The sequence below is a fragment of the Perissodus microlepis genome, chromosome 3 (genome assembly GCF_051167445.1).
Source record: "Perissodus microlepis isolate ML-2025 ecotype Zambia chromosome 3, ASM5116744v1, whole genome shotgun sequence".
NCBI classification, from domain to species: domain Eukaryota; kingdom Metazoa; phylum Chordata; class Actinopteri; order Cichliformes; family Cichlidae; genus Perissodus; species Perissodus microlepis.
In genome coordinates, this window is record NC_140463.1 from 10,229,226 (window position 1) to 10,300,510 (window position 71,285).

At 40.2% G+C, this 71,285-nt stretch overlaps 5 protein-coding genes, 1 long non-coding RNA gene and 1 pseudogene across 8 annotated transcripts in view; 1 reads left to right on the top strand and 6 right to left on the bottom strand.

The window, feature by feature from the left end:
• Positions 1–358: 358 nt before the first annotated feature.
• Positions 359–10,564, bottom strand: LOC146389828 (uncharacterized). 3 transcript variants are annotated; one of them, XM_084913583.1, is made up of 7 exons: positions 9,606–10,564; positions 9,281–9,526; positions 9,011–9,133; positions 8,769–8,858; positions 7,238–7,336; positions 1,905–1,991; positions 359–642 (listed from the first exon to the last, which is right to left on the bottom strand). In XM_084913583.1, exons 1-7 carry the CDS (start codon positions 9,685–9,687, stop codon positions 599–601), a joined length of 771 nt encoding a protein of 256 aa, XP_084769709.1. In that variant the 5' UTR covers positions 9,688–10,564; the 3' UTR covers positions 359–598. The 3 variants fall into 3 exon arrangements, with proteins under 3 accessions (XP_084769709.1, XP_084769705.1, XP_084769701.1); XM_084913579.1 differs by having other exon boundaries at positions 8,769–8,855; positions 9,011–9,202; XM_084913575.1 differs by having other exon boundaries at positions 9,011–9,202; positions 9,606–9,915.
• An 11,849-nt stretch (positions 10,565–22,413) lies between these two features.
• LOC146389829 (myelin-oligodendrocyte glycoprotein-like) lies at positions 22,414–26,373 on the bottom strand. The gene is made up of 3 exons (XM_084913824.1): positions 26,166–26,373; positions 24,988–25,317; positions 22,414–24,749 (listed from the first exon to the last, which is right to left on the bottom strand). The coding sequence occupies exons 1-3, from the start codon at positions 26,239–26,241 to the stop codon at positions 24,607–24,609; spliced, it is 549 nt and encodes a 182-aa protein (XP_084769950.1). The 5' UTR covers positions 26,242–26,373; the 3' UTR covers positions 22,414–24,606.
• Positions 26,374–30,756: 4,383 nt separating this feature from the next.
• Positions 30,757–36,088, bottom strand: LOC146389830 (uncharacterized). Its single transcript, XR_014798578.1, has 3 exons — positions 35,991–36,088; positions 33,861–33,944; positions 30,757–31,733 (listed from the first exon to the last, which is right to left on the bottom strand). It is a non-coding gene; the product is annotated as an uncharacterized LOC146389830 (long non-coding RNA).
• A 10,014-nt stretch (positions 36,089–46,102) lies between these two features.
• Positions 46,103–50,329, top strand: LOC146389831 (general transcription factor II-I repeat domain-containing protein 2A-like; annotated as a pseudogene).
• A 6,617-nt stretch (positions 50,330–56,946) lies between these two features.
• Positions 56,947–61,734, bottom strand: LOC146389832 (myelin-oligodendrocyte glycoprotein-like). The gene is made up of 3 exons (XM_084913807.1): positions 61,563–61,734; positions 59,655–59,987; positions 56,947–59,416 (listed from the first exon to the last, which is right to left on the bottom strand). Exons 1-3 carry the CDS (start codon positions 61,633–61,635, stop codon positions 59,226–59,228), a joined length of 597 nt encoding a protein of 198 aa, XP_084769933.1. The 5' UTR covers positions 61,636–61,734; the 3' UTR covers positions 56,947–59,225.
• A 1,756-nt stretch (positions 61,735–63,490) lies between these two features.
• On the bottom strand, positions 63,491–69,323 carry LOC146389833 (uncharacterized). The gene is made up of 3 exons (XM_084913812.1): positions 69,164–69,323; positions 66,277–66,615; positions 63,491–66,149 (listed from the first exon to the last, which is right to left on the bottom strand). Exons 1-3 carry the CDS (start codon positions 69,234–69,236, stop codon positions 65,980–65,982), a joined length of 582 nt encoding a protein of 193 aa, XP_084769938.1. The 5' UTR covers positions 69,237–69,323; the 3' UTR covers positions 63,491–65,979.
• Positions 69,324–70,837: 1,514 nt separating this feature from the next.
• Positions 70,838–71,285, bottom strand: part of LOC146389834 (uncharacterized) — a 9,485-nt gene continuing 9,037 nt past the window's right edge. The window contains exon 4 of the mRNA XM_084913800.1: positions 70,838–71,285. This exon is cut by the window's right edge and continues 1,996 nt beyond it. The gene's annotated coding sequence lies outside the window, so the exon portion shown is untranslated.

A 71,285-nucleotide genomic window follows, 5' to 3' on the forward strand; every position in this document is an offset into this window, starting at 1 on the left:
AAAGTGTTTCCATGCCAGCTGCTGTGCAGGTGGTTTCTGGATGCCTACAGCAGTAAACCTCTTCCTCCATCAAGCATGCTGACGCTGCTCTGTGCAGTTTGCAGTGCCTGCTGCTTTGAGTCTGTGGCTGTGGTTTAATATACATCTTTTTGTTTTGTTTTCTGCACTGAAGCCAGGCATGTATTGGTAAGCCACAACAAAAGTGGAGCAAATCAAGTTTTCCATCTCCCCCCATGTTTGAAACCCACAGAACCACACGAGGAGCATGAGAGAGCAAAATGTAATCAATGCCACAGAGATACCCCCGACCCCATGCTGCGTGGGAACAGGAGCAGGACAAATGTAAACAAATACCACAAAACATCTGGAAGTTTTTAATGTTACATACAAATATCCCTATTTTACATTATTTATATAAATATTTCACATTGCTGATTTTGCATCAAAATGCAAATTATGAATCACGGGTCCAACAACAGGAGATTAAGACATAAAATATATTTAATAAAATCTGTAACATGTGGATGTCCTCTGGTCTGAGGTGCTGGGGGAACCAGTTAGAGACCAGCAGCTGGACGTCAGTGGTTGGACTGGTGGACTACTTCAGTGAAGAGTAGACGACGTCTGACTCTGGTTTAAAGTCTGAACACAAGCAGTTGAAACAACAGGAAACATGATTAATGATCAGTAATGAGCTCATCAGCTTCAATGAATGACATTTAAATTTAAACTGACAGATTTTATCAGACAGGACGAGCAGCGACGCTTAAAAACAGGAAATAGCTCCAGAGTCTGCCGCCTGTTTGCAACTCAGCAAGATTTTCAGAGGAAACAGTGTAATCCTCACATGAAACACAGAAATAGTTTCCACACCATCATCTGAGGCATCGCTGTTTTTTTTTTTTTTTTTACTGTTTTACCCTGCTTTAACTTTTTTACTGACTGAAACAAACTTTAAGCGTCAAATGATCAACGTCCCTATTTAGTCTTACTGTGGTGACAAAATTAGCGGTTTGACACTAAAAGCTGAGGCTACATGTTGTCTACAATGTACCAGGATGGTCCACTAGTAACTAGGTGTGTTGTTGATTTATGTTTTTCATGAAATATCCTGCAAAACATACTTAAGTATCCATATATACTCTATGCTGCACTGTAAACAGCAGGCTGTGGTGTTCATGTAAGTTGCAGCAAAGGCTGTAGGCATCGATCTAAATTCAAGGTGATGATGTTCACTCAGTAAATTCTACCTTTGAAATTAACTGTCTATTATCAGGGGTTTAAAATTTATGAAAGCTCATGAAACATCTGCTTTTACGTGTTTAAATCAGCTGGCTCAGTTCACAACGATCAGTGAATATCAGTCACAGCCTGTACCCACAGTAAAGTCTACCACATGATACATTACTATGTGATTCACTTTTAAGTAACTCTTTTCCCCACGCTGCACCACTACAGCCAATCTTAAGGTTTCCCCACCTGCCAAATCACAAATTAACCCCTGCCTTTCACTAAAATGTGACTACTGAGATATTTCCTTGTTGTGTGGGTTGATTTTGGCTGTTTATTTTGTCCGTTTTCTTAAATTTGGCTCAAATTGGTGCAGCACTTGAAATTGAAACTCGTTCTCAAAAAAGAAAAATCCTTCTTTATCTTACATTGGGCCTTGAGCTGATTGGTTCGTCTTCTGTCTAAAAACACCCTGGTTTAGTCATTTGAAAACTTGTTATCAGTGTAGTATGCTTATGCATCACACTAAGAGGAGGAGGAAGTTGTTTGGTTCCTGCGTCTTTCAAGATGCGAAGGTTGATATCCTGAGCTTGAGTGAGAACATGGTTAGCTTAGCTTAGCATGACACGGCTAGCTTTGCTCTGTTTAAAGTGAGAGATAAAGAGCAGCTGTACCTCTGGTTCTCTTTGGGCTGATGGCTACTTGTTCATAACTGAGGTCTTTAGTTTTCACTGAGGAGTAGACCGCCATGCTGTCGCTCTCTGTAAAATAAAACACATTTAAATTACTGCAGGTACAACAACTGCAACACCACAGCTACTACAAAACACTTTATTTGTTATGTGAAGAATACAAGTGATACAAGTGATGAGTATTTTTTAAACTCCAAAGGGGTTTTCACATCTTTTCTCCTCTTCACACCTCTGCTGTAAGCCAATGAGTGACTGGATAGAAGCGTGAGGTGTTTATGTGAGAAACAAAGGTGACATCCACAAAACCGCCGTGCTCTTTTACTGCAAACTGCCACACTTTCCCCACAGCGCATGAAGCAAACATCTTATTGCAACACTCTGCTGTTAGCCAACCGAAAGCAGACTGCACTGCAGCTGGCCTCAGGCTACAGGAGGAAGTTTCTGCTGTGGTTTGACATGCAAATTAAAAAAAAGATAAGTTAATGAATCGTATTAAAGGACTGCTTGAGAAGCTCCTAGGCACTACTTCAGATACAAATCACAGTTTCCATGCTGCCCACACTTTAACTGTTACTTGAATCATCCATGAAATTAACAAAAAGCCACATTAAAACGTCAAACACTTGTTGATTCCAACTTCTCTCTTTTTTTCCACCCTGACAGATGGGCGGAGGTGTGAGACGTAATAACAGGAACCACCTCTAAAGTCTGCTGCCTGTCTGCATCGCAAGAGTCAGCAAGATTTTCTAAAGACACTACGTCCTTCCTCACAAGAAACCATCCCGAAACCATTTTTTTTGTTTCTTTTTTTAACTTTATCTGTCTTCTGTTTTTATGATGGGAATAACTCGTGTCTCAGACAGAAAACGACCCGGCTTACGTATTTGTTTTACACATTTAACTACTTCATACAAGGCATCTTGTAGGAGGTAATTTTTGTTCCTACCTAGTGGTTACAGAGGGACTGTTTTATGGAGTGTAACGTATCCTGTGTGCCATGTGTGTCGAGGAGACGATAGAGTCAAAGGTTGAGTGCACACCGCCCTGCCCTGTTGGTGTTTTTGTTTGTTTGTTTGTTTTAAATAAAAGATCATTTTAAGAGAAAGCCCACCACACACCCATAGCCCACAAAGACCAGAGAGCATGGTTACAATTGTACAATTGTGTTAACACTGAAAACTTTTGCTGTACCACAGGCCTGAATGGTCTAATAATAACTAGGACTCTACAGGTATGTTCAGATATTTGTTCTTTAGGCAGATGTTCAGTTGTTAGTTTGACTTCTTTGTCCAACTCTAATTTACCCAGTCAATGCACATACAGTACTTTTATCTATGCCTAAGCATTCTGGCATTCACACACTCAGTCACACTCCGATCGATGTTTCAGGGAGAAGTCATGGGTTGATCTGCTGACCTTCTGACTGGTATGACCCAACTCTACCACAGCCACAGACGTCCGATCCTACTGATACAGATTAAGTAATGGAATCACACAAAATGAGTTTTATATAAATGTGTTTTTTAGCTGATTCAGTCGGCCTCATCTCTGTAGTATTAAGCTGATGCCAACTTTATGACAACATTTACAGTCACATGACTGAGATCATTTAAAACAGCTGCTGGGTCTTTTGGGAAGTGATATCTGTATGGCTCTGGTGTAACAATAAAGGAGATGTTGTGGGGGGGTTTTTTAATGGAAGAACTTAAATAGAAAGAAAAATAGGACCTACGGTTGAACCTTGTGGTGCACCACAGACAGTGTGAGCTGTAGATAAAGAGAAGTAATCCATGGTGACCAAAAAAGTTTCTTCTTAAAAGGAAAGAAAAAAAATACCCCCAAAACTCACTGATGCCAGTCCATGTTTTACTTTGATTGATTGATGCACTTGAAGAATTACAGTTGCTTTTTCTCCCATTTCAGCTTTTAAATGAACATTATTTGTCAGCTTGAGTGGGGAAGTTTCTGTACTGTGTAGAGCTTTAATGTAGCTAAATGAAGCACAGCTGTCGTGTAATGCTTGTTGAATGGTAATGTTCACTGTGTCAGCATGAGAGCTACAGTTGAGTGTCCAGTAAGTGCACAGCTACCTGTGTTCAAACAACACCCCAGCAAACATGTTCTCTCCACTGAGGAGCGTAGAAGGCCAGCAGCAGCTTCTGGTTATTCTTCGTCAGGACATGGAGGAAGTGCTGGGCCTTCTTTACCAGGGTGTTTAAGGGAATTCAGCTTGAGGTTCATTTATGAGCACCACCAGGACATGTTCACTACCTCCTGTGTGCGGTTTTATCTTCATCATAGTTGACAGTGATGTTGGTTGGGTGAGTTGGTGTACAGTCATAGTTGTACAGGGTGTAGAGAAGGCAGTGCTGTGGGGATCTGTTGCTGAGTGACAGTTGGGGGTAGAGATGGTCCAGTTTGGTGGTGGGGATGTCTGGGATTATGGTGTTGACCAACAAGAGAAAAGTTTGTTGGTCATTTATCCTCAAAGACAATCTATAACTCATATGCTGCTCACGTCTTTATTAAAAGGTTGCTTTCGGAGAAAGATGAGAAGTTTGATATCAGTTACAATTCTGACCAAAGCCCAAAAGTGAGTCATAATGTCACTCATAATAGTGACTGCAAGAGGAAGCAAATCTACTCTGTTCAAGGTTAAACATAACGAGGAGCTTTATCTCTGGACCTCGTTGATCCGACCTGCTTAGTTTTTTCCAAAACTGATTCCAGAACTGCTTTTGATATGTTTACTGGGAATAACTGTTAGGTCACGAAAAATATGTCAAAATTGTATTTGTAATGTTGCATCATGTAGAAAGTACATGTACTTCATACACTGCAGCAGCACCTCACACATCTTAACACCTCTCTGCTCTGAGCCAATGAATGACTGGATAGACCTGTGAGATGTTTTGTGTGAAAAAGAAAGGTGACATCCACCAAGCTGCTGCTTCTACAATGCTAAATGACACACTTCACCACAAGCTACATTCTCACAACATGAACACTATTACTATCCAAGCCAGAGCACATAGCAGATAGAAATCTCACCTGCTTCAGACTAACTGGTTTCAACCACAGGACGTTGCTTCTCTATCTTGTGGGCCTAATGTGGGCTGCTTTTGGCTTGTATCGCTCTATTACAGCATGACGGATGTTCTGTGGTAGAGAAGTGGCCCAAATGTTACTGCACACAAGGCATCTGGTCAATTCACAGGGCGCCCGTGGCTGAGCTGAGGCAGACGCTGAGAGCCACATGTCGCTCAAAGAAAATGGCAGATGTGCCATATTTGTGCTAAAATCACATCAGAAAGCAGAACTATTGAGCTGGATGACCTGTCTGTTCATCATCACAACAACATGCTTACACACACCATCCCGCAGCAACAAGTGTGGATTAATCTGCTGCTAAAGAAAATCGACAACAAGTGCAGCGTTTCCTGTTTCTTTGAGTGAAGCAACACAGAGGAAGTTTGTAGGTTAGATTTTTAGTGTTTTAACATTTTATGTATTCGGTTGGAACCAATGAGCCACCACAGACAGTCATGCTGTCAGGAAGTGTTGAAAGAACCAATAATACATTGTTATCTTTGGCCTTTCTCTAAGGTTATTGTTAACAGGAATGAATAAAAAGCATTAATAAAAAACTCTTTGTCTAGGAGCGAGCACGGGCAGCTCTGCATCTTGTATCCAGATCCTACTCACAGCTTGTGGCTGAGTAGTAGTAGACAATTAGCTCAAATCGTAGCATCAACCCTGCTGACATCCTCAGATGTTACTACCTGCCCAATCTGATGTGCCTTTTTTGGGGTAATGACATGACCAGTGGCAGTTGTTTAGGATTGTTTGACAGCAAAATTACAACTTACAGCGACTGTTTGGGGCTGACGCCACAAGTTAAAGCGGCTGTTGTGAAGAGAGACTGCCACAGTGAGCTGAGCTTAATGCCAGATTTGTTTTAGTGTCATGAAGGTGAGTCTGTTGTCTGGTTATGTCAGATAATATTGACAGACAAGATTTTCCAGGGGAATAAAAGTTACATGTTTATTTTTTATTCTTTCTTCACACAAAATCCTCATTTAGTCTTACAGTGACAGGCCTTAACGTATGTGAACTGCAGGATATAACTGCTGCTGATTTATTCCTCCCTCATAAAGCTCCTGTAAATAATCGAGCCACTGTTTGGATTTACAGTCACATAACAAGTTTAAGTACAACCTCATTGTGTCCACAGGAATTTCTAAGGTAAGCAGCCAAACACTAATCAAATACACTTAATTAACTGATCATCAGCAAGTGTTTACTGCAGTTTCCCCAGCAGTCAACATCCCAGCAAATTGACCCCAAACTGCAAAACATCCAACAGCTACACCTCAGACTCTACAGGTTTTACATGCTAAATGTTAAAGTTCATTATGGTAAAATTAAAACAATTCAAATAAAAAAAGACTTCCCAGGGGAAAACGTCTTCTCTCTTTATGTTTTGTTTTGGGATTTTTCGCATCTGAACAAACCAAGAAATCAAAAATCAAGACTTCTGGAACTTTGTCCACAGATGAGACCAAAGTGTAAATGTTTGTCCATAATGCACAAGACAACATTTGAGGGAAAACCAAACACTGCACATCAACACTGACGCCACATACTGACTGTCAGCATGGTGGTGGAGGTGTGAGGATTTGGGCCTGTTCTGAAGCACAGGACCTGAGCAGCTTGCAGTAAATGAACCAACCAGTAACTTCTCTGTATTCCAAAGTGTTCTAGAGTTTAATGTGAACCCAAAAAACAAAGCTGCAACACTCCAGTTAGAGCCCAGACCTCAATCTGATTGGAACGCTTAGGAGAACGTTAGTGATCTTATTAAAAAAACAAAAACGATTTTCAATTTTTTTGTAGTTTATTGCACTTTTTTGCAATTTATGTAATTACTATGCACTTAATGCATACATATTATTAAAATCTGGGCTATAATGGTTGTATTGATGTATAGCAACTTGAAATGCTCCCAAAAAATGGCTCCACAGCATGTAAAAATATAATATAAGCTCTGGCGGACTTGGTTCTATGGTAGGTCTTAAAGGGTTAAAACCTCAAAGATCCAATTTAGCTCACTGTTTAAATGCAGCAGTATGTTGTTTGTTTCTTGTGTTCACGATGCTTGGTAATTACTAAATATGAGCCTGCTGCTAAGATGGTGAACATGTGAAATTCAAATTTTATGAACTATTAAAGTGTTAGCATTCATATGTTAGCATTTAGCTCAGTGATTGGATGTAGAAACGAACCCAGATGGAGAAAAAGAGGAGCAGCTCTACCTTTTGTCTTTGACTTTTTCTTCTTGTCTTTGATGACGATTTCTCCATAACTGATGTCTTCAATTCTCGTTTCTGAGTAGACTGTAGTAGAATCACTCTCTGCACAATAGAACACAAACTATTTAGATGATTTAGAATGTTTAAAATAGTTTAAGCAGAAGATAGAATCACTGAAGGTGACTGCTTCTGTGACAAATAAAATGTACTCAAGGAACTGAGTGACCACAGATCAGGTAAACGTGCCATGATATCACACAATTAACAAATGATTACCTTCATAAAAGGTAGATTCAGAGCCTAAACAAAGATACTGAGATTAATGGAATTTAAAATGTTATCACATAAATGTTTTTCATGTTTAAAGAAATGCATACAGAAGTTCTTCTCTGGTTTTAAACTAACAGCCCTGTGTTGAAACACCTGCAGCTGAAGTGTTTTCTTTATGTCACAAACGGGATGCTGAACAACTGTGGAGCTGTTAGCTTCAGCTAACCACAGACAACAGACCGTCCAGCATGCAAAGAACAATTCTCACTTAGTATGGTGTGAAACTTTACATACAGATATATTTAACTACGATGGTGTTGCATACTACCTATGAATTAACTACCTATGAAAAAGTCATTTAAATAATTGAATAATCTTTATCATTAAATGTGTAAAATATGAAGGTGAGCTATATGCCTAACATGCTTCATAATGTTCTCGCGATCTATCATGAACGCACAACGTTAGACTAACGCACAGTCTTAACCTCTTGAAAAGATGAAGCTCCTCATGATCCAGGGCTCAAAACGCACACTGTCACATGCTTCCAGTTTCTTATGTGCCCTCGATTTTACGTTCCTGAAATGTTAGCCCAAATCTAACCACTCTGGAGCCAATCAAATCTGATCAAAGCTGCTTAGACCCCTTTCCCTCCAGCAGGTCACGCTTCTACTAAACATGTGCCCAGTTATCTGCCCACATGCTGTCTGTGGATGTAGCTATATAAGCTAGCTAGCATTGGCATTGATAACTTTGCACTTCTCCTTCTCATTAAAACAGAGTCAAATTAGTCTAAATAAAACTAACGTGTTAGAAACATTTACTTTAAGGCTTGAAAATGCTGCAGACTTTCAGAAACTGGTGGATGATGTCATAGAGCCTTGTCCATCTTTGGTATACAGTCTATCGAATAAGCTACATGGACACAGGATGCCAAGAAAAATGATAAGTGCACTCACGTATATCTTTACAAAAGTAACAAGTCATTTGTTTCCTATTTCAGCTGATGCTTGTTTCTCAAACAATCTCCATGTTACTGAACTGTGTCATAGATTTCCGTATTCTCCTGTAGAGGATCATCTGTTACTGAAGGTCTTTACCTGAGGCGACTGTTCCTGTCACATGAAGTGAACTCTGCATGCTTTTCAAAGATTTGCTTTATATATTTGGAAATCCTGTAGTGGTATAAAACTGACACATCTCCCTTATCGTAAACACACAGCTTTCTGACACCATCTCACACCAAAATTTCCCCAAACATTACCTCTGCTGTGTTTCACAGGCTGCTGTCGACCATGTGATATTTTGACGTCACTGTATGTGACATCTTCTCCTGCAGCTTTGTCTTGATCTGCTGAAATGTAACAGTAATATAATTTATCATATGAATGCAAATGTTATTGCCACAGACAGATAAAATAAACACTGAAATCTAATCATAATAATGTTTAAATTGTTCAACAAATCAAACTCCACACATGAAAGATCAGGAAGTCTGAGACTCACCTTCAGGTTTTCTGTGATTATGTTTTCTCACCAGCAGAACCAGTAACACCAGTAGAACCACAACACAGACTGACCCAACAGAGATTAACACATGAAGAAGAACAGAAGAACCAGGGCGAGTAGCTGATGTAGGGATAGAGGTGGATGTAGATAAAGGTGTGGGAGTAGATGGAGATGTGGTTGTAGGTTTCCCTTAAACATACAACATGTAATCATTAGTTTATTGTGAATGTTGAAACCTGCAGAAACACAGACAGGTGAGTGTGTCACCTGTGACAGTGATCCAGCTGGATGGAGACTCTCCATGACCGCTGATGTCACACTTGTAGAGGCCTTCATCAGACCTGGAAACATGCTGGATGGTCATGTGACCTGTAGGCTGCTTCCTGACGAGGGAGCCATCTTTATAGAAAGCAGCTGGGAGGTTGGAGGGACCAGTCTTGTTTTTACAGAGCAGAGTGACGTCACCTCCCTCCATCACAGGGAGGACAGGACTCTGCAGGATCACTGATCCACCTCAACACAGAGACAAACTACAGCATTTCATCCATTTACACACAGCTTCATCAACACTAACTCCACACACTCAGCTTACCAGCGACTGTCAGGTTAACCATGTTACTGATGGGACCCTCTCTGGACTCACACCAGTAAACTCCACTGTCATGAGACATCATCAAAGTGATGTTACAGGAAGAATTAGCTGATTTTCCCCAATCTCTTCCACACTGAGTCCTCTGTCCTTTGCTTGTGTTTCTCCTCAGAGTCCATCCAGCAGAGCTGTCGTCCTCCTCACAGCTCAGAGTCACAGAGTCATATTCAAAGAACTGAGAGCTGCTGGGACTCACAGTCAGACGAGCTGTGAGGGTTAAAATGAAAAACTGATGATCTGTTAGACTTTACATTGTGAAACATGAACCCCATCAGGTCATATCAGTGAACATTTCTCAGGTTTAAACTGTGACAGAAGAAGGTTACTGACCTTGGTTTGTTGTGCAGCTCAGCAGTGAGATCAGAACTAAAGAGAAATGACACTCAGGTGGATTTGAGGTGAACATAAAGAACAACTTTGTAATATTTGATAATAATGAATTCTAAAATAAAACTGATCTCATCATTTCATATTTCATGCTCTAATGTAGTTACTGTTACACAAGGAATCACATACAGTTATGTTATAATAATACGTAACTGTATGTATTAGTAAATACAAAAGACTAGCACTAAACTAAGGTCCACGTAAGGTTCAACAGTCTGCTCTGTTCACACAAACACCAACATTTTATTTTATCTTTTCACTCATAAATTCATCAGTAACTCTGTGAAACTTCAGACCTGCAGTTGGTCCTCATGGTGTTTGAACTTGAATTCAGCCTGATTTGTTTTTCATGTCTTCTCCTCCATCATCAGTTATCAGGAGAGCAGACAGTCAAAGTACAAGAATTCAAACAAACACAGAGATTCTACTTACAGAGCAGACACAGCACAGATGTTTCCTTCATCGTCCTTCTCACTCATTTGAGCTTTTTTTCATTTCTGTCACTGACACCAAGTAAAGCCCGCCCTCTTCCTCTGAGCACGTATTCTTCCTCTATTTGAGAGTTATTGGTGGATTTCTAACTTTTTAATGATTCATGTGATAAATTTATTCCAGAATATGAACTTAGACACTCTGCAGTTCCTCTTTTGTTGCAAAACATTTAAAATTAAGTTGTTGTTTTTTTAAGTGTAACACACAGAAACACATAAAACCTTTTGTGCTTTCAGAAGTTAAGAAACCAGCAACATTGTCTTGACATCATTTGAGGTTAACTGAGATGATTGAATTGAATGAATTGACATTTGAATGCAGAGGATGAGTTTCTCTGTGATAATCAATAAAGCACATCCTGACATTTATGACTTAATTCACAAGAAATCAATTAAAAATATCATTTAAAACGTCGACTCTACTTCAGTCTGCTGTGAGTGTTGTAGCTTAATTAATGAAACAAACTACAACCATGTTCATTTAGTGGACGTCCCCCTGAGGCAGCATGGTGATGCTGTTGTCTCACTGGAAGAAGGTGCTGGGTTTGAATCCAGCCTCCATCTTTCTGTGTGGGGTCTGCATGGTTGTTTCTGGGCACTCTGATTCTCCCACAGTCCACAGTCAGGTAGTTAGATTAACCTGTGAGTCTAAATTGGTCGTAGATGTGAATGTTTGTGTGTCTGTGTTAGACAAGACTGATGAATGAACACCATCCTCCCACATGGTTTATATATGACCACTAGAGGGAGATGTCGGACTTTAAACACTAACATTGTTATTTTATTTTAATTTATTTAGGACAGTGCATGTTAATGAACATAAATGTAAAAAAAATACATGAATGTAAACATACCAGATTATAGCCAAGGGCTAATTTCCATCTTTTGTCCATAAAACATAAAATTCATAATAATAATTCAGAATTCATTCATAATAAAAACTCCATCATCAAACTCACACATACACACTATTCTATTCCCAAATAAAACATTTAAACTATACAACTTATACATGATCACACACTTGATTTGTCCATAACCAGTTTTTAACCTGTGCCTTAAACAAATTGCTTTAGTGGTGGTGGAGCAAGGGAGTGTAAGACTTTATATATTAAACACACTCTTTTCAGTTTCACTAAGTTATTGAAGTTCAGTAATTTGTGTTTTTTTTTTAACATATGAGAGTGGTGGTGGGAAGTCGGTTTTTTGTCAAGTAGTTTTAAACTTCTTTTATAAATGTTTTCAATGGTTTTAAGTGTTGTTGGACAAGCAAGTGACCCGGACGTCAAACAATAGTCCATATGAGAGATGATCATTGAGTAAAAATAAGTTTTTGCAACATTCATATTTAAATTATTACGTATATGATTAAAATTTCGATTATTAAATTTAAGTACCTGGGACACTTTATTTATGTGACTCTTGAAGGATAAGGTTGGGTCTACAATGACCCCAAGATATTTACATTGGTACAATGACAACAAAATCTTTCACGGTCATCAGATTTTGTGTATTAAACTCTTGGTTTAAATATATTTGACTTTTTAGTGCTGTTTGCTTTTTATTCTTTCTGTTTGACATGTTTTATAAGTGTAGAAAATGTGTGTCTGAGTCTGCAGAGGAGCACTGGGCCATCAACGCTCAAATATTGTACCAACATATTTTGTTGGTGGACACAGGCTGAAGCTGGTCAGGAACCAGTTATGTACCCTGGCCTCTATCAGACCATGAAGAGGTCAGCACACACAGAGAACTGACTACAATCGTTCCCACACAGCAACATACAGTGTGTCAGCACTGAGATCAGCTCATCTACACCTGCAGGTGACGCTCCTCACAGCTGCTGCTCGTAGTCTTTCTCCACAGTATCACAGGAGGTCTGTTTCATCGCTGTGTCAGCTACATATCAGTCATCTCCAGCTTCTCCTCCTCCTGCACCATCTACAGATTTAACCCCTTCAGTGTATGTCGGGAATTCCCTTTCTCTACATTTCACAGCTCTGATGTTTCGGGTCTCGGTGTGTTTCGGGTCTCGGTGTGTCACTCCTCAGACAGAGGTTGTTTCATAATCTTTCTGTGGTTTTATGAAACAATAAGGAAGACAAACTGATTGTTTCACAGTTGTGGGTAGTTTCACACTGTGTTATCAGGCTGCTGAGGATGTTTGTCTGAATGTTTGTGTTATCAATCATTGCTGCTGCAGTGTGGTGCTGATGCAGGCCTCACACCGTCACAGGAAGGAGGAAGTGAAACTGACACAGACGGTAAAACCTTCTTGTTACAGCGTTTCTCTCATCTGCTGGGGATGAAGACTCATTACACAACACTGAGAAGTTATTTTGGATCTGAACAGATGGAAAAGTGTCGCATTGGAGCGATTTCATAATCAGTGTGACCTTTTGGCCCATGAGCTCATCATCGCCCCCTGTTGGTTATTTTGTGAACTGAGGTTTCATGCAGGTCACACAAAAGGCTGGAAGTTTAAATAAGAAGGAATAAACATCGTGAAAGAGAAATGAAACGTTTGCAAAGTGAATTAAGACAAACATGAACTTGTTTTTTAAAAAGAAAAAAAACCCTCACAGTCAACTTTGTTTTAAAGCCAATAATATCACAGCAGTTGTTTGAAATCTGCTGTAGGTTAAAATTTATATTTTTAACTTTTTATGTTCAGTGTTTTCAGAGAGCCTGACAGCACATAAAGAGTTCAGATTTAGTGTTTATTAACTTTTATTTCTTTATTCTTTGCTTGTTTGTTTTTGTTTCCACAGTAAAAAGTGTCACACTAAGTGGACGTCCACCTCTTCTTATTAAGTCGTACAGGTTCCAGTTATCATCCAGGTAAGAATTACAGAGAGTCAAGTGCTGTGTCAGTGCGGTTTACCGATAAAGAGAACACGAATTACAAAGTAGAAAAGAACTGCAAATTAATAATGCCAAAGGTGGCGGCTCTGAATTAGTCTTGGCAGCTAGAGGGCAGCACATATGCCCACATGGCCCTTTATACATGTTTTAGTTGTTCACAAAAGGCCTGTTTATTTACTTATTAAATAAGTAAAATAAGGCTGCTTGCCCTTTTTAGACCACTTCCAGCCTGGATGTTGGAACCAGAGCTCTTGACATGTTGGTACCATCAATTCAAAATAAGCTGAATTATTTTTATGAAACACAAAAGGAATCTCAGTTTAACGATTTGATATGTTTTACATGTTTAACTGCACATTTATGAGATGTGCAGATAATTGCATTCTTTACTTTTCCCACTGAGAGAAAACTGCACAACAGTTTAGTTTTTAATAAGTAACCTTTGACACCTAACCTGTACTTTGTTACCTCTTAAATGAAGCCCCTGTATCAGGTGTCTATCTGGCTGTACTGAGATGTTGTCATGGTAATTTAATTTTGCAGCTGTGACAAAGATGGACGAGGCAGGTAAACACTACTCAGATGTGATGCCATGTGTGAAATTTAAGAAAATTAAAATTTAAAACCATCACAATTATAACAGAGTTCAGTGCAGGTTGGAACTGTCCCCCCATGTCAACATACAAATAGAAAAACATCAAGTTAGCTAAACTACAGCCACATCTTAAAGATGTAAAAGCCTGGATGACTTTAGTTAGAGAGGAAAGGTTATGATGGTTTGGACGTGTGCAGAGGAGGGAGAGTGGATATCCTGGACAAAGGGTGGTGAAGATGGAGCTGCAGGCAGGAGGAGAATAGAAATACAACAGAGGGTTGGTTAGAAGGAGGAGGATGCAGGGATGGAGGCTGATGAGTCACTATGGAGACCAGTAAAGGGAACATCCAAAAGAAAAGGATGGAATTCAAAGAAAACTGAGGCTACTGTAAAAATCTGAGAAACATGATGCACAGCCAGATATTTCCTCTGGATGGCAGAGTAACACTGGTTTCTTGTCCTTTTTTCATTTATAAAGCAGCTGCTCTGCTGTAACACTCAGTGTAGCCAGTAGATGGCAGCAGATTTATACTGAGCTTCTCCTCCAGGAGGAGGAATGAATTTTTTTTTAAAAAAAAACCCTTTTCAGTGGCGACCACGTGGAGACAGCAGCCGTTTTTTCTCCTCCTTCACTGGTCATTCTAAAAATTTAATTAGGCTTTTTTTGTTTTTGTTTTAAATAAACAAATACAAAAAGGAGAAAAACTAGTTTTTACTCATGAAAACATTTAAGCTGCTACCAGAAACTGACAACTTTTAAATCTGTTGTTTGTTTGTTTTTCCAATGTCAACTGCTTCCTGGTATATTTATTGTTGAGTAAGGAAGTAAAACTCTTCAGCATCAAACACACAGTTTTTCAGTAAAGCGCACTTTAAAAATGTAAGTAAACTATAGAATACATTGTTTGACTTGTATGAGTCGAATTGAGAGAGAAATGAAAGTGAAACATGTAAAAATCTCTGTAACATGTGGATGTCCTCTGGTCTGAGGTGCAGGGGGGGACCAGTTAGAGACCAACAGCTGGACGTCAGTGGTTGGACTGGTGGACTACTTCAGTGAAGAATAGATGACGTCTTGGTTTATATCTGACACAGATAGACTGCAGGTTATAACTTCTTACCTGAAGTTCAGTTCACCTGACGCTCGGACCGGCCTTGGGTCTCTCCTCCTGCCTCCCCTTTCTCTCATCCACCTGCTGAAACTGTGGAAGCTCCGCGATAGCCACCACATGAAGTAACAAATAACGACCCTATCTAAATCCCAGTAACGGTTAACGCGTTCCTGATTTTGTCATAATAACTAGTTACCGTGCTCGTTAGAACAATAATAACGTAGATACTGTAACGCGTTACTTAGTCCCCACACTGGAGTGGGCTGACACAGCTCTGCAGCTCTCAGCCTCAACACTGGATCCCCACAGAGCTGTGTGCTGAGCCCCTGCTCTATAATCTGATGAACCCTGATGACACCACAGTGTCCAGGAAAATCGACCTGATCACTGACTTCAAGAAGAAAAGTAACAGACAGCTGGAACCATAAAGAGAGGGTCAGGACTTCCTGTTTCTGTAAGTTTACCTCAGGCAGAAATGACCCAGGGTCTAAACACCACAGAGCTGGTTAAGATGACACAGAAGAGACTTTCCTGAGGGTCCTCAAGAAGATCCCCATACCATGGCTCCACATGTTAGTGTATTGCTTCTGTGTGTGGTTTTGCTGTTGCACAGAAAAAGGAGCTCCACAGGGTTACTGGATGGCTTCTCCCAACTCTGGAGGACCTACATAGTTCCTGCTGTGTTTACTCACTGCTGAGTAAACTGCAGCTGGATCAGTCTCTGCACAGTAAAACACACACAGAGGACGTCACTGCAGACAGAACAGCTGATAACAGACATGAAACTGCTGCCACTCACAAATCTTTATATAAAACACTCAGAGTGTTTTCAGTTACACTGTTCCAAAAAATAGTAATGTCAAAGTATCTTACTGTATATTTCACAGTTTTGTACTGTCTTTCTAGGATATCATTACATTTACATAAGTAGACTGTGATTTTACACGTCAAAGGCAAAATAACATAACATCACTGTAAATATAGTAAAACACAATTTACTTGTTTTTTAAATATATTTTTTGTACATATGCATATTTAGATTGTAAAAATACGTCCAGAAATGTATCATAATTTCACAAATATTTGTCTGTTATGTGAGAGGATGATCTGTTAAATCCAAATGTAATACTATGGAAAAATATATAAAATGATCGCAAATTAATGAGAATAATCAACAATTAAAGGAGTATTTGAATTATAATTGTGCTGAAAATTTCATGTCATCTAAGTCTGATTCAATAATTCAGAGGTAACAAGTGAAAATATAATTAATAGGAATAAAAACTAAAAAAAAACCATATAAAACATTGCACGGCCACGCTTGCTAATTATATATTTTAAAAAATAAATGTAGAGGTAGGAATTGCAATTAATATGAATCTCAAAGTATTCACAACATTCCTGAACAGAAATAGGCCTCTGCACCTCGGACACTCTCGGTATTGTGTCCGTGGTCAAGACTCTTCACCTACTGGTGATGGCCAGAGGAGCCGATGGTGCGATATGGCAGCCTCGCCTCTGTCAGTCTGTCGCAGGGCACGCAATCCATTATTATTTAAACCAACTGTTAACTGTATATTTCTGTACATTTACGTATTATGATTCATATTGCCACATTCATTGACCTTGTTTATAGGTAATTTCATTGTTTGATTCAGAATTTAGATTTTGAGACAGAAGGAATTTAAGATGGTAGTGTCATAAATTTGAAGGAGTAAATGTTAAAAGGAAAATCAATAATACTGCAGGAAATGTTTAATTTATACTATTAATATACAGGGTGGGCCATTTATATGGATACACCGTAATAACATGGGAATGGTTGGTGATATTAAAGTCCTGTTTGTGGCACATTAGTATATGTGAGGGGGCAAACTCCTCAAGATGGGTGGTGACCATGGTGGCCATTTAGAAGTCGGCCATCTTGGATACAACTTTTGTTTTTTCAATAGGAAGAGGGCCATGTGACACATCAAACTTATGGGTAATGTCACAAGAAAAAACAATGGTGTGCTTGGGTGTGTACTGGTTCACTCCCAGCAGCTGCTTGACAGAACCTGAACCCTGTGGCTCTGTCAGACCCCAGGGTGTGGGGGCCCTGGGGTCTCAAGGCTCGGGGATGGGTCTACTCTGGCTGCCAGCGGAGCCTGCATGCTCGTCACCCCGGCCCACCATGGCTTCTGTGCCGTGGCTTCTTCAGGGGGGCAGGGCTATAGCTTCCCACACCCACTACTAGACACTTATGTGGCCACATTAATATTAGTTTGTGTAAAACAGACGAGTTATTGGGCATTTTCGAATAATATATGAATTTATTTTTAGTCATTGGGAGCACACACACACACACGCACAACGACCAGGTTCTGTGTCTGACATCTGCTTATGTGAGGAAAACTCTTTGCGGAGTTAACCCACGGAAAGCTGCTGGTCCAGATAACATTTCTGGAAGAGTGCTCAGCTGACAGATGTCCTCAATGACATCTTCAACCTCTTGCTGAGCACTGTTGTTGATGCGGCCAAAATATGCGTCCTTCATTTCCCCAGATTTGAAGGATGGGTCGGGTGTATCCTTCGTGGCCCAACCTATCCCAGAATTCATAGCACGACTCAGCCAATTAGGTTCCAATAATGGCGGCAGCCACTTAGTTTTAATATTACTCTTATTAATCTTTCTGGGTCACACAATAAACTTTTAAAATATTTTCAGGCAGAATGTAGCTGTGTAAACTTTAAATATCTGCTTGGTTTATCAAGATGGTAAATGGCCTGTATTTATATAGCGCTTTACTAGTCCCTAAGGACCCCAAAGGGCTTTACACAACCAGTCATCCACCCATTCACACACTGGTGATGGCAAGCTACACTGTAGCCACAGCCACCCTGGGGCGCACTGACAGAGGCGAGGCTCTGATATCACATATTTGCACATATTTGCAAAAGTGCTTCGAAGTTTTCAAAGACGTCTTTTACCCACCAGCTCGATAGCTGACGGGAGGTCGAGGGTCAGTAGAGCTGGCGAGAAAGATAAATTCCCGGCACATCATTTTCAGATCACCGCAGTCTTTTGCTACTCAGGTTAAACATGATATATAAGTCAATTAGATAAACTAAAAATTTTATTGTTTGGCTTTTTTCAGTGTTTTATTTGTTCCTGAGTAAATCGTTTTGGCTGAGATTAAAGTTGTAGTTTTCACACAGCTGAATAAACGTCAAACAGAAAACTGTTTAACCTCTTAAGCCCCAAGGGGGTTTCTGAGCTTCCTGCTCAAAAATGTAATGCCCTAATTTAATTGTTTATTTCTCTGCAATTACAAACTTGTCCTTACAATCTTGGTATCAAAATAAAGCTAACACTTGTGAGATTTCATCAGAGGTGTAAATACTGAAGCAGATATTACTGTGTCAAAGTTACTGAGACTGGAACACAGAAAAAGTAAGTAGATTTTATCCTCGCCTAATTTCTTTTTTAATTTTTAGCATATAACCCTTTTAAAAATATGCCTCAGATCACATTTGGTTCCAGAATTTCAGTAACCAACATATAAACATCATCCGTGCAAAGATTTATGTTTCTAAAGTGAAACAGTGAAAAATTACAGCCCTGTGAAAACAGGAATATCCAGACGTTGTACAAAAATGTCCAATTTTGGCAGACAATTGGACACCATGCCAGTTGAATTTTTTAGGTATTAAAGAGCAGAAATTAATTAATTTTATTAACAGGCCTAAAAATGCTTTTTTTAAAATATATTTTTGAAGAATTAACCACACATTTACATGGTAATAGCCCTTTTCTGCTGTGCGCATAGAGCGTTCGATTGGCCTCTGGCCCTTTAAACTCCGAGGGGCTGTAACTTTGGTTTCTTTTGGTCAATTTGCATGATCGACACCTCTTTTTAATCATTTTAGCCAATAGAATCAAAGTAACGATGCCACGTTCACGTATATGTAATGTAATGTATCCAAAATGTAGCTGCATATTGTATCAATGTAGCCTTCTTCTGGTGCAAGTTTGTAACATGATTCAAAGAGTTTGCATTGAGGTAAAGAGAGAAACTCCAGCAGCAGCTCGTGTTGTTGAAGGAAAACAGGCACCACTGCTGCAACACCTCCCAATACTTGAGAGGCCACATCGTTGGCTTTATATAAGTTTACAGCAGAGGTATACATAAAGCAGGAGTTTGGTTAAAATTTAAGTAACATACTAAGTATGAGGTCACAGTTTTGTTAACACAGCAGTGACTCTCAGAATCTGCTGCCTTTTGGTCCAATAGCTTTAGTATATTTAATAAATCCATGCATATTTTTGACTTCGTACTGAATATTTTTAGTGCTACATGCCCTCAGAATACATATACACTGGATTACATTTTTAAACCCTTGTTGCTATTGAAAACAAAAAAAAATATTCCTATTTTTGTTCTGACCTTCGTTCTGGTTGGTCCATCATCAAACTATGAAATCGGCATAACTTGGCCTGTTTGTTTTTTATCTGTTGCTTTATGGGGGTTTTTTAAACCAGTTTTTAAATAGTAATTTCATGTTAGGGTTTTCAAACCTCGTGATGGTCATCAGGAGACTACTATAGTACCTGACTTTGTTGCGTTTTGAATTTTCTGTAGAAGACAAGCCCACCAAAAACAGCGGGAAAAAGAACAGTCATAGTAATTAACACAGTAATTATCAAGTCAACTTCTACACTCTCTGGCTGAGCTACAGGAGAGAAACAGGAGACGTGTCAGCATTCGTGTAGGTGATGAGTGAAGAACAGAATCTAATCCAACAACAAGAAGCAGCTTCACCTCTGATCACACACACTGAACTCTACTCACTCACCTGGAGGAGCGACACTCATGTTGACAGTCCCCATGATCTCCCATGATGCTGATTCTCCCACAAGGACACCACACTTGCTTGTTCCATCATCAGCAGTCGTCACATCCTTCAGAATCAAAGACACGTCTCCATCCTTCATCTGTCTGTCCTGCAGATCCACCCGGTCCTTAAACGATGGATGCTGGTTGTCTGGATCAAACTGCCCATCCTGGTACAAAAGCACATATTCATCTCCCAGGTCAGCTCTGCTCCATTTCACCTTTTTACCTGAACGTTTACACCAGCATTTTTATATTTGAAATTTGTTATTTGTCTTAAAGACGTTTTCATGGAAAACAAACAAAGGACATTTTTATTATTATTGAATGTTAGTTCATTTTTAATACATTTCTCTCAACTTGTGGGTTTTAGAGAGTTTTTCATTTCTACATATTTGTGTGTATATTTATAATTAGACACAAATTTGTTATATTAATAACTTAGTAAGAAGAAAAATTAACAAAGATAAATTAAATAATACAATATATTATAGTCTTGGAGCAACTGTGACCACATAATTTTCTCGGGGATTAATAAAGTATTCAGATCCTGATTTATGAAAATGATCAGCTTGCTGAGAAGTCAAACAAGTTATGTAATATCAAAAATAAATTCATGAAAACATGAAGGAACACCTGTGTGCTAATCAGAGTTACAAGTTTGAAGATGTTCACATTTCAAACTGGGCTGCAGAGGCCTGCAGTTTGCTAATATCTGATATAAAAGTTCTTTATTTTATATAGACCCACCTGGTCTGTTTCCCAGCTGTACAGCAGATACACACAAGGCCTCCCGGCTGTTTTACAGTGAAGGTTTTGCTTCTGTCAGTGGGACTCCTCGGCTTTGGAAGGAACCCGCCTGAGCAGATCAGGCTCAGAGTCAGTGGCCTCCTTTAAATCAGTTTTAAAACTAATTTCTAATGGATTGTTTTCATTTGATGAGGTTACATCTGACATGTTTTACTTTCAGGTGTTTTCATATATATTCTTTTTTTCTTTTGTTGTGATTTTAATGTTCGGTTCTCTGTGTAAATCTTCAGCTTTAGCCTGTCAAACCACTCAGTAAACCCTTTTTAAGAGTTATATATAAATAAAATGTAACATTGGTACACAGCAGAGGGTCAGAGAGGACGGGGCTTTTGCTGTAGCGGCTCCCAAACTGTGGAATCTGTTTCACGCTACAGACCTTTTACACTTCGTCATTAAGACTGACCTCTTCTGCTTGGCATACGAGACAGTTTGAGATGTTTATTTTGTTTATTTACTTTTTTTTTTAACCCGTGTTTAATTTGATCTGGTGATGCTGATGCTTTTATTTAGTGTTGTAATTTTATTAATTTGCAATATAAATTTTACTCTGATGTATTTCTATGTTCAGAACTTCTGTCAGAGGTTAAAGTCCTTCATAAATACAACTGGTTTGCTGCTGTTATGATTGTTGCTGCACACAGAATCTCTCTAAATTAAGATTAGATTAAGATGATTGAAGTGAACATCAGAATTCACAGCAGTTTTTACGATTATGTCCTATTTGCTTTATCTGAGCTGAGCTCCTGATGAATCATCCTGGGAAACAAACTTCATCAGGAACAAGTGGGACATGGCAGAACATGACATGCGTCACTACAAACCACGCGAGATGGCTTAGTCCACTCAGATGTCACAGAAGTAAATACAGGTAAAGGGTGCTGATCCACACAGACATCACATCTGTACTTCCTTCCTGAATTGAGAATATAAAGTATATTATGGGGCGATTTGAGCCCAAATGTGTTCCACAGCGGTCAGGGTAACCTTATTAGAAAAGAAGGTAAGCGAGGCTTTTTGATTACTGAGTTGAAATAATAGGACAGAGCTCACCTGAAGAGGCCAAATCCACGACACAGACAAACCACAGAGGCAGGCAGAGACATAATGGTTAACAGAGTCATTATGGTGCAGGTATAAATGGAGAAAAACTAACGGACACACGCTGACTCATCGGCATACTTTCGATTAGTTTAACGCCGCCTTCCAATGACATCACTGCTGACAAAATAAGAAAAAAAAACCAATGTTCTTGTCACAGGTCTGTGCTGTGAGGCAGGATTTTGGCTTATTCGGATAACTTCAGGGTTAACTTTGGGGTTTACTACAAAGGGACTCCTTACCTGGGCACATTACCATGGTAACTTATGATGTGCAGGTTTGCAATCACCTCCCACTGACCAATCAAATCTTCCGAAAATAGCCTTACTAGGTAATGAACCATGCTCCCAGTGTGGAGCTGCACACTCTTTATTTTTCTGAGCAGCTTGGAAGTCGAAGAAGTTTTGTTTGAAATTTCTATTCTACAGAGAAGAAAGCCGGCATGAATCCTGCTTACAAAGAAACTCTGTGCTCATGAGAAACAAACGCCACAGAAAGAGAAACAAAGCAAGTAAGTGATGATTTTTAAACTTTACTTTTATTCCTGTAGTGCAGAACGTTGCCAACAAGCATTAACAAGAGAACATTCAAGTGCAAATAAACAAAGAATCACATTCATGCTCCAAACTGCAGCAGCTGGTCATAAATCAATCAACAAATATGAGTCAAAACTTTGTTTTGAACATTTCTCACATGTTCCTGTGTGCAAAGTAAATATGTTTAGTGTCATTTCCTGACCCAAAAGAACAAAATACATCAGTACCAGACTTCCTGTGTTTTCCTTTTAACCTTGGGTTTTTTTTACTCCATCGTTTTGTTTTCTGCATCTTTTTGTTGTACTGACACTTCCTCACTGGTCCCTTTATTTAGTCACATTTTATGTCATTTGTTTACTCCCTGTCGTTTCACCATCATCACTGATGAAGTTACGAACAACTGCAGCGAGTGCTTAGAGCCACTAGACGGACGGATGGATAGAAAATAGTTTGAAAAGCCTTTACTTTGCTCACACGAGTCACGTTTGACATCAAATTGTTATCTAGAAAGAAGAGTTACATTAACTAGTTACTTACAGGAAAAGGATGGAATCAGAAACTGTGTAGTGTTTGTAATCCTGGCTGTCGACTGTTTTCTAAGCTACACTGACATCACTCCTCCTTTGCTTTGAACTATTCACAGTTGAACACAGCGTAACTGAAAAACCACAGAGTTGAACTTCCTCTTAGGATGTTCTGCTCTAAATGCTCCGTCGCTTTTTGTCTCTATGACAAACTAAAAATGATAAAAAGATCAGCTGACATGCGCGAGGTCAGTTTTTATGTTATAGCATGAAAATGTTTTAGTTTTTATTTAGTATTTTAGTGTCTTCTGCTCCTTATGTAGTGTAGTAAAGTTTCCTTTACGCAGTGGGTTTGTCTTTGGTGTCTGGTCGTTCTGACATTTTAAGCTGAAAAGCTTCACAAAAGGTCAGAGATTACAAATTCAATTCTCTGAGTAACTCATCCATATCATAACCTGCTATCATTTTCTATAATAATGAATAAATAATAAAATAAGCTTAGCTGCCTGTCCTATTATATCTTTTTCTCGGTTTTGTTTTTAAGTCAACGTCAGAGTTTACCTCTCTGGGTCAGACCACAAGACCTAGAGTAGGGGTGTCAAACATAAGGCACGGGGGCCATAATCTGCCCATCACAAGCCCACTGGGTATCTATGGAAAATGCAGCTTTGCTGCTTTACAGCTGACGACCTCATCAAAGGTGATTCATACGACACCAAAGTAAATAAACAATAAACGGGCTGTTAAGTTACAGAAAGTTCCTGTTTTTTTTCACCATCTAGTACAGAAATTTATTAGAGAAAGCTCAGAGGTGCTGGTAAAGTTGCACTTCTCCTTCTTACACAGAGATATGTCAGATTGAATGTGCACTTAAACTACTTTACATGGACAGAAAGAGTTTAATGTGGCCCACGATGTAAAACCAGTTTGACATCCCTGACCCAGAGTCATTCACTAATATCAATGAACTGGTAAACAACATGCTGTCATTCAAACAGGGTTCACCTTCACTTTTAAGGTCAGTATTCATTCAGATCTGCCAGTGACAGTGATGGAAGAGCAACACCTCCACCTTTTAAATACATTAAATGGAAAAGCTTTATAATACGGTGGGCGGTTCCATGTCACTGTGATAGATCTGGATAGATGATGAATATTGAAGCTACACAATATTTTACCTTCATACAATAAAAGATTTCAGGTGTTAGAGGCCTTTGAGGTACAAATAGAGCAAATAGAGCAGGTGAAACTTGTCACTTATTATGTCCTAATATTTTTTTCCAGGATTTCTCTCAATTATAGCGATTCGGGTAAATGATGCATCATTTGTCTGTACTCTGTAGTGATGTCATGTAGTGTGACCCAGGAATAAATTAAACAATTAGTTTTTAAACCAGTGTTGTTTTGTAAGTTTAGTGTTTTGTTAGTTTACACATACTAAACCGTAGAGACATTTGAAACCTGCTGTTCATGAGGATGCTAGTTAAAATCCCGCTTCTGTTGTTTATGTTTTCTGTAGCACACAAAACCAACAACAGCAGCAACAAGAACAATGCTAAGAATAACGCTACTGAGAGTCTGGATCAGCAGGAGTTCAGCTGTAAAAAAACAAACTCTGAGACGTTTCAAACAGGCTGCAGTTCAACAGGAGGCTAGTATGAATCCTGACTCTGTGGTTGTTTATGTTTTCTGTAGATCAAAAAACCAACAACAGCAGCAACAAGAACCCCAGCAGAAACACTCAGACCAACGATGAGTCCAACAGGTCCATCCTGTTTGTCTCCTCCTGGCTGACCTGCAGGTGAGAAACAGGTGTGAGGTGTCAGCTGTCAGGTAGGTGATGAGTGAAGAACAGAACAGAATCTATTTCCTCTTCAAACTGCTGTCAGACATTATCTACTGCACTCTGATCACATCACTCAGACCAGCTGCTTTCTACAAAGTCTCATCAACAACATCTTTAGAAACAAACATCAACAACCAGGAAGCAGCTTCACCTCTGATCACACACACACTCAACTCTACTCACTCACCTGAAACAGTCAGGCTGACGGTGTTGATGCTCTCCCATGATTTTGTCACTTTGTTGAAAATATTACAATTGTATGATCCATCATCAGCAGTCGTCACATTCTTCAGAATCAGAGACACGTCTCCATTATTCATCTTCCTGTCCTGCAGATCCACCCGGTTCTTAAAAGACAGATGTTGGCCATCTGGATCCAGCCGCTCATCCCGGAAAAAAAGCACATATTCTTCCAGGTCAGCTCTGTTCCACTTCATACCTTGGATGATTTTGCCTGTCGGAATTCGACATGGTAGAACTACATCCTGTCCAGGCTCAGCTGTGACGGTGTTCTGGGCTGAAACAGGAAACAACACAGAGCAGAGAGGTTAAAGGTCAAAGTACAACTATTCACTTCTACATCAGCTAATCAGAGAGAGACCAGTGAACTCCGCTGAAACAAATAAAAGGAAAAACAACCCCCAAAACTTCTTGTACTTTATTTTAGAAGAAAGTCGCCAAACCTTTGAAGCTGTAAGTCAGATCAGACTCCTGTTATATACAAGCAGTTTTCAGTTTTCTCTTGGTAGTCTGGCTTCCTCCCACAGTCCAGAGACATGCAGTTAGTTGCATAATAAGTATTAAATCATAGATATTAAAGACATTTTTTAAGACACAGGAGAATCTGATGATCTGGCTCTTTGGGAAAGAGGAAGAAATAAGTAGATGTGGGCAGCTGGGCGAAGTTTCAGTTCTCAGTGAAGAAGATCATTGCGGTAACGCTCACTAGAAAGCACAGAGGATGGACCTGATTTATTTGTGTGTATGGGGAAAAACAGAAAGGAGTGGGTATTGATAACATCACCTGTGGCTGCTGTGGAGGTGGAAGTAGAACAGAAGCCACTTGACCTTACAGTTGGGCACTATGTGAAATTTTTCCAACCGACATCCGTCCTTCGCCTCGTGACGTCTGTCATGGCGGGCAGGGTGAAGCGATTATGACAGGAGGCTTTCTGTTTGTTTGTGTCGTTTATGTGAACGAAGCTCTGGCCTCGGAGGTTTCGCTGTGTCCTGAGGCAGCTTGTATGTTTCTATTTTATTTTATTTTTAAATACGTGACAGCTGTTTACAGTAAACAACAGGAATGTTCGCGTCCTGCCGTTGTGGTGTAACCGAAGAGAAAGTGGAAGCTGGAGGAGAGCTCACCTTCACCTTCAGCGAAAACCACGACGAAGACGAACAGCAGAGCCCAGCAGAGAGACGGGAGTGTTAGTGAAGCCATTCCCGTTTATCCCGGTACATCCCAAACACTAACACAGTCTATGGATTCAATAATTTTCCACTTTAACAATGGAGGAAACCCGTAGACGCGACCACTGAGCGATGCTGTTGGTACGGAAATACACTGTTGGTCCAACAGTGTATTTCCGGTGTTCCTGAGTGGGTGTTTTTTTTTTTTTTTTTTGTAAGTCTAAAAATGTTTATAAATGTAAATATTCTGCAGTCGAAATGTATATTTATAAAGGATTTATATGTAAAATAATCTGTAATGTCATATACGGTGGATCAGTGAGTGTGCATCCATATGCGCATGCGTTCACGTGCCTGGGCTGAGTGCTACGTGCCACGCCTTTAAATTTCCCCTGCTTTTATTTTGACAGGATCCACCACGATTCCTGTTCTAGAGAATGTGTCGTGGAATTTTTATTTTTTGTTTTTCACACTAAAACAAAAACCCAACAGGGTATTTTCTGTGAGTTGACAGAAACTTTCTCTTCTTCTGTAATTTTAAACATTTATTTCTTACAATTTAAATCATGCTGGCACATTTCTTTCATTTACCACAACAGAATTTCTTTATCATGTAGTAAAAAATTAAGAGGTATTGTTCAAATTGCTCTCTGTCTAGTTAACTTAGACCAAAGTTAACTTAGACCAAAACGTCTGGTCTCACCCCTGGCGTCGTTGCCCACCTCTCAATTTTAAATACATGTAGACACTGAGGGCTATCAGGAGGGGCTATGCGCTTACCTGCTGCTCTCTGGCAGGTAGCTCCATGTCCTCCTGGGTTTTAAATGCACCTTAGAACATACATGCATCAACACTACATACGAGCGGGAGGAGGGAGGTTTGGAGTCTTCACACACCCCCGTTCTCTGTTGCCTGTTGGGGCGGGGGGGCTGGGAGGAGGAGTTGGCCATCCGATTGGGGTCTGGAATGTGGGGCCTCCCTGCTGCTGCGGAGTCGGGGCGGTCTGCTTCTCTCCACCCCAGAGAAAAGGGTAACACCACCTGGGTCTGGGTGCAGTTTCCCCCTCCAGGGGCAAGGGTACTTAGACCTGGGGTACAGAGTATAGCTTTGTGACTCTGGGCCAGCTGGCTGCCGGCGGAGCTCACGGGCACGTCACTGAAACCCCCCCCGGCTTCTGCTCCGCGGCTGCTGAGTGACCCCTCATCTGGGGCTCTCCTCAGCTCTTTCTGGGACAGTGGCGCAGCTGCCCCTCTGTTGGTCTTCCTTGGTCTCTTGTGTTCTGAGGGCCTCTGGATGTCTGGAGTCTTGATCTCCTCCATACCTGCTTCATGCCCTGGAGGACGGGGCTGTGGCTCCCCCACACCCTCTAGCAGATCATTACATGAAGGAACCTTTTAATACAAGCGCGCTCATGCTCACAGGTGAACACACGGGTGCTCACACAGACAAACTACACCCTTTTTGGCTCCTACCTCAAAGCACACTGTGCGCTGTCGATATTACGTGCTGCACAATAATGTTTAATATTTAGTATTTACAGTTTTATTCCCATATATCATCGTGATGTTCTTTATTATGTTGCTCTTTTTTTCTGCTTGTTTTCTCTTTTTTCTTTCTCAACAGGTGATCCAGGTGATTGATATATGGATTTTTTGTATGTTTGTTTTTGTCCTTTATCACTGTTCCTCTTCCCCGCTGTTTTTCTTTCCCCCAGTCATGTCTGTCCCGTGTGTAGCAAGTGAAAATTAAATAAAATAAACAATAAAAGCAAAGGTGAATCAAATAGACCATTACGGCAAGGCTGGGATGGTCCATTTGGTAAAGTAAATCCGTTGGGCATCTTTCTTCGCCTTTAGACAATAATTCTGATGGCAAAAGAGCCAAATGGGACAGGCAAAAAAAAAAAGAAGAAAAAAAAAGAAACTGCTCTGTTTTCTTACACTAAAATATCTCAGGAATTAGTTAAAACATCTTCACACTGACAAAAAGAGGAGCTTGACTAGTCTGACCCACTTAAGTCCTTTATCCATTAGTAGGCATACTCCAGGATTTCTCTGTAGCCAATCCACAAATAGTTGAAACATATAAACTGCCTATTTTAAAACACCTTATATCCCCTAAACTATCACCCTAAAACACTTTAATATCATTTTAAGTCATCTTACTACATCATCCTTAAAGACATATGGCTTACAGCTATGTGTGATGACTCTTGCATCTATTAGTCTAATCAGGCACAACGTAGACAGAGGTAACATGACAAAGTAGCTGAGGACATATGAATCCGTGATTCTCATGCCAGCGATTGTCTGAAAGGTGGGCTACAGAGAGAGGCAATAATAGTAAGACTAACAGCATTAATAATATATACATATGACTGAATTCTTGCTTCTAATGACAGTTTGATCCCAGAGGACATGTTTATAGGAAAAGATACATTTTCATAGGCTGAATTTATCATAACTATTTTATGACCCTGAAAAATGAAATCCTTCTGTTTGGTTCTGATGACTGAGAGAACACTATAATTCACATTTTAAATTAAAATAAATAAATAACATGCTGGGGATCCTAATTCAGGGGCACTGCCATCGGGCGAGAGACGAGGTACCCCAGCGAGTCACAGGGCAAAGAGACGGGCTACCGTTCACACTTAGTGATTCAGGCTGTGGGAGGAACCCACACAGGCCCTGACCAGATGGAGGACTCAAACCCAGGACCTTTGTGATATTTATTTAATTTTAAAAATGGTCTTCAGTTAACTGTTCCTGATATGAAGACATGAAAATGCAATTAGGTCCATATGTTTTTGTAAAATGTCTCTGTACAGCACCACAGTGGATTTTAATCATACAGCAACACTGTGATGAAGGTCAGACTTTCAGCTTTGATACAGTTCTCTGTTCTCAGGGGGGATAAAGTAACTGGACGACTGACTGACAGCAGTTTCATTATAACTTTGTTTTGTTTTTCTGATGACGTCTCTGAGGGCCTTACATTTAAAATTACAGTCAAACTTTATAAAATGCAAACACACTGAATCAGCTTCAGATATCATGGCTGCTTCATAAATGCTGAGGGAACAATCCTCACCTGGTCATGAAGCTGCTGTCAGTCGTCCCATTACTCCTCAGCCTCTGCAGGAGACTGTGTCTGTAGCTCCAAATGCTGAAAGTCTGCACTTCACTTACACTTTGATTGTTTGACTGAACTCTTACTTTGGTGGTGAGCAGAGGCAAAACTACAACGACTGCAACTTATTTTATCATTATTATTTAGTTATAGCTGACTCGTGTATGTGAACAAGTGTCTGGCTACATAAACTCAGAAAAGAGTTACAGCTCAAACATGGCCGTCATCGCTGCGCTCCTGTAACTAAAAATGACACACCTGATGATGATGATGAAGATAGTGATGGTGAGATGGTCTGAGGCTCATGTCTCCTGCAGTCGATGGTTTGTCTGACGTTCTGGTTCAAGCTCAGGAGAACCCAGGATTAAGATGTCAGTGAATAGACGTACTAGAAAAGGAGAGTAAAAGTACTCAGTTATAGTAACTGAGTAAAATTACAACATTACATTTAAGATAAATGAAATATTTTTCTCTTAATAAAATAAAAGAGAAAATGTGATTTCATTACGAAGGTTGGAGTTTTAGTCAAAGAGGAATAAACAATCTGTAAACAGAAATTAAATGTTTAGATAGTTTCTGATTTTTCATTTTCCTGTTTTTGACAGGATCCGGTGTCACTGAAGTCAAATCCATTCATAGAAATGAGTGAAGTCCGTCAAAAGGAGCAGTGATCACTGGTCTAAATTAACTAAAAGATGGTTTTTAACCAAACTGCTTTAGATTCATGGCCTGTGGTCACAGACATGTTACTTCCCCTTATAAGACTGGCAACCCTGTGAGGAAACGCCTGCAACTTCTTTTTTCTGTCCCCCAGAAAAAGAAAAATTGAGCTCCTTTAGTTTCTGTTTAAACCACAAACGGCTCAACCACAAACACTAACGGTCACTTTGTGCAGCACAAAAACTTTAAAGGCAGTTATAGTATATAGTATACTAAATAGATGAAAATGTTAAATGTCGTATTTCAGACTCTCAGCTGTGTTGATATAATGAGTGAATGATTTGATCTTTTCACTGCCTGCTGTGTTTTCTCGACTCCTGAGCAAAGATAAAGAGTCAGTTCAGACCTGCAGTTGGTCCTCATGGTGTTTTGAACTTGAATTCAGCCTGATTTGTTTTTCATGTCTTCTCCTCCATCATCAGTTATCAGGAGAGCAGACAGTCAAAGTACAAGAATTCAAACAAACACAGAGATTCTACTTACAGAGCAGACACAGCACAGATGTTTCCTTCATCGTCCTTCTCACTCATTTGAGCTTTTTTTCATTTCTCTCACTGACACCAAGTAAAGCCCGCCCTCTTCCTCTGAGCACCAGCTTTCTATTAGTTCAAATAGAGTTAGTGTGTGTGTGTGGACGTCCCCCTCAGTGAGAGAGGCAGGTATGAGCTGAAACAAAGGAATCAAACCAGGGACGCTGCTGTTATGGAGCTGAACTGGAACCATTCAGACACTGAGGCCCTCTGAACACATTTTAATTACAGCTGTGCAGAGACACACTGATGACTGACTGGAACACTATGATTCACATTTTACATTAACACCATCCTCACACATGGTTTATATATATGGCCACTAGAGGGAGATGTTGGGCTTTAAACACTAACATGGATACAAGCAGATCATCAGTGAAACTTTAACAGGTTTCCATTGCTGATATTTAGTTTTGAACCATTGGCTGATATTTTAGAGGCTCAGTTTCGCTTTAGTTTTTATTATCATTCTGTTGTTTGACTCACAGTCACTAGAGATAAATGTCAGCCAGAGTTGTCTGTCCCACAGCAGCCTCTGTAGGAAGGATTATAAATTGGAAGAGGTGAGAAAACAGATTTCATGTCACTGCACTCTACTGACATCTGGTGTTTGAGGAGAGAGAAATAAAAACTCTGCAGCATCAAACACAAACATCATGAAGGTTTTCTGTGGCCACTGAATGATGCTTCTGCTGTGTTCAGTCTGTGGTTGTAGTTTAATGTTTATTCTTTGCTTTCTGCATTAAAGCTGTGTGTGTGTTAGCAACAATCACACTAGTCAGATTTTTCATGTGACAGTTTTTTGAAACCCACAGAAGCACATGAAGAAAACCAGTGAAACCAGATCACTGACGGGAAACAAGAGCCAACAATCACAAACATACTACAACAATTCCAACCAGTTACCGAGGACATGGGACATAGTAACATAACAAAATTTTGCATTTGAGTCATTTGAGTCTAGAAAGTGAAAAAAACAACAACATAAAGCTAAAAAAATATAAAATGTATAAAGAAATCTTCAAACATGTGGATGTCCTCTGGTCTGAGGACCAGTTAGAGACCAGCAGCTGGACGTCAGTGGTTGGACTGGTGGACTACTTCAGTGAAGAGTAGACGACGTCTGGCTCTGGTTTAAAGCCTGAACACAAACAGTTCAAACAACAGGAAACATGATTACAAGCTTTGTAGTTCAATCCAGACCTCCAACCTCTCTGCATCACACACAGTCCCAGTTCAGACTTTACTGGGAACCAGTTCAGATACAAATCACACTTTAGGTGCCTGTTTGATTCACAGAACTGAGCCTGGAGCCCAAAGAGCTGCAACAGTTTGTTAAGCAAGTGCATTAAGTCACATTTTAAAAGATGAATGATTTGCTGCTTCCAGCTTCGCTCTCATATTTAAGCAACGTTTCCATCTTATTATTGGAGAATTTTATTTTTTTGTGAAAATGACGCCACATATTATGACTTTGTATCGACGGCTTCCCATCAGGATGCACAAAGAGGGTGAGAGTATGTCCTCAGACCTCTACAGCTGTGCTGAGCACCCTGCTCCATACTTTCTTCTCATATCACTGCGCCCAGCAACACATTCATCAGATTTGCAGTTGACTCACGGTGATGGTTGTCATTTCTGGGGACAATGAGTCTACCCAGCGACTGTCTCAGTGGTTCAAAGACAACAACTTGGTCCCGAAAATGTCCAGGACACGAGACAGGACCATTGACTTCACTGTGATTAAGCACGTAATTATCAGCAGGAACTGTGTGGAAAAGGTCACAGACGTCCAGTTTCTGGGATTTTACAACAACAAGAGCCTGAACGTGTGGTTAAGAAGGCAAAGCAGAGATTTAACTTCTTCTTCAGGGTCCTCATGAATATTATCCCCTCAGACTCTTTATTTTTTCTTTTGTACTTTCTTTGTTCTTTTGTTCTTTCTTTTCAGATTGCTTAGAACTCTGGCTTTTAGCAGGTGCTAAAAACAGAATAATAATAATAATAATAATAAATAATAATAATAAACAGTACCAGGGACTTCCACCAAATGAAAACCCCAAGTCGAGGTGACCTGAGTAGGTCCAAGTGGATAAGGGCTCTTGGTGTCCTTCTACCCTTTTTATTCCCATGCTAGGCATGTGGACATTACATGTGCTTCATGGGGCTGTGCAATTTGGATAACTTGTGAGTTTATAGGTGTTTTTCTTTGTAAACTTCTTCAGTAGTTGTCATGACTATTGTGATGGATCATTGCACAGTTGAGTGGTGGAGTACTTTAATGACTGATGGGGGTTTCACAGTTTTTTTTCTCCTCTTAACACCTGTGCTGTGAACCAATGACTGATCGGATAGAACTATGAAGTGTTTCTGAGAAAAACAAAGGTGCCATCAACCGAGCTGCAAACTTTGCTCAAGACTTTACCGCAGAGATTGTTTGACAAGCTGAAAACACGTAAGTCAGACTTTACTGGAAACCATCTCAGCAACAAGTTACAGCACTTCCACAAAGTTTAGCTGTTAGACATCGATGAAATAAACAAAACTCAAACCTTTAACCCACAGAGCTCATCAGCTTATGTCTCTCTTCTCTCCACCTCAACAGGCTGAGCTGTGAGACTTTGTGGTTCAAGAGTTGGGAGTTTGTCTTGTAATCAGAAGGTTGCTGGTTCGAGCCCCGGCTTGGACAGTCTCAGTCGTTGTGTCCTTGGGCAAGACACTTCACCCGTTGCCTACTGGTGGTGGTCAGAGGCCAGTCTCTGGCAGCCTCGCCTCTGTCAGTGCGCCCCAGGGCAGCTGTGGCTACAATGTAGCTTGCCATCACCAGTGTGTGAATGGGTGGATGACTGAATGTGTAAAGCGCTATACAAATACAGGCCATTTTCTTAAAAAACAGGAACCACCAGCAGACTCTGAAACCTCTCTGTCTGTGCAGCTTTGGACACAGTTTACAATATTTTAATCTGCCTTGGTGCAGCACCTCAGTTCATCCTCACTGTGAAAGAAGCAGCTTTAGTTACGCAAAAACTTCTTATTAGAGTTTATCTTCAAACATTGTTTTCAGAGCTCAGTTACTATGAACACGGAGGTAGGAGCTCCACCAGGTCATGAGATCACATGAAGTCATCTTCCTCCTGATCCCAAGGTTTTATCCCCTGTCCAGCACCCTGGCACAGACGTGTCCAGGAAAGCTCCAGGGGAACATTAGCACTCTAATGTTTAGCTCTAAAAACTACCTGACTGTAGAAGTGAAGAAGAGCAGCTTTACCTCTCGTGTCTGATCGCTTTTTCTTGTCTTTGATGATTTTTCCATAAGTGACGTCTTCAGTTCTCCCTGCAGCTGCATCTGTCTCTGCACAGTAAAACACACACAGTCACACTGTCACTGCAGACAGAACAGCTGAAACATTACAGCTATGACAAAACATGTAATCTGTAATGTTACAGATAATAGTCAGACACACACTGGTGTGTGTGTGTTTCTGTGACTGCCACACACCTGGTATCTTTGGATCAATAACTTGCTGTCAACACCCACAGTGGGTCAGAGTGGGCCGACACAGCTCTGCAGCTCTCAGCCTCAACACTGGATCCTGACAGAGCTGTGTGCTGAGCCCCTGCTCTACAATCTGATGAACCCTGATGACACCACAGTGTCCAGGACAAACGACCTGATCACTGACTGACCACGAGGAGAGGATCAGGACTTCCTGTTTCTGCAAGTTTACTTCAAGCAGAAATGACCCAGGGTCTAAACACGGATTGGGTAAAGACATCACAGCAGAGACTTTCCTGAGGGTCCTCAGGAAGATCCCCATACCATGGCTCCACACGTTAATGTATTGCTTGTGTGTGGTTTTGCTGCTGCACAGAAAAAGGAGCTCCACAGAGTTACTGGATGGCTTCTCCCAACTCTGGAGGACCTACATGGTGCCTGCTGCCTCAAAAAGGCTAATATCATCATCATGGCTTCATTGGACTGTGCTCATGTTTGAACTGTTACCATCAGGCAGACAGAACAGAACGATTAAAACAAGGACAAACAGACTGGAAAACAGTTTTTATTCCAGAGCTGTGTCACCAATCAATGCTGACATGAATGAGCTCTGTGCACTAAGGAGCTGTGCAGTTTGGAAGAACGTAGAAAGGTTGCTTTAGTCTTTGTTCATTAGTTTTTATCCATTATATAGTTTACAGTTTTTAAATAGTTTCCATGATGCTGAGGCTGCACTTGTGTTCGAGGAGGGTGGGGAAGTATTTAGGGTTTCACTGTTTTTTTCTCCTCTCTGCACCTCTGCTGTGAACCACAAACACCTTCTTGCACTTTTATTAACTGAAGCAGTTTGTGCTGCAGCTGGTATCAGACTAATGCTGGGCTCCAGACACTTCACAGCCAAAAGAGACAAAAATAAAGGAGTTATTTTGGTTCTTAGAGCCGTTCAGGTATCAGTAGCAAACAGCACAATACTGATTTATTTGTCCTCATAAAACACTTTAATGAATAGAGCCTGGTCACTGCTCTGTGTTTTACTTATTTAGTGAGTCACAAATACACAGAAGGGACAGGACAGATTTAAAGTTTACACTTTTACTGCTGTTTACATTCAGTGCTGCCATCTTGGATTGCTAACTCAGGGGAAGTTGGTGCTCCAACTTTCCAAGTGGGAAATTTAAGTTGAGCTTCATGTTCCACAAAAAATCTGATTGGGAATAATTCACAGTTCAGAATCCTTCAATCCAACATTGGGCCTTGGTGCAGCACCTGAGTCCATCCTCGGTGTGAAAGAAGCAGCTTTAGTTATGTGGAAACTTCTCATCAGAGTTTCATCATTAAATATTTTGTGTTCAGACAAAGAAGAAGATGTTTAATCACTGCAGCGCTTACTGTGTGTAAACAGTATTTGTAATGAAGCATCACACACAGTAAGTGGGGATTTTTTATAAACTGCTCGTCACAGTTTCTCCTCTCAGCACCTTTGCTGTGAGCCAATCAGTGAAAGGATAGATTTGTGAGGTGTCTGCGCTAAAAGCAAAGCCGCCATCTTCTTTCAGTGCAGAATGACACACTAACCACAAGCAAGAAAGGCGACATGTTCTCATCAGTGTTGTCAGATTCATACCATAACACCTTTACTGATAAAGCACTTTAAAATAAACCAGGGTTCACAAAGTGCTGTTCATATACAAAAAGCATGAACAGAAAATAAAACACGCTTTGGTCTGTTCAGCCTTTTTTTATAGGACTCATATTAACAACTAAGTCATCCTTTTAACAACTTGTGTCTGAGCTGCAGCTGAAGTTGTGCGACCTCTGAAGCACGCTCAAACACAGAAGGATAAAAAACCACGTGAACATCATCAGGACATTTTATGCAGAGGTGAAGAAGAGCAGCTTTACCTCTCGTCTTTGATCGTTTGTTCTTGTCTTTGATGATTTTTCCATAAGTGACGTCTTCAGTTCTCACTGCTGAGTAAACTGCAGCTGGATCAGTCTCTGCACAGTAAAACACACACAGAGGACGTCACTGCAGACAGAACAGCTGATAACAGACATGAAACTGCTGCCACTCACAAATCTTTATATAAAACACTCAGAGTGTTTTCAGTTACACTGTTCCAAAAAAATAGTAATGTCAAAGTATCTTACTGTATATTTCACGGTTTTGTACTGTCTTTCTAGAATATCATTAAATTTACATAAGTAAACTGTGATTTTACATGTCAAAGGTAAAATAACATAACATCACTGTAAATATAGTAAAACACAATTTACTTGTTTTTTATATATATTTTTTGTACATATGCATATTTAGATTGTAAAAATACGTCCAGAAATGTATCATAATTTCACAAATATTTGTCTGTTATGTGAGAGGATGATCTGTTAAATTCAAATGTAATACTATGGAAAAATATATAAAATGATCGCAAATTAATGAGAATAATCAACAATTAAAGGAGTATTTGAATTATAATTGTGCTGAAAATTTCATGTCATCTAGGTCTGATTCAATAATTCAGAGGTAACAAGTGAAAATATAATTAATAGGAATAAAAACTAAAAAAAACATATAAAACATTGCACGGCCACGCTGTGCTAATTATATATTTTAAAAAATAAATGTAGAGGTAGGAATTGCAATTAATATGAATCTCAAAGTATTCACAACATTCCTGAACAGAAATAGGCCTCTGCACCTGGGGTGAGGGTGTGGCCATGAAAACAATGTGACATGCCATTGGATGCTGGGACACATAATAACGTGACGCTAAGCATCGGCCAGTGAATGTGAACTAACAACCACAAGGTCGCGGGTATGGCTGCACTGTAGGAAAAAATCCTAATATAAAAGTATTTTACTGTGCATGTTACAGTTTTGTTCTGTTCTTCTAGAATATCATTAAAGTTACGTAAATAGACTGTGATTTCACATTTCAAATGTAAATTAACGTTAAATCACTGTAATGTAATAAAACATAATTTTCATGATTATTAAATGTATCTGTCTGTACATGTGCATATTTAGATTGTTAAAATACATTCACAAATGTATCATGATTTCACAAATATCTGTCCGTTATTTGAAAGATTGAACTGTTGAATTCAAATGTAATGCTATGGAAAAGTATATAACATGATTCCTATAAGCTTGTGTTAAATCACACAAGTATTATTATCATTGCTCTTTAGGGTGATCGTGGCTCAAGAGTTGGCAGTTCGCCTTGTGATCAGACGGTTGCCGGTTCGAGCCCCGACTCGGACACTCTCAGTATTGTCCATGGTGAAGACTCTTCACCTACTGGTGATGGCCAGAGGGGCCGATGGTGCGATATGGCAGCCTCGCCTCTGTCAGTCTGTCCCAGGGCATGCAATCCATTATTATTTAAACCAACTGTTAACTGTATATTTCTGTACATTTGCGTATTATGATTCATATTGCCACATTCATTGACCTTGTTTATAGGTAATTTCATTGTTTGATCACGTTAAAATGTTCCTAATTTAATGTCTAAAAGCACTTGGAAAAGGCAGAATCCCATGTAAAATTAGCGCAACAAACTCTATTTTCATTACTGAAAATAACTGTATTTTCATGAGAAAGTTATTTTCTGTTATTTTACGGTAGTATTTTGGCGCCCCAGCTGCCGGAATATTACCGTTTTTTTAAGATGTTTTTTGTAACAGTGTACTGCTCAGGTTATTCCAAAAGTTTAAAATAGTTCAACATGCAGTCAAATGCGAGATAGACCTGATAAAGGAGGAACTGAATGACAGACATGTCAGCTGATCAAAATCACAGGACGTCAGACAAACTGTTAAATTATTGACTTTATAAAAGATAAATTCAGAATTTAGATAGTGAGCCAGAAGGAATTTAAGATGCTGGTGTCATAAGATGAAATCTTAAAAGGAAAATTGTGAACAATACTGCAGGAAATTCGTTTACAATAATAGGAAATTTACAATAATAATTAAGTATTTCATATTTTGTGAATATGATAACAGTCTCTGACCTGTGTGAGTTTACAGAAATACTCTTACAAATAACTCACACGTTTCTTCCTCTATTTAACATTCACACCTCTGTGTTGAAACACCTGCAGATGAAGCTCTTATTGTTTCTTTCTCAGAAACAGTCACAGACTCGTTAGTGTTAACCACAGACGACAAACTCACAGTTCAGCACACACAGACCTTAGCATGGTGTGAAAATCTACAGGCAGACTAATATTCATTTGCTGTACATGAGGTGATTGTTGTTAAAACTGACCTGTTTAAATGTTATTAAGGCTTAAAGTTTGCATAATTAGGCCTATTTGTCTGTTGGAGTCCCTGAACTGCACCTCTGCTGAGTGAAATTCTAGGATCTTATTTGGATGTTACTGAGCACTAATTAGCAGCTATCAGTCCCTTTCTGTTTGTCTCATACAGTCTATGGAGAAGCTTGATAACCAAGCTAGCTAACATTAGCTGATAGCTGATAAATAGAGTCTCTCTATATAAAAGCTATAAAAGCTAACATGATGCTGTTAAAAATGCTAACTTTTAGTTTCTGAAACCAGTGGATGAAGTCATGGTGCTCTTTTCCATCTTTGATATACAGTCTTGTAAGTTCACTGGCCAACATCTTTACTACAATCACACGTTACAGAAACTGTTCTGTCACTCAAACAGCCTCCATATTTGCTCTTAGTGTTGTAGTTTTCCACTCAGCATTTCTCTGAACTCTTAGAACACAGTTTTCTCCCACATCACCCACCAAACGTCCCTCATTATTACCTCTGCTGTGTTTCACAGGCTGCTGTCTGCGATGTGATATTTTGACATCACTGTATGTGACATCATCTCGTGCAACTTTGCCTTGATCTGCTGAAATTTAACAGTAATACCATTTATTGTATGAGAAACTAAACGTTACTTGCACAGAAAAACAATATAAACACTAACACGTAATCATAATAAATGTTTAGATTATTCAACAAATCAAATTCCTCGCATGAAAGATCAGAAAGTCTCACCTTCAGGTTTTCTGTGATTACACTGTCTCACCAGCAGAACCAGTAACACCAGTAGCACCAAAACACAGACTGATCCAACAGAGATTAATACATGAAGAAGAACAGAAGAACCAGGGCGAGTAGCTGATGTAGGAATAGAGGTGGATGTAGATACAGGTGTGGGGGTAGATGGAGATGTGGTTGTAGGTTTCCCTTAAATAAACAACATGTAATCATTAGTTTATTGTGAATGTTGAAACCTGCAGAAACACAGACAGGTGAGTGAGTCACCTGTGACAGTGATCCAGCTGGATGGAGACTCTCCATGACCGCTGATGTCACACTTGTAGAGGCCTTCATCAGACCTGGAAACATGCTGGATGGTCATGTGACCTGTAGGCTGCTTCCTGATGAGGGAGCCATCTTTATAGAAAGCAGCTGGGAGGTTGGAGGGAGTGGTCTTTGTTTTACAGAGCAGAGTGACGTCATCTCCCTCCATCACAGGGAGGACAGGACTCTGCAGGATCACTGATCCACCTCAACACAGAGACAAACTACAGCATTTCATCCATTTACACACAGCTTCATCAACACTAACTCCACACACTCAGCTTACCAGTGACTGTCAGGTTAACCATGTTACTGATGGGCCCCTCTCTGGACTCACACCAGTAAACTCCACTATCATGAGGCACCATCAAAGTCATGTTACAGGAAGAATTAGCTGGTTTTCCCCACCCATCTCCACACTGAGTCCTCTGTCCTTTGCTTGTGTTTCTCCTCAGAGTCCATCCAGCAGAGCTGTCGTCCTCCTCACAGCTCAGAGTCACAAAGTCTCCTTCAAAGAACTGAGAGCTGCTGGGACTCACAGTCAGACGAGCTGTGAGGGTTAAAATGAAAAACTGATGATCACGTCTTTGAGATCTTTACTGAAAGTTTTAATCCAAATGTGTAAAACCTGTCAGAGTTTATCAGGTTTAAACTGTGACAGAAGAAGGTTACTGACCTTGGTTTGTTGTGCAGCTCAGCAGTGAGATCAGAACTAAAGAGAAATGACATTCAGGTTGATTTGACATAAACACACAAAGGTGATCACTCAGAACAACTTTGTATTATTTGATGTTTCCCTCTAAGACAGAAACATCAATCTCTCCATGTTGTGTCGCCTACAGCCCAGTTTGATCTTCCTGTCAGAGGAAACGTGGATCTAAACCAGGTCAGCAAAAAGCTGCTCGTACTAAACCAGACTCCAGGATTTCACTTTTCAACTTCTTGATGAACAGAATTATAAAATTAAACTGATCACATCATTTCATGCTTCATGAACTGCTTCTGTAGTTACTGTAGAACAAGTTACATTATAATTACACTGAATACATACAAATTATATCTAAACTAATGTCTGTACTCTGCTCTGTTCACACAAACACCAACATTTTATTTCAGCTTTTCACTCATAAATTCATCAGTAACTCTGTTAAACTTCAGACCTGCAGTTGGTCCTCATGGTGTTTTGAACTTGAATTCAGCCTGATTTGTTTTTCATGTCTTCTCCTCCATCATCAGTTATCAGGAGAGCAGACAGTCAAAGTACAAGAATTCAAACAAACACAGAGATTCTACTTACAGAGCAGACACAGCACAGATGTTTCCTTCATCGTCCTTCTCACTCATTTGAGCTTTTTTTCATTTCTGTCACTGACACCAAGTAAAGCCCGCCCTCTTCCTCTGAGTCTGTTTCTTTCTATATTTGTAGAAACACAACGTTTACAGAGCATGTGTCTTTGAGATTCATGCGTTAAAGCTATTTTAAAAGGCTACAACCAGTTACAATATTTAATCCAACATTTAATGATTCAATTCAGTTTTATTTATCTAGGGTCAAATCCCAACAGCAGTCACAAACCCAGATAATACAGAGAAAACCCAACAATTGGACAATTGTTGGCAGCTGGATGTTGGACATTTGATCAGGAACTTAGATTAATAATAATAATGAATAATTAAATTGTGGTTTAAGGCTTATAAACACTTAGTGCCTGGAAAGGAAAAACTCAATGCATCATGGGAATCCCCCGGCAGCCTACGTCTATTGCAGCATAACTAAGGGAGGATTCAGGGTCACCTGGTCCAGCCCTAACTATATGCTTTAGCAAAAAGGAAAGTTTTAAGCCTAATCTTAAAAGTAGAGATAGTGTCTGTCTCCCGAATCCAAACTGGAAGCTGGTTCCACAGAAGAGGGGCCTGAAAACTGAAGGCTCTGCCTCCCATTCTACTTTTAAATACTCTAGGAACAACAAGTAGGCCTGCAGAGCGAGAGCGAAGTGCTCTAATAGGGTGATATGGTACTACAAGGTCATTAAGATAAGTTGGGGCCTGATTATTTAAGACCTTGTATGTGAGGAGCAGGATTTTGAATTCAATTCTGGATTTAACAGGAAGCCAATGAAGGGAAGCCAAAACAGGAGAAATATGCTCTCTCTTTCTAGTCCCTGTCAGGACTCTTGGTGTTCTGCTTTATTTATTCTTTTAGTAAATTCAGAGCTTTGGCTTTTGTTTTTCACTACACATTGTGCTCTTGTTCATATCTGTATATAGCAGTAGTGATAGTGAGCTAAGTGTTTGTTTCTCCCTGTTGTCCTTTGTCTGTCATCTTGCCAAGTGGAGGCTTGCTTCTTTGTTTGTCTCTCATTTTGTGTTTTACTTTGAAGGATTGGTGTCCTCAGATCGATTCCTTTCTTGCTTCTGACTTCAGCTGGTTATTTTCAATTTACAGTCTTTAGAGAGATGATGAGCTGTACCATGAAACAATGGCAAAGAGTTACTGAAGCTAGGCTAAGAAGAGAGATGGCGATAAGTGAGCAGCAGTCATCGCGCTCATAAAAACCTCTACAGCTGTGCTGTTTGCTTTGAGAGCATTAAACTGTTGTCATTTATCAAAGGTGTAGCATTATCAATATAAAGCCCACCTTTCTTCTCTATAAACACTTTTACACTGTGAACAGTTTGTTTTGAGGCTGCTCTCTGAGTCCAAGACCAAATATGACATTTCAACTTTTTTAGTGAATTTTAATCTGTTTGTCATTCCCCCAAAAGAAATCAGCAGTGATGTGAAGTGTGATATGTTCTAGTTTCTAAGCATTTCTAAGCTGAACTGCAACCTACCTCTAATGCTCCAGTGATGACCTGGTGGATGGTGTCATTTATGAAGCAGCTGCTCTGCTGTAACAGCCGGTGTCACAATGAGATGGGAGCACGCTATCAGTGTTATTCATGATCATTTCAAGTTTCTGGCTCTTTTTTAATGGGTTTGTAGTTTATCAGACACTAAAAAGAAATTATCTCTCTTTTTATCCTAAATTATTGAATGTGACAGCATAAAAGTAACTGATTGTAAAACATTGAAAAGACAACTGTCTACTTACAGAATCAGGTTTATTCTCCTCTGTGCATGTTTAGTTATGAAGCACAATATGTAGGCTATGATTAAAAATCCACATTTTGAGTTTTTAAAAAGCTAATTTTCAAATTTAAGGAGATTTTATTTAAAAAATCAGTATTTGTGCTTACAAAGCACAAATTAAACACTTCTGTTGTTTGGGCACGGAGAAATAAAAACTCTGCTGCGTCAAACACACCCATCGTGAAACAAAGCTTTTCTGCAGCCACTGAATGACGCTTCCGCTATATTCAGTCTGCAGGAGGTAGAAGGGAGGTGTGTGTCAGTTAGCCACAATCAAACTAGTCAAATTTTCCATCTGACAGTTTTTAGAAACCCACAGAACCACACGAAGAAAACCAGTGAAACCAGATCACTGACATGGAAACAAGAGGCAACAACCATGAATAAAACTACAACAACTACAACCAGTTAGTGAGGGCAGAGAACATATTAACACAGTGCTGATTTTGCATATGTCTGTGAAGAGACCAAGGAGTGAATGTTTCTGAAAGCAAGGTGTGGAATTTCCTGCATTGTCTTTCTTTTCCTTTAGAGTGTTGGGCCCACTGAGCCTTGTCCACAAACTTGTAAACCTCTTCTAAGATCAGAGAGGGTAGAAGGGTTTTCAGTTGCTGCAGAGTCTGGCTAATCTTGCTCTGGAGGGCATCTATAGTGAAATGGACCTGTCTTATCCTCTCACTTAGAAGCTGATTTTGTGCTCTCCGTAGAATCAAGTCTGCTCTGTATCCCCTGACAGTGGATCCAAGGCGCAAACTCTTAGGAACAACTCTGCTTTGTATGCATCTTAGGTTGAAACGAAGATGGTTCCTATAATCCGCTAGTTTCCTTGATTCCTTTTCATACTCCTGCACCAGAGTGTTCCTCCCAAAATGTACAGCAATATGTCTGCATATGGGTCATTTGAGTCTAGAAAGAAAGAAAAAATACACAAAATATATAAAAATCTTCAAATCCTTAAACATGTGGATGTCCTTTGGTCTGAGGTGCTGGGGGGACCAGTTAGAGACCAGCAGCTGGATGTCAGTGGTTGGACTGGTGGACTACTTCAGTGAAGAGTAGATGACGTCTGGCTCTGGTTTGAAGTCTGAACACAAACACACAGTTCAAACAATTTGATTTAAGATTGTGCTTTACAACTTCTGTCACCGCTGTGCAGGACATCTTTTTTCTCTCTGGTTAAATCTAACATGGTACAACACAAACTGTATCTGTACAACTGAAGAAGATCTACTCTTCTCATCTCCAGCTTCTAATTGCATGCAGCATGCAGATGGAAAGTAAAGTATCATGCCTCTGTGCTGGGTCAAGCCACAGGACTTCATCCACAACACATGTTATGGTCTCCCTTGCAGTGTAACGAGCCCTAGCAAGTTTCCAGTCCTATCTAACCACATGCTCCATTCATTGCTTGAAGTAGATTTTCCTTTGTGTAAGGGTTTCAGTCATATACTTTACATCTCCATGCTGAGAAAAACTCCTCGATGGGGTTCAAAAAGGGAGAGGATGATGGAAGAAACACATTGATAAAATGCTGCTCATTGTGAAACCAATACATAATATTTTCCCGCTATCTCACAGTGTTTTGTATTTATTTCTGTAGTTTGTAATCGTTGCTAAGATGTGTTTGCAAACTGGCTGGTTTTGCGTGGTTTTTGACAGTAGCACTTGATTTTGAGAAACGTTCAAATAGTTTGGGGTCAAATGATTGGCTTTACAAGACAAGTTGAAGGTTATGTGGGTGTAGCTTGAATTTTAAAGTTTGTGTTTAGTGTTTTGAGACAAAGAGATGAGATTTTAGGAAATGTGTTTTAGCAATTCAGAAAAACTGTAATATATATTAGCGTCCTGTCTCAAAGTGTTGTGTAACACCTCTTATTACAGTTTTTTCTGATTGCCTAAACCAGTGGTTCCCAAATTTTTTTTTTGCTAGGCCCCCCTTTGTTTTACAAGAAAAATGTTTGGGCCCCCCCCTTCTCGCACGTACACATCCTCCAACCACACACACCCATATTTTGCTCCATTGCGGTTTATTTCACACCTCAAACATTTAGTCAACAATTAAGCAAATAAGTTTGCTTAAACGTATTTGCTTAATTGTTGCAAATATTGCTTAATCTGCAATAAATTACAGGTAGTAAGAAAATAAACTACTAACTCTTTTACGCTGCGTCCACACCTACACGGGTATTTTTGAAAACGCAGCTGTTTCGTCCACACGTAAACGGCGTTTCGAATCACCGAAAATGGAGATTTTTTAAAACTCCTTTTTTTCCGTTTACGTGTGGACGAGGAATACAGAGTTCGTCACACAACGTCAAAAGTATGTGCGTTTTTCACGTCACGCTGTGCGCCACGTTATTGTTTACATGAGATGAATTGCAGAATGGCAGATAGAGACAAAATACTGTTAATCTGACTATCTGCAGGTTTTACGCGCTAACATATACACGCAGTTACTGTCCCTCCATTTACAAAGGCAGAGTCACGGTGTGATTATTTTACTGTAGTTGTTTTTTTTCCCTGTGTAATAATATTCAACATTGCTATCAATACATTTTTCAAAAAATGCCTCTCTGTGCAAAATAGGTTTAAAAACATAAACAACTGTGGGATCCTGTTTGCCCGTGATTTGAAGAGCCCAGCGCTGCTCCCGATGCAGGGAAAACCAATTCTGCAGGGAGACCTACCTCGGCACTTGTGCAGGTGAAGCCAAAGGGAAGATATGCTTCACCATATTTTCTAATCTTTGGCTTAGAATGAAGTTGGTTTGGAAACATATTCAGTGATGCTTCATCTCCTGCTTTGCGTTTCTGTGGGCGCCTTGTGCTAGCAGTGTCCAAGCGTTTTGTCCCCCCCCCCCCCCTTTCACACCGCGTCCCCCCCTGCAATGGCTCTGCGCCCCACACAATTTCTAAAACTATTAATACTTATAGCAAAACCACTCACTGAGTTTGCCAAACTAAAAGCACAAACACTGCTTTGCACTCAGTTTGCCATTTTGTAACACACACTTTGCAAATCAGCCTAAGCACTATAAATAAGCTTCAGGTAAGCTGTCCGTGTGGAGTACAATGGAGGGAGCAGGAAGAGTGAGAAGAGTGAGAATTAGAGGAGGCCGAGGAAGAGGACGTGGAGGTGAAGAAGTAGGACGAAGAGGACGACAAGGACAAGGAGGTGAAGTTAGAGGAAGAGGACAAGGAGGAGCAAGAGGAGGACGAGGAGGGGGAAGAGGAAGAAATAGAATTGCTGATGACATCAGAGGTACAATAGTGGACCGTGTAATCAACCATGGAATGACCCTGAGGGAAGCTGGCCAACGGGTTCAGCCTAACTTGAGCTGCTACACTGTAGCAGGCATCATAAGGACATTTCAAAATGAGAATCGGTTAGCACAGTCGCTTTGCACTAAGATTTGTAGCACTGCCATATACTAATGAGAAACACAACAATACCATAGATGTAAAAATACTGAAATTGTTACTTTACAGAATTGCTAGACGACCAGATGAAGCATGTTCACTGCAGACCAAGAAACCCATATAGTCAATATGGTGATTGCAAATAATTCCAGAAGGCTACGCGAATTTCAGCAGCACATAATTGAGGATGACACCACCTTCCAAAACATACAAAATGTGAGCATTTCTGTATTAGGTCGTGTTCTTGCTCGCAACAGAATCCGAATGAAACAAATCTACAGAGCACCTTTGGAAAGAAACAGTGAACGTGTAAAACAGCTGCGATATGACTATGTGCAGGTAAGCTATAGTATCATTGGTACTGAATCAGGAAGTGCACACTGTAGTGCTGTGCATGTGCCTGCTGTGCTGAATTTGTTTTGTCTTGTCTAGAGAGTGATGGAGCTAGAGGCAGATGGGTCATGAACAGTTTTTAGTGGATGAGGCTGGTTTTCACCTAAGACAAGAAGACGTGGCAGGAACATTATTGGACACCGTGCCATAATCAGTGTGCCAGGACAACGTGGTGGTAACATAACTATGTGTGCAGCTGTAAGTCAAAATGTGTTTGTTGGGTTTATCTAGGCACAAACCCCGCTGGAACACAAGCCCAAACTGCACGACAAAACAAAACAAGACAGAGCTCTTTGTCTTTGTGGCTCGCGAGGGAAGTCAGCCCAGGCCTTCACCTGTCCTTAGTCAACTTCGACTGATTCCTTCGCTACAGCCCTTTTTATTGTCAGCAAACAATCATTCATGAATATGCAATTACAAATACATGTGACATTCTTAAGCAGGCACATCTGAACAACATCAGTGTCTGTATTCTGTGTGTGTGTGTGTTTCCAGCTATACCATACATAGACATATGACCTTTCAATGAACTTAAACTGTACTGTGTATGAGGTATGCAGAAAAGCAGAAGTAAGCGTCTCGCTAAATGATAAGAACAGGAACTTGCAATAGATCATCTCTCAAACGAACATTTAAAGGTGTGAAGTTTTGCAGTTTTAAGAACAGCAAAGTCTAGTTCCTAAAGCTATAATGAAAATTATAACGTCAAGGCTGCTTCCTCTCATCTCATGGTACACAAGTGCACACAGACTTCTAACAGACCTAATAAGGATATGATTTTTATCAGCATACAAATGATTATATGTTTCTAAGCACAAATGACAATATAAAAACTATCATTTTCAACAGTGTTGCTCACCATAATGCAACCCTGGGCCCATATAACACTGCACGCATTATTACATTCCTGGACACCTTACATCAGCGGTCCCCAACCCCCGGGCCGCGAGAGTGAGACTCGGGTGTCAAATGTATGGTTTTCAGGGTTTTTAGTGTTATTTTGTTATCGTTTTTTTCGTTAACTCGGTTTTCCTGGGTCTTTTCACGTGTGTTATGAATAAATCTTCTTTTTTTCGGTACCGGTACTAGTTTTATTTTGTTGTATTTATCCGTGACACCTTAAAGGCCGGTCCGTGAAAATATTGTCGGGCATAAACCGGCCCGTGGCGCAAAAAAGGTTGGAGACCGCTGACTTACATGACATGCTCACTGCTGTTCAGAGACCAGAGCAGACCAGATACGTCATCATATGGGAATATGTTAGTTTCCATAGGGCTGCTTTGGTCCGCAACTGGTTTACAGATCACCCACCCTTCACTGTACTTAACCTCCACCCATACTCTCCACTCTTGAATCCAATTGAAGAGTTCTTCTCTGCCTGGCGCTGGAAGGTCTATGACTGTCATCCCTCATCAACGCATAGCCCTTTTACAGGCAGTGGAAGAGGCATGTGGGGATATTGACCAGGCATCATGTCAGGCCTGGATACGCCATTCCAGAAGATATTTTCCCCGGTGCCTTGGACTAGAGGACATTGCTGACAGTGATGTATGCAAAATTTTGTGGCCGGACCCAGAGAGACGACACGATGTAGACCGATTTCTTTTTTTTCCTCAGTGAAATTACTATTTTGTTTTAACTTGGAAATAAACACTTGTGTTTGTTTTGATGTGTGTGAATAAACACCAGTACTTGAAGTTTGGATCCCTCTATGCTTACGGATCTATGACAAAAGTATGAGCTCAAACTGACATAGCCTACCTTGTGCACAGAGAAAGCAAAAGCCAGATTTGTTTTTTTATTCATACCATCAGTGTTTAGTTGGTGCTTTGTGTGCTTATTAATGTGATGGCTTGTATTAACTGTTTGATACAAAAATACCATTTTTACAAAGGTTTGGAGAGTTAAGCAGGTTTATTAGCTTTTACAAGAAAACCACAATGTTTTGCTGATTGGGTGAAGGGTTTTCTTATTTGTGTGTAGAGTTTTGCAAAAATAGCCAATAGTTACAAAAAAATGTGCTTAAGCCATCAGAAAAAACTGTATTAATTAATAGTCCCTGTCAGTTCTCTGAGAGGGACTAGAATTGAATCCAGAATTGAATTCAAAATCCTGCTCCTCACATACAAAGTCTTAAATAATCAGGCCGCATCTTATCTTAATGACCTTGTAGTAGAGACCTGGGCATGTTACGGCCCGCGGGCCACACCCGGCCCTTTGTGTATCCTTTTCAGGCCCACTAGATAGATTATGTAAATATATGTAGTGCGTGCAATACGACGGCGCTGCTTTCATTCTGAAAAGTGCTACGCTACTTCCATATTGACGTATCTGCGTGTCGCGAGCTTTGAGTGAAGGTGAACGGCCATAAATGACGTTAGCCTCAAGATGGCAGCACACCCTAAGAAGCGAAAAATTGATAATAAATGTCGCGTTTTTAAACAGGACATGGACCGCCAAGTACTTGTTCAAAGAAATTAAAGGTAAAGCTGTGTGCTTGGTCTGTGGTACACAGGTCGCTGTGTTAAAAGATGAATCGCCACTACACGACCAAACATGAGGATAAATACAGAAATCTGTCTGAAAAAGAGCGCGCAAGGGTGTCTGATACATTGCTAGCAAAACTGCAAACCCAACAAGGACTTTTCACCAAACTTCACACCACCAGAGAAGCAGCCGTTCGGACAAGTTAAGTAATATCTCACAAAATCGCCAGGAAAAGTAAGGCCTTTTTCTGATGGAGAGTTTATTAAGGAGTGCTTATTGGACTCAGTTGCACTGATATGCCCAGAGAAAAAGGACGCGTTTGAGAACGTCTCACTCTCCCGACATACTGTGACTAGGCGGGTTGAGGACATCGCTGAGAACTTGGAGCTTCAGCTGAAGAACAGAGCTGCAGACTTTGAATGTTTTTCTCTGGCTTTGGATGAGAGCTGCGATGTGCGTGATACCGCCCAGCTTCTCATCTTCTTACGTGGAATAACTGCAGACTTTCAAGTCACGGAGGAGCTGGCTGCCATGCAGTCAATGAAAGGAACAACAACCGACTTATTCACAGAGGTAAATGCATGTTTGGACAAATTAGGACTGAAATGGGACATCTGGCAGGTGTAACAACAGATGGTTGTCCAAGTCTGACTGGGAAAAATGTAGGACTTTTAAAGAGAATGCAGGATAAAGTGACAGAAATTAATCCTGTGCAGAAAGTGACATTTTTTGCATTGTATTATACATCAGGAAGTGTTGTGTAAGATAGTGTTAAAGATGGACCACGTTGTTGATGTTGTAACTAAAACAGTTAACTTCATCAGAGCAAGAGCATTAAATCACAGACAATTTATTGCTCTTTTGGAGGAAAATGAGATGGAACATGGTGACATCAGCTACCACTGCTCTGTCAGGTGGCTCAGCCTAAGCAAGGTACTGAAAAGTGTCTGGGATCTGAGAGAACAGATTCAGGATTTCTGTGTGAAGAAAGGACATGCCGTCCCAGAGCTTTCAGATGAAGACTGGGTGGCAGACCTCGGATTTGCTGCGGATGTGACTGCACTAATGAACCAACTAAATGTCAAACTGCAGTGCAGGGGACTTTTTGTGCATGAGATGTACAGTGCAGTAAAGGCTTTCATGAGGAAGTTGCAGCTTATCTCAAGCCAAGTGAAGGACAACTTTCTGACCCACTTGCCAACACTGAAGGAGGCTATTCCAAATGCCAATCACCTCCACAAGTACTCAGCCATGTTAGAAGTACTGCATGCAGAGTTTTCAAAGCGATTTCAAGATTTCAAAGCTCTTGAAAATGAAATGGACATGGTTTCTTCTCCCTTCACCTGCAGTGTGGATAATGCTTCAAGTGATGTTCAGATGATCTGCAGTCTGACACACTTCTGGCAGAGCACTTCAGGTCAGTCTCACTGCTGGACTTTTATTCCTCCCTCAAAGAAGAGAACTTTCCACACCTGAGGAATCATGCTCAGAGGATTCTAGTCCTCTTTGGATCTACCTATGTATGTGAACAGACATTCTTAGTGATGAAGTTCAACAAATCCATATTTTAAAGACCACAGTGGGTTTCACAGTTTCTTTCTCTTCTCAGCACCTTTGCTGTGAACCAATGTCTGAATGGACAGATCTGCAAGTCGCCTGTGCTAAAAGCAAAGCCACCATCTTCTTTCTTTGCAGACTGATACAATATCTACAAGGAAGAATCGTTATCGTTATACTTATATATTTATCGTTTTACTGAACTCAGTTTTTAGAAATTTAATAATTACAAAGTTTTTAAAGGATTCATTTCATTAAAGGACAGTTTGAGAGGCTGAAAACACTCTTTGGTCTGTTCAGCCTTCTTCTTTATACGACTCATATTAGCAATAAATTCATGTATCAGAAACAGACAGCAGACCCATCTGGGCCTCATTTTGGCAGTTTTGGTACACATGGCTGAGTTACATCATTACCTGTGTTCTGTTGCACCAAACAGGACAGCTGATCTATGAAAGGTGGACCTGTGGCTGAGTTGCAGCAGACTTTCCCTGAGTTTACCATCAGATTAACCAAACAAAAGTGCAGATGTGCCAGTGAGCTCCACTGTTGAACTACTAAGTCCCTATAAACACAGAAGTAAAAGCTCCATCAGGTCGTGATGTCACCTCCAGGTGGAGACAGACCAAAGAGCAGCAGGCTAGATACTCAATATTCCTGAAGCACACTGGCAAAGAGATGCAGCTGAAGTTTGGAAACCTCTGAAGCACACTTGAATACAGAAGAATAAAGACCTGGTCCAGTGTTACAAGACCAAAATAAAAACCTCTTTGCTCCTGAACCCAAGGTTTGATCTCCTCTCCAGCACCCTGGCATAGACGTGTCCAGGGAGGCTGCAGGGGAAACATCAGCACTCTAATGTTGAGATTTAAGAGAAACCTGACTGTAGAAGTGAAGAAGAGCAGCTTTACCTCTCGTCTTTGATCGTTTGTTCTTATCTTTGATGATTTTTCCATAAGTGACGTCTTCAGTTGTCACTGCTGAGTAAACTGCAGCTGGATCAGTGTCTGCACAGTAAAACACACACAGAGGACGTCACTGCAGACAGAACAGCTGATAACAGACCTGAAACTGCTGCCACTCACAAATCTTTATATAAAACACTGTTAGAATTATTTTAAAAGTTTAAAATATTTCAACATGAAGTCGAATGTGAGATAAAGGGACCTGACAAAGCAGTAACCTAATGACTAACATGTCAGCTGATCAAGATCACAGGACATCAGACAAACTGTTAAATTATTAACTTTATAAAAGATAAATTCAGAATTTAGATAGTGAGCCAGAAGGAATTTAAGATGCTGGTGTCATAAATATGAAAGAGTAAATCTTAAAAGGAAAACCGTGAACAATACTGCAGATTAGTTTACAATAATAGGAAATTTACAATACAATAAGTATATTTCATATTTTGTGAATATGATAACAGTCTCTGACCTGTGTGAGTTTACAGAAATACTCTTACAAATAACTCACACGTTTCTTCCTCTATTTAAAATTCACACCTCTGCGTTGAAACACCTGCAGATGAAGCTCTTATTGTTTTTTTCTCAGAAACAGTCACAGACTCGTTAGTGTTAACCACAGACAACAAACTCACAGTTCAGCACACACAGAACTTAACATGGTGTGAAAATCTACAGGCAGACAAATATTCATTTGCTGTACATGAGGTGATTGTTGTTAAAACTCTTCTGTATAAATGTTATTAAGGCTTACAGTCTGCATTATTAGGGGCGTGGCCTATTTATATCTGCCAGCTGTCAGTTGGGCTTCACTTTAGTTAATTGGAGTCCCTGAACTGGACCTCTGCTGAAGAAATTCTGTTACTGAGCTCTAATTAGCAGTGCCTTTCTGTTTGTCCCATACAGTCTGTGGTTATGTCCAAATTCATGGGCTGCATCCTCCTGAGGACGCGTTTGTAGACCGATTACGTCACAGCGACGCGCTGAAGGCTGTCCAAATTCGTAGACTCCTCCGAATGCAGCCGACAAATGCGTCCTCCTTTTCCCCGAATTTGAAGGATGGGTCGGGTGTGTCCTTCGTGGCCCACCGTATCCCAGAATTCATAGCGCGGCCCAGCCAAACTCCAGTTTCCGGCAATGGCGGCCGCTACTAAGTTTTAAAATCTTTAAAAAGTCTGTTACCCACCAGCTCGATAGCTAGCCGAGAGCTCGAGGGTCACTGAAGACGCCGAGAACGGCACAACTCCCGGTACATCATTTTCAGATCACCGCGGACTTTTGCTACTCGGGTTGAACGTAATATATAAGTCACTTAGACAACCTAAAAATGTTATTGTTGGGCTTTTTTCAGTGTTTTGTTTGTTCGTGAGTAAATTGGTTTGGCTGAGATTAAAGTTATTAGATTAGATTAGATAAAATAAAACTTTATTAATCCCCAGGTGGGTTCCTCCTTGGTTTTTACACAGCTGAATAAACGTCAAACAGAAAACTGATTAAACAGAAGTGTGAGACGGTCGAGAATTTACGCCAGTGTCCTGTTATATTTTAGATAGCAAGGAGCAGACGGCCGAGTTTATTAAACTGTGCTGTCAGCGTTAATCTGAAATGACGTTAACGCCACAACACAGCAAATCTCCGTTAACGAGCTACCGCGGATCGCCCCGTGCGTGGGGCTGGACGGCGTCAACACGTTAACAAGCTAACTGCGCTAAGCACTAGCTCCCACCCATGTAATTGAGCATTGCGTGGCACATCCGACATACTGTTTTACTTTTGTCCATGACGCGCTTACCTTCAGGGTCATACTTCACATGAAGACCAAAATAGTTCCAAACACCAGATCTAAATAAGGGTGGGGGAGGTTCAATTTGTCATGTTGCAACGAGCTTAGCTTCTGTCTTGCTAGCTTGCGCTGCGCTCAGTGGATCTGCGCTCGACTGTGCAGCCTAGGCGGAGTAGTCAAGCACAGATCCACTGAGCTCTCAACACAGACAGCATCGTCAGAAGAAAAGTTGATAAAATAAATTAAAAATTTTGTATTGTTCGATACATATGCGTACCGAACCGAAAGCACTGTATCAAACGGTTCAATACCGATATGAGTGTCGTTGCACCCCTATTGACTATGTTTCCAAACCAACTTCATTCTAAGCCAAAGACTAGAAAATATGGTGAAGCATATCTTCCCTTTGGCTTCACCTGCACAAGTGCCAAGGTAGGTCTCCCCTGCAGAATTGGTCTTTCCTTCGTTGGGAGCAGCGCTGGGCTCTCCAAATCATGGACAAACAGTATCCCACATTCTTGATTTTTAGTTCACAAACACTTGTTGTAATGACTAACTACTCCTGACATTTTGGAGATGTTAGCTCTTTATACAGCAAAGTTACAGTGGGATAGGGCTGGGCCATATCATACCTTTAACGGTAATACCGGTATAATGTCGGGCAACGATAAGAAAATGAAATATCGCGACAGAACATGGGTAAAACGCGCATGCGCAGTGCCTTTGTTTTCATACGCACATGGCAGAAAAAGCATGGCGGCGACAGAGAATGAGAAGGGCGAAAGCGGATCGTTGAATGAAACAGATGAACCAGAATTGGTTTGTAAAAATGCTAAAACTTAAGTGGCGTGGCACTGGTTTAGCTTTCGTCCGTCAGATACACAACAAAGCACTATTTTTGGTAGAGCATGCTAGCGGCCGTCGTTATTACCGTGTTCTTTGGAAAATACGGCACACTTAAAATCAATCCTTTGATTTTTCTGAAAATCGACAGTGCCCCTTATAATCCCGTGTGCCTTATGTATGAATTCTGGTTGTGTTTACTGACCTCGAAACGATTTTATGTACACGGTGCTCGAAAATCTGTCAAATGTTTTAGTACGACTTTGCTAAGCTAGGAACGTGCACCGCTTGATGGGTTGTTGGAGCATTACGGCTATCGTAGGCAGGAGCCTCGCGGAGTGATACGTGCTTCAACATAATATTACCGTATTGTGTGTGTATAACCTCTTTCTAAGTGTTGTGGATATTATACATGGTTATGCTGAGAATATGTCGGCCAATATCCACTGGAAATGCCTTTTGGTTAAACTGTCAGCAAGGAATTTGCACTGTTACATTTTTATATAACTTTAATGCACATAAAAAAAACAGCTGCTTGTTTAAGTGAAAATACATTGTTTTTTTGGGTTTTTTTGCACGAATAAAGTTGTGGAGTTGTAAAGTATTTTGTCTAGTGTCAATTATATCATCAGTTATATCGTTATCGCAAATTTTCAAATGTATATCGTGATAAATATTTTTGGTCACATCGCCCTGCTCTACAGCGGGATACAAATAATATCAGGCTGATTCTGCCACGATTTGTTCCCTCAGTTCAAATCACGGACAAACAGTATCCCACAGCTGTTTATGTTTTTAAACCTATTTTGCACAGAGAGGCATTTTTTGAAAAATGCATTGATAGCAATGTTGAATATTATTACACAGGAAAAAAAACAACTACATGTTAAATAATCACACCGTGACGCCTCTGCCTTTGTAAATAGAGGGACAGTAACTGCGTGTAAAACCTGAAGATAGTCAGATTAACAGTATTTTGTCTCTATCTGCAATTCATCTCATGTAAAAAATAACGTGGCGCACAGCTGACATGAAAAAAGGCACATACCTTTGACGTTGCGTGACGAACTCTGTATTCCTCGTCCACACATAAACGCAAAAAGGGAGTTTTAAAATTCGAAACGCCGTTTACGTGTGGACGAAACAGCTGCGTTTTCAAAAATACCCGTGTAACGTTGGGTGAGTGCCGAATATTTGGTTGTGCATATGGGGTGGGAATGCACGTTTGTGTCCGCGTGTGCCTGTTCGTCTGTGTCTATATGTCAGGTTGGGTCTTAGACTCAACCTCTCTGGGTACATCTCAGGCCCTCCAAAGTACGGAGGCCTATCTCCCCTCACCACACTCCCTGCCGGTGGCTGATGCCCTCAGACGTTGGTGTGTTGGTGGTCCTTGTCGTCTGGGGCTGGGCGCTCATGTATGTACCGGCTCACTCCTGGTGGCCGATTGACGGGGCCGGGCGCCTGTGGCCCGGCTGGGCTCCTTCCGGGGGGTGGGATGCCCTCAGGCCTCTGGCCTCTGGGCCTGAAGCTCGGTCCTCTCTGGCACAGCTGGCTGCCGGCAGAGCCCGCGGGCACGCCACTGCAACCCCCTCTGGCCTCTGCTCCGTAGCTGCTGGGTGACCTCTCGTTTGGGGCTCTACTCAGCTCTTCCCAGGAGGGTGGCACGGTTCCCCCCCCTTTGGTGGTCCTCCTCGGGTCCTTGTACTCTGGGGCCTCTGGATGTCTGGGGCCTGGATCTCCTCCATACCTGCTTCATACCCTGGTGGACGGGGCTATGGCTCCCCACACTCCCTAGCAGATCATTACATGGAGAAACCTTTGGAATACAAGCATGCTGATCCACACAGGTATCCACACAGGTGTACACACGGGTGTTCACAGATGCGGACTACACCTTTCTTGGCTGCTGCCTCAAAGCACATTGTGCGCTGTCTATCTTGCGTGCTGCACAATATCGTTTATTATTTAGTATCTACTGTTATCTACTGCTAGCTAGTTTATTGTGATGGTGCTGTTTTTATTATGTTGCTCTTTTTTTGTTTGCTTTCTCTTCTGTTTTTTTTTTCTCCATACAGGTGATCCAGGTGTTTTGTTTGTTTGTTTGTTTTTTCTTTCTTCCCCCCCCTTCTCACCGTCTCTTCTCCCCTTTGGTTTTCTTTCTCTCCCTCTCTTTCTTTCTTTCTTTCTCCCTGTCCTATCCCCCAGTCACGTCTGTCCCGTTTGTAAAAAACCGAAAATAAAATAAATTCATAATTATAATAAAGGTCAATCAAATGGACCAATATGGCAAGGCCATGATGATCCACTTGGTAAAATAAATCCGCTTGGCATCTTTCTTGGCCTTAAGACAACAATTCTGATGGCTAAAGATCCAAACGGATCAGGAGGGGGGTGGGCGAACATTTTTCCTATAAAACAAAGGGGGCCCAGCAAAAAAAGTTTGGGAACCAGTGAGTTATCAGGAGAGCAGACAGTCAAAGTACAAGAATTCAAACAAACACAGAGATTCTACTTACAGAGCAGACACAGCACAGATGTTTCCTTCATCGTCCTTCTCACTCATTTGAGCTTTTTTTCATTTCTGTCACTGACACCAAGTAAAGCCCGCCCTCTTCCTCTGAGCACCAGCTTTTCTATTGGTTTTTAATGTGGTGGGTAATAGCCTATCATGTGTAAAAGTATATTTTTAAAATATAAAATTTTTAAAAAACCTGTCTCGTCCACCATGAATGTAAATGAAAAGGCAAAATTAATAAATGTACACACTGTTATAAAGTATTTTAATTTGGATCTCCTTATATGTGTAATTGGATATTTGTCAGTTCACAAAGGGAAAAAGAGATATAATAAAATATAATAATCTAATGTCTTCTGCTCTCTGTATTTTGGTTGATGAACAAATCCATGTCCATGTAGTGGACGTCCCCCTCAGTGAGAGAGGCAGATATGAGCTGAAACACAGGAATCAAACCAGGGACGCTGCTGTTATGGAGCTGAACTGGAACCATTCAGACACTGAGGCCCTCTGAACACATTTTAATTACAGCTGTGCAGAGACACACTGATGACTGACTGGAACACTATGATTCACATTTTACATTAACACCATCCTCACACATGTTTATATATGGCCACTAGAGGGAGATGTTGGACTTTAAACACTAACATGAACACAAGCAGCTCAACAGTGATACTTCCGCAGTTTGTTTTTTGTTTTTTAAATAAATAAATCAGATCCCAGCTACTCCTGTACAGGAAATCTGGTCTGGTTCATTGTCTTATAGGTCAGAGACTCTGCTCCTAATAATTATTAACCGAGCAGAAATAGCGACTAGAGACTTGTTTAAGCCAGAGGTGGGCAAACACACGTAGTTTTATATCCAATGCTAACTCTGCACATCAGATGACGTTCTCAGTAAGTTGGCCCAGCAGTTAAGGAAAGTCACAACCACATCTGTTAATGGCAGCTCTCCTCAAATGATTTGAGTACTTGGTAAATTATAATAACAGGCTCTTGCCTACACCTGTGTGCCTATACTGCCCCTTTCTGGTAAAGCATTTACCCGATCATACAAAAATACAGCTCGGCCATAACAAAATATTTAGAAAATTGTAAAAAAAAATTTAATGTCAAGATTTGCTAACTTTTCTTTGTTTGAAACTACAAAAACCTGGATGTTCCAGAAGTACAACAAACAAACACAACAAACGCAAAGAAAATAAATTTTGACACTGACATGAACGTGAACTTGGCAGCTAAAACAAAATCATTGATCCTAATAATGTAACACACACTATACTGAATCCACGGGTTGGATTACAATTGGAAGCTGAAAAAGAATTAACAACCTTCAGTATGCAAAATAAGACTAGCCAACACTGAAATATACAGAAGGAGGACGACTCTTTAAAAACCTTTTTTGTCATGAATATGTTATTTGAGTGTGTTTAAAATGATCAAACTGTCCATCTGTGACTGACTGACAGACACACCCACCGACCTTTCAGAGATTATGTTTATGCTGTGGATATGAACAGAATCTGTTCTTGCACTTTACAGGAGAACAGCATGTTTTAATAGCACTAAAGCCCAGAAAGTCTGTCATGAAATACACATGGTTTATCACTTCACAGTAGAAAAGAACAGCTTCAGCTTGTAACTCTTTAACATTCCAATAATTTAACAATGTTCTTATTTAACATGCTTGTTTCACATGGTTGGCACAAAGAAGTTAATACACAAAACTGTATACAGTCTGTAACACGCCTTATACTGATATCCCATGAACTGCCAGGGTTTCAGCTCTGTCATTTATCTCCTATCTCTGAGAGGCGCTACTGAGCTTCCACAGATCACAGGCTGTAATAACATCAGGTTAAATGTATAAATATTCACATTGTTACACTCAAGGTGAGATCAAATCTGCACACACTCAAACAGCAGGTCAGAAAAAAATTTACAGCCACAGGAAGCAAAGACAAACATTCAAGAGTAACACGTGTAAAACTTTATCGATAAACAAGTTCATATAAAAATCAGTAATAAATAATCTTGACATGTTTAAACTGAAGAGTCTCCTTCATGGATGAACAAGTTAAGGCTTCATAGATCAGAGGAAACATGTGACTCTGCAGCTCCATGTAGCACATTTCTCTTTGGTTTCATAATAATATCAGATTATTCAGTCACTCAATTCTAGCTGATAAATGGACCCTGAGCACTTTGTGTTGTGTTTGTGTTGTCAGTCAGTGTCTGTAATTATTGTGTAACAACTAAACATGAGGATCAGTCTGTGAGTCTGACCTTAAAAACAGCTGAACCTGAAGATGAAACAAACTCACTGATTCTTTTTTTTTCCTTTTTTTTTCTTCTTTTGTCTAAAGGCGAAGAAATTTACTTTACCAAATTGACCATCCCAGCCTTGCCGTAATGGTCTATTTGATTCACCTTTTATTGTTTTTTTTATTTATTTTTTAAATAAGCAAACTCACTGATTCTGATATTGTGACAGAGACGACGCAGAATTCATCACTGTGAACAAACTTATTTCTGTTGACATCAGTGACAAAGAAGATGTTTGTCACATAAAATGGTTTTTGTTGTTGAATATCACTGATCTTATTCTCAGATTTGTAACTTTTCTTTGTTTGAATTATGAAGTCTTGAATGTTCCACATGTAACAATAACGCTACTGAGAGTCTGGATCAGCAGGAGTTCAGCTATTATAAAACAAACTCTGAGACGTTTCCAACAGGCTGCAGTTCAGCAGGATGCTCGTATGAATCCTGACTCTGTGGTTGTTTATGTTTTCTGTAGATCAAAAATCCAACAACAGCAACAAGAAGAACAGCAGAAACTGACAGGCCAGCAATCAGTCCAACAGGTCCATCCTGTTTGTTTACTCCTGGCTGACCTGCAGGTGAGAAACAGGTGTGAGGTGTCAGCTGTCAGGTAGGTAATGAGTGAAGAACAGAACAGAATCTATTTCCTCTTCAAACTGCTGTCAGACATTATCTACTGCACTCTGATCACATCACTCAGACCAGCTGCTTTCTACAAAGTCTCATCAACAACATCTTTAGAAACAAACATCAACAACCAGGAAGCAGCTTCACCTCTGATCACACACACACTCAACTCTACTCACTCACCTGAAACAGTCAGGCTGACAGTGTTGATGCTCTCCCATGATCTTGTCTCTCCGTTGAAGATATTACAATTGTATGATCCACCATCATCAATCGTCACATTCTTCAGAATCAAAGACACGTTTCCATCCTTCATCTGTCTGTCTTGCAGATCCACCCGGTTCTTAAAAGATGGATGCTGGTTGTCTTGATCCACCTGCTCATCCCGGTACAAAAGCACATATTCCTTCGCCAGGTCAGCTCTGCTCCACTTCACAGCTCTGATGGTTTTGTTTGATGGTACTCGACATGGTAGAACTACATCCTGTCCAGACTCAGCTGTGATGTTTTTCTGGTCTGAAAGAGGAAACAACACAGAGCAGAGAGGTTAAAGGTCAAAGTACAACTGTTCACTTCTACAGCAGCCAATCAGAGAGAGGATCAGAGACCAGAGAGCTCTGCTGTCACAGAGGACAGAAAAAAAAAAACCTTCTTGGACTTTATTTTGGGACAAAGTCACCAAACCTCTGCAAAGCTGAGTGAATAATTTTACTATTGAGAAGCACTTTGGTCTTTAAATGTGCTATGTAAATAAAGTATTGATTGATTGATTGATTGATTGATAATTTATCAAATAAGAACCTGGCTAAAATTATACCCATTTTAATTTCCTTAATACATCTCAATAAGATCAAATCTCACTCAAATAGAGCAGCAAACACATGTGAGAGCTCTTAGTCAGCCTAGTTTGACAGGCTGGTAGCTGAAGACTGAGTGTCTGCTGTGGGGCAGAGAGAAGTTCCTCCTGTGGAGGTGGTTATTTTGTGTCATTATTTTTTATTAAATTTGTTTGTTTTATTTATTTATATTTTATTCGGATGCTCAGCACTTCTATCAGAGGTTAAAGATCTCTGACATGATTGATTCTGCACACAGAATCCCTCTAAATGAAGATCAGAATATATGAAGATGATTGAACATCATATTTCACCTCACATTGCTCCTGTTTGTTGCTGTGCTGCAGTTTTTATGATGATGTCATTTCAGAGCTGTGCATTTCTTCGTCTTTAAGGGAAACTTTTACCGTTTTGGCTCCATCGGGATCAGGTGGGACACGGTGGGCGGAGTCTACAGTCAGCAGGTCAACTGTTGAGTTTGTAAACTGGTTTGATTTGTTTTCGCACAGAGAAAATACGTCACTACAAACCACGTGAGAACGCTGAGCCCGCTCATTGGTCAGATGTCACAGAAGTATATACAGGTGTAGTGTGCTTTGTGCTGTGTGAGAAAACAGAGTCGTTTCAGGGCTGGTTGCTGACCCTCACGTAACCTTTGCATATATGTACTTCCTTCTTGTATTGAGAATATAAAGCACACATAGCAACGGGACGTTTTTAACCCAAACCTGTAACGCGCCCGTGCAGGTGTTTGGGATCACGTTCACACCATAAACGAACAGCACTGAGATCTCCTCCTGCTGAGGGTCTCGCTGCAGTTGTTGCTGTCTACACCTGAGTGTGTTTACTGTGTTCACACCTGCACAACCAACCGAACCAAACAGGAAAAGAAGATTTTGATTTCAGTAAAGAGTAAAAACTCTAATGCAGGTGCACACCTTGCCTTAGTGCCGTTAGCAGTCAGGGTAAAGTTATTGGGAACGGAGGGAACAGGGGCTTTTCGTTTACCTGATCGCACCCCGTAACTCAGGTATCCCGAGAAAGCTTACACAACCTGCGTATCCTTTTTTTTTTTTTATTTATTTATTAGATTTAATCTATCCTTCTGATAATTAAAAAGCATTTTTCGGTCACTACATGGACATAAGGCACAGTCTAGGGGAGATTCAACATTTTTACATTTAAATAGAGCGTAATGTTTCAGAGCCTTGTTCGTGAAGTTGAAACAGAAAGTAGTACCTGAAGGAGAGCTCACCTGAAGAGGCCAAATCCACGACACAGACAAACAGCAGAGGCACGCAGAAACACGCTGATGTTAACGGAGTCATTGTAGTTAAACTCGGTACGTCCAAAATATACCGGGAAAACACCACCTGTTTGATCCTCTGTAGCGCAAGTAGCTACAAACGGCGAAAAACTGACACTCATCAATCTACTTTCTGTTTAACGCCGCAATCCATGACGTCACTACGCGTCACTCGTTGGCGCGTTTCGGAGAAAAATGTTCTGGTTCTTGCCACAGGTCTGTGCTGTGAGGCAGCATTTTGACTTATTCGGATAACTTCAGGGTTAACCTTCGGTTTTGTACTACAAATGTGTTTCACGTCTTACCTGGGTACATTACCATGGTAACTCGTGCTATGGAGGTATGCAGTCACCTCCCACTGACATGAGATCACCAGAAAATAGCATTACCAGGTAAGACTGCTCTGCAGAGAGAACAGGAGGATCTAATGTCTGTGTGTTTCTCTGCTGAGCACCCGTAATGAATCGATTCTTAGACACAACTTGAAATAAAAACTGTTTGATTCACAGCATGTTTTCAGTGTGGTTTAGATTTTCTGATTTTCTAATTAATAAAATCACTGAATGGAACACAAACTGAGCCTGTTTGTAACAGGTGTTCATTTGGTGATGTAGAAAAAATATAAAATATCATCGTCCTTCATTCTACTCTGATGAGTCTTTGAATCTCCTGGAAACACAAAAATAAAACGTGCTCAACCTGGTGAGACTGCAAACTCTCGTTTTAGGTTTGACAGCATTTCTGGTAGATGATGGTTTGAGCATGAATTAAGGCTGCAGTTTGGTGAAGGCCTTAGAGGGGGGCTGCTGGCTGCTCCCAGGCAGGGCCTCATGTACTAAGGAGAAGTGAATGAACTGAGGAAGGGACACGTAAACAAGAACGAACAGCTTGTAGTAGAACCAAGTCTACCAGAGCTTACTTCATAGCTACCTTACATGGTTCCGGTTCTACGGATTTTTACGGATATTTAAAAATAGTTACGCAAAACGGAGCGTGCCCGCTCCGACCGGCTTTAAAGCGTTAAACAGCTTTAGATTCATGGCCTGTTTATGGAGGTTTTAGACATTTAACTTCCTCTTTTTTTTAGCAGCCTTCTGATGAAACAGCTGCAACTTTCTTCCCCCAGACACAGAAAAATGGAGTTCCTTTAGTTTCTGTTTAAACCACAAACAGCTCAGAGAGTAACGGTCACTATGTGCAGAACAAAGCTTTAAAGAGAGTTACACATTTCATGTTTCAAACTCACACATATGTATGGCACCAAGTGCAATTTTCCCAATGTAACTAAGTATTTGTATAGTACTTATTCTATCGTCTATAGTATTCTTTCTATTTTGCATAGTATGTTATTCTGTTTATCTGAATCTATTTTATAGTTTTTTTCTATTGCTTTTACTGCTCTTGTACTTGAATTCAGCCTGATTTGTTTTTCATGTCTTCTCCTCCATCATCAGTTATCAGGAGAGCAGACAGTCAAAGTACAAGAATTCAAACAAACAGAGATTCTACTTACAGAGCAGACACAGCACAGATGTTTCCTTCATCGTCCTTCTCACTCATTTGAGCTTTTTTTCATTTCTGTCACTGACACCAAGTAAAGCCCGCCCTCTTCCTCTGAGCATGTATTCTTCCTCCGTTCATACAAACAGTGGCCGATCACTAACTTCATTAAGATTCATGTGATGAAGCTATTCTAATATATATATATATATAACTATGAGCACACCGACACTATTTTCTCCCTATTTTGCCTCCAATCAGTTGCACATTCTTTAAAAAGTGATCTTGAGCAACAGTTCTCCAGGATGAAGGTTTGTCTCTGGACTTTGGCTCCTTCCCACACATTTTTAACACAGTCCTTGTACCTGATCCATGAATCATTCAGGTATAAAAATTCAAATTGATGAACCAGTTTTGTTTCTAAACAATTTTTCAAATAAGCAAAGAACCAACATTATACTGTAACTTCAGAGACTTTATTACAAGCAACCTGTCCCAACAACACATTTGTTTCCATTTCTTTAGTTAGATTTAGGGAACCTGCCAAAGATAACACAGTTTGACAGACAGAATAATAGAATTGCACCAACTATCTGATTCTTTAACGGATATCTTAAAAGTTGGAGTATCTCAGTACAGTGTGCAGTGGGTCCTTAAAAATCTGATTAAACTGGACAAGTGAAAGAGGAACGAAGAAGTATCAGGCCTACAAAAACAACTATCTGCTGCAGATAAACAGTCTGTGAAAGTCATGTTCTGAAGAAACAGGACCTGAGAGATGCATCTGAGCCTTCAGTTGATTCATCTACTGTTCACTGAAGTCTCATCAGTGAACAGTTTCATGTTGTGAAACTTCATTTCAGTCACTGTTGATGATCTAGTTAAAACTGATGAGTCCCCCATGAAGTACCTCCTGTAAACACACTGTTAAGCATATTTGGATGGAACAGCACACAGTTGACTATCAGTCATGAACAGCTGTTACACATTAGTAAGAAGCTACTTTGTATTTAAAGAGATGGGAAAGCATTGGATCAGCTCCTCATCGCCCTCTGCTGGTTACTTTATGAGTTGAGCTGTTTCATATAACGTGATGTAAAGAAGTGTGACTCTCCAGTGAAGCACGATGAGAGTCGTTATCCACACATGGAGAAAACGTGGAACAGTGGTGAAGCTTTGTGGTTAGGAAAGTGTAGTGAAATAAGCCGTCGATGCTTGAGTGACTGAACTCAGTTCTTCAAAGATCAGCGTGACAGCTGCCAACAAACTGGCACAACCAGTTACTCAGTTCAGGAGGTGTTCACCGTTTCCCAGCACTACATTTATATACAATATTCTCAGTCTGCAGGTCTCATGTAACAGCTGCACTCTGCAGAAAAACTGAGACAATCACTGCTCTGTGCTCCTATTGGTCAACTGCACATGACTGAGGGAAACATTAGAAAAGAAACAAGTACAATAATAATAATAATAAAAGAACAAAAACATGTCAATGCTTGTTTTGAGACGTGAGGAATTGCCATTTTTCCTCCTATATGCATATGGGGCTGTGTTCCTCTGAAAACAGTTTTTGACTTAAACACAATTTGATAAATTTAAAGAGATAAACTCAGGCAGCACCTGTGAACTTTCAGTATCACAGGCATTAATAACACCTCTCAACACTTTGAGTGGCCACATTGTAGCTTCTATATACAAGTTTACAGCAGACGTATAAATTAAGCAGTAGCTTAAGTAGTAGGTTAAATCTTGATCAAATGACATAGTAAGTATGAGGTCACTTTTTTTTTTTTTTTAAAGAAGGCTGTGCCTCTCAGCTCTCCTCCTCAGAATTTTTGTCTACTGGCTTTAATAGGTTTACCCTTGTATGGTGTTCAGGTCTGTGAGACCCGTTTTCAGTTTTTTTCAAAAGAACAATTAATTATTTTTTCAACCTGAAATTCATTGGCTTTGGCTTATTTTCTGTGAAGAACATAAATCCGAACTAATTTTCAATGACCTCATACTGTACCTCCCCCCACGCATTTACATTACATACAAGGTGTTCGGGTCCACTGGACCCAGGTCTAATAAAAGTGTTGAAAGTGTAGGTCCTGTGTTCCCACACTCTGTCTTCCTCCTTTCTGGTGCTGCTGATAGTGTTTTCTTCCCCTCCTGCTCCCGCACAAAGTTGCAACATTGTTGAAAATTCAACTATCAACACGTCTGCTCTTACACTCCCACACATTTTACCCTCTTTCTTGAGGGATCCAAATTTTATTTTCTCATACCCTGTCCCTCCTGCAAATTAGGGGCATAATACTATAAATAAGACTTTGCCAATATGGTTCTTTATCACAACTGATCAAGATGGCAAAACATGGCGAGGGTCATCCAATTGATTTTGGAAGAGAGAGGAGCTTTTCATAACATTTTATAAAAAAAAAAACAAAACAAAAAAACAAAAAAACGAGAAGCACATTAATTCATAAATGTGATCTAACAAAGGGAAAGGGAAAAAATTAACCATGTTTGCTGTTCATATGGCTTGTAATGGGGATGAAGTAAACATCTGTTGAGTAATTTAACATAAAATTGTTTAATAGTGTTAATTTGGAAAGCCAAAACTCTAGCGGGTCCACCAGAGCCATGAACACTGGCTGAGTAACAAAAATATGAACACCGCACAAAGGTTAATAAATCCATTGATATTTTTACCTTTGTAATATGAATATTTTTAAGGTTACAGGCCCTAAGGGTTTTTAAACCATCGTTGCTATTGAAAAATATTTAATGTGTTTTTGTAGGCGTTTCCAACAAACATCAGTTTTTAAACTGTGTTTTCATTTTAGGGTTTTTTTAAAGCTTGTGATGCTCGTCAGGAGACTTATAGCTCCTGACTCCGAATCTCAGCATCATTATTGCAGTAAATGCAAAGAAAGATCCCAAAACAACACAAAAGAAAACCTGAAACAATCCCACCAATAAATGACAGACCGATTTTAAGTCCAACAGGGATATCCGTTATCCCTCCATCCTCCGTGTCTCCCTGGTGACCTGCAGGAGAGAAACAGGAGGGTGTCAGCATTCATGAAGGTGATGAGTGAAGAACAGAAGAGAATCTAATCCAACGTCAGGAAGCAGCTTCACCTCTGATCACACACACTGAACTCTGCTCACTCACCTGGAGGAAGAACACTCATGTTGACGGTTCCCATGATCTCCAATGATGCTGATTCTCCCACAATGACACGACACTCGTATGTTCCAGCATCATTAATCGTCACATCCTTCAGAATCAAAGACACGTCTCCATCCTTCATCTGTCTGTCCTGCAGATCCACCCGGTTCTGAAAAGATGGATGCTGGCTTGTTTGATCAAACAGCTCATCTCGGTACAAAAGCACATATTTATCTCCCAGGTCAGCTCTGCTCCACTTCACAGCTCTGATGGGTTTGCCTTGTGGAGCTCGACATGTCAGAGTGACGTTCTGTCCAGACTCAGCTGTGATGATTTTCTGGTCTGAAAGAGGAAACAACACAGAGCAGAGAGTTAAAGTACAACTGTTCACTTCTACAGCAGCCAATCAGAGTGAGGATCAGAGACCAGTGAGCTCTGCTGACACAGACGACAGAAAAAAAAAAAAAAAACTTTCTTGGACTTTATTTTGGGACAAAGTCACCAAACCTTTGATGCAGTTTATCAGGTTTGACTCCTGTTTGTATGTAATCAGTGTTTATGTCCTTGTGTCTTATGAAAGTACTGAAAGAGTTATGGATCTCCCTGCTGAATAAAACAGCAAGCATATAGATAGTGAAGGTGTGGAGAAGGGAAAAATACAGAGCAAGACTAAGGTGAGATATTATATATCAGTTATCTGAATCTTCGTCCTGCTCCTGCAGATACTCCAAAGACAGCGAGAGCAGTGGTTCAGGTCAGACACACAGAGAGCAAAGAGTGAGCGTGTCAGGAAAGAAGAAACAAGAAAAAACTGGAAAAACAAGCTGTGCTGAATTTCAAAGACACAGGACATTAGAAAACTGAGATCAGAATTTATAAAATGAGGATCTGCTAAAATGATTATTTTCAGCCGTTTCCACTGTGGAGGACAAACACACAGGCCTGTGTTCTCACAGGTTGTACTAAATGTATAAAAAAAATAAACTTCTTTGAAAATACTGAATAAAATGTTTAACTAAAAATAAAATTTATAGTTCAGTGTTGAATATTAAATAAAATATAGTATATAAACGTGTATTTGAATGGTGAGATGCACCACAGAGTCATGGCTCAGTGTCTGACAGTCTAACTGTGTCTCACAGGCCTGAATGTGAGCTTGAAGCCATTATTGTTGTTATAATGTGGATGTTTTCATCAGATCACAAACAATATTTACTTCAGCAGGATTTTTATACTTGAAATGTTATCATTTGTCCCAAAAATGTTTAAATGGAAGCCAAAAATATCCAAAAGTATATTTTACTTTCAGTTTGTTGATCCTGTTTGGACACAAACATCTGTACTTGGTGAGTTTGTCTACCTGAGTGAGGTGACCTTTAAGTCTCTCCAGCCATAATCAGAACTGTCTGAATTCTCTAAATAGTAAAAAAGGAGCTTCGAGGTTTATTATGTCCTTTAGCAGAGAAGACAAAGTTTTAATTGTGTGTTATTATTTTAATTGAGGTGTTTCTTTTATTTATTTATATTTTATTCTGACGTATTTGATCCTGTGTTCAACACTTCTGTCAGAGGTTAAAGTCCTTCATAAATAAAGTTGGCTTCATCACATTCCTCCTGTTTGTTGCTGTGCTGCAGTTTTTACGATGGTGTCATTTCATAGCTGTACGTTTCTTCCTCTTTAAACTCACGACCTTTACTTTAATGTCCCGTCAGTATGTGGGAGCTGAATCTTCAGCCTGCTCCTTAAAATCACAACCTTATAATGAAGGGAAACTTTCACTGTTTCCGCTCCAGCGGGATCCGTTGGGACACGGTGGGCGGAGTCTACAGTCAGCATGTCAGCTGCTGAGTTTGTAAACTGGTTTGATTTGTTTACATACAGAGAAAAGGCGTCGCTACAAAACACGTGGGGACGCTCAGCCCGCTCATTGGTCAGACTTACAGAAGGTGACTCACAGCACACAGCACACTACAGGTGTAGTGTGCTGTGTGCTGTGTGAGGAAACAGAGTCGTTTCAGGGCTGGTTGCTGACCCACACAGACCTTTGCACATCTGTACTTCCTTCCTGTATTGAGAATATAAAGCACACGTGGCCACGGGACGTTTTTAACCCAAACCTGTAACGCGCCCCTGGCAGCTGGTTGGGATCACGTTCACACCATAAACAAACCCCACCGACACCGGCTCCTTCAGAGGGTTTCGGTGGGGTTGTCCACACATGAGTGTGATTACTGTGTTCACACCTGCACAAACCAACCGAAGCAAACAGGAAAACAAGCCTGAACACCCCAAGCCACACCCACATGATTTATAAATGTGTCAGTTTCTCTGATCTGCTCCTCATAAAGTCTCCTGTACATCCCAAAAGTTGATTCGGTTCACGTGGATGTAGCGTTTTCAGTGGGAGAAACATTTCATCACTCATCCAAGTGACTTCTTCAGTCTCAGCTCACTGCAGGTTTCCCCAATCTTATAAACAGTACGTTTGCATAATGACTGAAACCAGCCCAGTGAAGGAACAATGTGCTGGGAGGTCAGTTCCTTAATCATTAATGTGCAAGTTCTCCTGCACACCTTTCCTTTACCTTGTGGCGTCATTTATGGTGGTCTGGATAAAGTGACAGGGAAGGAGGGCAGAGGGGCTTCTTGTTTACCAGACCGAACCCCTGCCTCGTAGCTCAGGTGTCCTGAGACAGCTTACACAAGCTGCGTATACTCTTTTTAAAATAAATATATCCTTCAGAAAATAAAACAGTATATTTCGATCTAACCGTTTTTGTCCTCTACGAGGACATAATGCACAGGCGGGGTCTCGGGGGGATTTGACAGTTTCACAGTAAAGGAGATGTTCATGAAGAAAAAGGAAGCAGTACCTGAAGGAGCGCTCACCTGAGGAAGCCAAATCCACGACACAGACGAACAGCAGAGCCACGCAGAGACACGCTGATGTTAACAGAGTCATTCTAGTTTAACTCGGTATACGTCTAAAATATACCGGAAAAACACGACCCGTGGATCCTTTATGGTGCAGGTATAAACAGAGGAAAACTAATTAACATTCACCTTTTGAGGCGTTTAACGCCGCATCACAGTGACGTCACTGCCGAGGCGCGAGGAAATGTTTTCAGTGTGAATTAGATTCTTGAACAGTACTTTTAAAACGGCAGCTTAGAAACCCCTCTGAATTAAGCACAAACGGAGTGTCTTTATAACAGCAGTGTTTTTGTGTTCATTCGATAATTTGGAAAAAATATAAAATATCGTCGTCCTACATTCTACTCTGAGTCTTTAAATCTGCTGGAAACACAACACAAAGAAAACCTGCTCAGCCTGCTGAGACCACGCCCTCGTTTTAGGTTTGACAGCATTTCTACTCGATGATGACTTCAGCGTGAACTGAGGCTGCAGTTTGGGGAAGGCCTCAGAGGGTGGGCAGATCCTCGTGTGCATACACTGTAAAAAAAATTCTGCTTCAGTCACAGTGGACTTTTGTAAACTATTAAATATAATGTTTTTGTTATATTTACAACATCAATGTGTGATTATAATCAAATTTATTGGTTAAAACTACAAATACTTTGAACAAAAACAGTGAAATACTTTAATACTCATAACAAAACAATTATGTTAATTTGACATGCAAATATTGTAAAAAATATAGTTTTAGTCAGTTGTTTTAAAAAATACAAGAATTATATGTAAGTCACTTTACAAGTTTATACTGCATGGATGTACTGGGCCTAAGTGAATGAATTAAGACACGAAAACAAGAACGAACAGCGTGTAGTGGCGGGGGCCGTATATAGAGAGGGAACCAGAAGTGAGCAGAATAATGGGCACGCCATGCAACCAGTCAGATACGAAGACAGACTAGCATCATACCATTTACTCTGTTTCTTTTACAAAAAAACAACAACAACAACAACAACAAAGTAACAGCTCAGTGTTGAATAAAACATAAATTATATAAAAATGTATCTGAATGCACCAAAGAATCATAGCTCAGTGTCTGAGAGTCTGATTGAGGCCCACAGGCATAAATGTGCCTGTGGGCCTTAAAGCCATTACTGTTGTTATAATGTTGATGTTTTCATCAGATCATAAACAATATTTATTTTAAAGGCTTCATCAGCATTTTTATGTTTAAAAATAAATGGTTAATCCAGCTGGTATGTAGGTGAAAATGAACTTCTCAAGGTAGTGTAATGAGCTCCTTACTCTTTTTAATGATGGTTAAAGATAACTATGAGGACGTGTAAGAGTCTGATGACACGGCCATTGAGAAAAGAGGAAGAATAAAGGAGCAGATGTGAGCAGCTGGACTATTTTAAATCACATGATCTTAATAGTGTAATGCAAGACTTTTATTAAAGCCCTACAAAAATTACAAAACTATTTTCCAAACACTTATGAACGGTTCGAGGCTTGAGTCTCCACAGGTCACAGATTGGTCAGACATTCAGGTTCAGTTACAATCAGACAGATAGAATTTAAATAGTTGGTGTCACATAAATATGATTAAAGTAAATTAAAGAGAAAACACTGGAGTGAGTTCCCTGAATATATTTATTAATCATATTTTAAAACAGAACACATTTAATTAGACAGCTTTAGAGTCATGGCCTGTTTATGGACGACTCAGACATTTAACTTCCTCTTTTAAGATAAGCAACTTTTTTTTCCTTTTCCCCAAGAAAAAGAAAAAAAGCTTCTTGAGTTTCTGTTTATACCACAAACAGCTCAGACAGTAACGGTCACTATGTGCAGCACAAAACTTTAAAGACAGCTACACATGACTGAAATGATGAACATGTTAAAATTTCATGTGTCAGACTCTCAGCTGTGTCGATATAATGAGTTTAATTTCTGTCACTGACACCAAGTGAAGCCCGCCCTCTTCCTCTGATGAGGTCTTCTTCCACTTTTTGTGCAACACTGTTGGATCGCTAAATTCATTAATATTCATGTGATAAAGCTATTCTAAAATATATCAATAATAACACTGAACTCA

Excerpts from the sequence above, each read along its gene's own strand:
- LOC146389833 (XM_084913812.1), bottom strand. The coding sequence starts at position 69,236 with ATGACTCTGTTAACATCAGCGTGTCTCTGCGTGGCTCTGCTGTTCGTC. Across the intron at positions 66,616-69,163 it reads CGTGGATTTGGCTTCCTCAG|ACCAGAAAATCATCACAGCT; the intron begins GTGAGCGCTCCT and ends TTCCTCTTTCAG. Across the intron at positions 66,150-66,276 it reads CATGAGTGTTCTTCCTCCAG|GTCACCAGGGAGACACGGAG; the intron begins GTGAGTGAGCAG and ends TCTCTCCTGCAG.
- LOC146389828 (XM_084913575.1), bottom strand. The coding sequence starts at position 9,687 with ATGATGTCTCATGACAGTGGAGTTTACTGGTGTGAGTCCAGAGAGGGT. Across the intron at positions 8,859-9,010 it reads TAATCACAGAAAACCTGAAG|CAGATCAAGACAAAGCTGCA; the intron begins GTGAGTCTCAGA and ends GTTACATTTCAG. Across the intron at positions 1,992-7,237 it reads GAAAAAGTCAAAGACAAAAG|AGAGCGACAGCATGGCGGTC; the intron begins GTAGAGCTGCTC and ends TTTATTTTACAG.
- LOC146389832 (XM_084913807.1), bottom strand. The coding sequence starts at position 61,635 with ATGACTCCGTTAACATCAGCGTGTTTCTGCGTGCCTCTGCTGTTTGTC. Across the intron at positions 59,988-61,562 it reads CGTGGATTTGGCCTCTTCAG|ACCAGAAAAACATCACAGCT; the intron begins GTGAGCTCTCCT and ends TTCCTCTTTCAG. Across the intron at positions 59,417-59,654 it reads TGTCAGCCTGACTGTTTCAG|GTCAGCCAGGAGTAAACAAA; the intron begins GTGAGTGAGTAG and ends TCTCACCTGCAG.
- LOC146389829 (XM_084913824.1), bottom strand. The coding sequence starts at position 26,241 with ATGGCTTCACTAACACTCCCGTCTCTCTGCTGGGCTCTGCTGTTCGTC. Across the intron at positions 25,318-26,165 it reads GGTTTTCGCTGAAGGTGAAG|CCCAGAACACCGTCACAGCT; the intron begins GTGAGCTCTCCT and ends TTCCTGTTTCAG. Across the intron at positions 24,750-24,987 it reads CGTCAGCCTGACTGTTTCAG|GTCAGCCAGGAGGAGACAAA; the intron begins GTGAGTGAGTAG and ends TCTCACCTGCAG.